Genomic DNA, 70,759 nt, shown 5'->3' with positions numbered 1-70,759 from the left:
TCGTGCCCCGGTCCAGGAAGATCCCACATGCCGCGGAGCGGCTGGGCCCGTGAGCCATGGCCGCTGAGCCTGCGCGTCCGGAGCCTGTGCTCCGTGACGGGATACTGCAGCACTCTTTACAATAGCCAGGACATGGAAACAACCTAAATGTCCATCAACAGAGGAGTGGATAAAGAAGATGTGGTACATGTGTACTCAGCCATAAAAAGGAAAGAAATAATGCCATTTGCAGCAATACGGATGGATCTAGAGATTGACATACAGAGTGAAATAAGTCAGAAAGAGAAAAACAAATATCATATAATATTGCTTATATGTGGAATCTAGAAAAATGGTACAGATGAACTTATTTGCAAAGCAGAAATGAAGTCACAGAGGTAGAAAACAAACTTATGGTTAGCAAGGGGAGAAGGGGGTGGGATAAATTGGGAGACTGGGATTGACATATATACACTACTATATATAAAATAGATACCTAATTATTTTATACTGTGATAATGGGAGAAGGACCAGATCTGCCCTGGAGTAGAGTTTGGGACAGGAGGAGATTCAACCTCCTCCTTGAAGCATTTCCTGATAACCCAGACAGAAGGGCTCTCTCCCTCTTGGAGATTTGAAAACTCTGAGAGATTGTATCTTGTTCAATCTTCTAAAAAAGAAAAAAATCTTATGGGAAAATTGAAGAGCCAAGTGAGCCTCTTTCTGCATCCCCTTTGACTAGAATCTGTCCCATAACTAAATAATCATGAACAGTGGGATGTCCACCCACCCTGGGTGTGGGCAATAAGGGGGAATATTGTCTGTACAGAGTTTTAAAGCAAATAAAAGTTGGTCTACTTTTAATGATCACCATGTACCAGCAATTCTGAAAAATATCAGTGATAAAATGTTCCCCCATCCCCAAATATTTTGGTCTAAGTTCTAAATAATGACCATGGTTACTCCTAAATTTTAATAATATGTATGTAAGTTTCAAATTAGCACATTTTCAGTACTTCCTCTTTAAGAAACATTGCATCTACCTGAAAGTTAACTCAGAGAACTTCAAATTCAGCTATATGTGTTCACTTCAAGAGCAAATTCATAAATGTTCAGAATCACATGAGCTTGCTCTAGGCATAGTTTGTGTCTCCAACCCCTGTGGTACTATATATTTCTACATTTAAACAGTAGATTTTAAATAAACAATAATACCACAGTGATTAGAGAGACAAAGAAACAAAATGTGTGTTGTTTCATTTCTTTCATTCTATGCAACCATTTTGAATATTTATTTGTTTAAAATTTAAAACAGTGAAACAGAATACAAGCTGTGAGATACAATTGTTTTCTCATGCATGAACTAAAGTTTATATCTGAACTGTTTTATTGATTAATATCTTTATAATTTATAATCTATAAAGTGTTGTTTTAAAATTAAAGAATGGATCAAGAAAATAAGCTTTACATTAGCGATTAAAAAAAAAATAGATACCTAATGAGTACCTACTGTATAGCACAGGGAATTCTACTCAGTGCTCTGTGGTGACCTAAATGGGAAGTGAACCTAAAAAAGAGTGGAGACATATATATATTTATTTATTTATATATATGTCACTTTGCTGTACAGAAGAAACAAACACAACATTGTAAAGCAACTACGCTCCAATAAAAATTAACTAAAAAAAAAAAAAAAAAACTTCAAAAAAAAAAAAATAGCTACTAAGGGCTTCCCTGGTGGTGCAGTGGTTGAGCGTCAAGCCTGCCGATGCAGGGGACACGGGTTCGTGCCCCGGTCTGGGAATATCCCACATGCCACAGAGCGGCTGGGCCCGTGAGCCATGGCCGCTGAGCCTGCGCGTCCGGAGCCTGTGCTCCGCAACGGGAAAGGCCACAGCAGTGAGAGGCCTGTGTACCGCAAAAAAAACCCAACAAACTTCTGTTCATCTAAAGACAATGTTGAGATAATAAAAATGCAAAGCATCAGACAGAGAGAAGAAATGTTCACAATATACATATGTGACAAAGGTCTTGCATCCAGCCTGTATAAAGAACACCTACAACTCAAAAGTAAAAAGACAACATAATAAAACAGTGTGTTAAACACTCAAACAGATACTTCAAAGTAAGAAGATATACAAATGTCATTAGAAAAATGCAAAGTAAAACCACAGTGAGCTACCACTTCACACCCACTAGCAGAACAAAAATTTAAATGAATGAATAACATCAGGATTTTTGCTTCCATGGAGTAACAGGGAGTGGATTTACCTTCCTATCTAAAACAACAGCAACAAAGACTAAAAAAGAAAAGAAATGGGCAAAATACATAAAACAACAGACAGTGAGTGTGAAAACAGTGCAAGACAGTGATCCCTAAAAGAGGGAAAGCAAGCAAGGTCAGCTCTACAATTGCTCAGTTGACTGTCTGGGGAGAGTCCACGTTGAGGTAGGGAGAAGGACCCAGAAGGAGCCTGGGGTCTTCCTGAGCTGAGGATACAGAGTCGGGAGTCTAAGAATCCAGATTGGATTGAGTTCACAACACAGAGCACTGGAGAGGAGAGAGCTGCATGGAGAGTGTTCTTGAGAGTTGCAGAGGGCTCCCTCAAGTCATCCATGACTGCTGATCAGCACATACATGTGATGAAACTACTCAAAGCCAGAGAAGGGACCACCTGAAAGAATCAAAGAAATAATCTCCATAGCTCACACAGGTCAGCAACAGTTTATGTTCCCAACAGCCAGACTGGAAAAGCCTCATAATTCAGAGGACATCAAATGGAGTCATCAGAAGTACACTGCCTCAGTGCTAGGGAAAAGTTAGCCCTAGACTAAATCCTGCTCAGGTCCTGACAAACAAAGCTTTAAAGAAAGCCTCAGAAGAAGTTTTCAAGTAACTTAACTGTATTCAGAATAAAGCTGAAGAATTTTTATAAGAATACAAAAGTATTCAGCGAAATAAGCTAAAATTCACAATGTCTGACTCTCAATTGAAAATTACCAGACCAGCAAGTAAGCGGAAAAATGACCCATAATGAAGAGAAAAAGCAATCAAGCAATAGAAATAGACACAGATGAGACAGATGAGAAAAATAGTAGACAAGCACATCAACACAATGACTGTAGGGATTTCACATATTTGTGAAGGTAGAGGAAAAACTGAACAGGTTATGTAGAGACAAGGAACATGGGAGGGTAATCACACTTCTAAAGTTGAAGACTACAATATTGGAGATGACACATACACTGGATGGGATTGATGGCAGATCAGACATGGCAGAAAAGAATATTAGTGAACTAGAAGACATAGCATAGAAGAAAAGGCTGAAAATACGAACAGTGAATCAGTGAGTTGTGGGAGAACTTCAGGCAGCCTAATACTTGTATAATTGGAGTCCCTGAAGTTAAGACACAGATTTATTTATTATTTATTATTAGAATTGCCTTATACATTTGTGGAGGCAAAACAAATCCAAAACCCACAGAAATTTAGGAAGAGATCCCAGGAAGGTTCAAACCATGGGCTCTTTGAAAAGATCACTCTAGCCAGACTTATAAGAAAAAAGAGAGAGAAATTAATAATACCAAGAATTAGAAAGGTTACATCTCTACAGATATTAAAAATATTAACATCTATATGACAATAAATTTAACAACTTCTATGAAGTGAGCAAATTCCTTAAAAGACAGACTATCAAAGCTCACTCAACAAGAAATAGATAACAAAAATAGCCCTACATTTATTACAGAAATTAAATGGATAGTTACAAACCTTCCTATAGAAAACTTTTCTTCATGAGAACATTTTAGGCACAGAAGGCTTCATTGGTGAATTCTACCAAACATTCAAGAAAGAAATAATAGCAATATTCCACAAATTCTTCTAGATAATTAGATTTGGGAACACTCATGAGTAGTCTATGAGGCCAGCATTATCCTGATGGCAAAATCAGAAGAAGATATTGTAAAAAAAAAAGAAAATATCAGACCAATATCCCTCATGTACATAAATGCAAAAATTCTTAATTAAGTTTTAGCATATCCAGTTGAACAATATGTAAAGAGGACAATACATCATGACCAAGTGAGATTTATCCCAGAAATGCAAGGTTGGTTTGACATTTGAACATCAATTAATATAACTCAGTGAAATAACAGACTGAAAAATAAAAACCATATAATTGTCTCAATAGATGCAGAAAAATCAATTGACAAATTATGACATTTGTATAAAAACTTTCAGCAAACTAGGAACACAAGGGAACTTCCACAACCTGATAAAGGGCATCTCTGAAAAACCTGCCATTAACATCATACTTAAATGAAACACTGTGGGCCTGTTCCCCATTATCAAGAACAAAGCAAGGATATCTACTCTGACCACTTTTATTCAAAATTGTCTGAGTTTCTAGCCAACGCAACAAGGCAAGCAAGAGCTGAAAGGCATCCGGAATTGAAAGGCAAAAGTAAAAATGTCTTTATTCACAAACAACACCATTGTCTATGGAGAAAATCCTACAGAATCTATGAAAAAAACCACACTAGAACTAGCAAGTGAGTTTAGGAAGGACACAAGATCAATGTACTCAAATCAATGGTATTTCTATGTACTAGCAACAAATAATGGAAATAGAAATAGAAAGAAACAATATCATTTAAAATAGCATCTATCTCCTAGACTAAGAGGAAAGAGCTGGTCTAGAGGGCAGGTGGAAGATTTAAGAGAGAGAAGAGCCTGAAGACAACGAGAACAAATGTCTGCTGAATCTTCTGGATGAACTGGGCTGGTGGAAATTTCATCCTCTGAGGCAGGAGAGATGGAAGCCCCACAGCAGGTCATATGGGGAACGCTGATGTCCTCGATTTCCCAGTACAACCCTCTGGACAACATGAGAGAGGAGGGATACCTATTGAGAGCAGGCAGAAGGAGCTGCACTGGTAGGGAGAGGTGGGGATGCTAGGTAGAAAGGCTCTGCAGAGCAGGGAGGTAGGGAAAAGGCCCACCAAGAGGCTGATGGCCTCATAGGAAACATATTGTCAAGTCTCATTGGAGCCAGAGAACAGCAAGAGGGGAAGGGAGTGGTCAGAGAAGACCTTGGACAGCCTCAGCCCCCCTCCCCTCCCTCCCATGATCGCGCCTCACCTTTCCTGACCCACTGACCACGACCTGGAGGTGTGGGAAGGTAACACCCCAGCCTCGCTCAGCCCAGGGAGATGGCAGCCGATGGTGCATATTCTTCCCCCACCATCACTGATGGAGGCACCGAAGGTTATGCTGAGGGTTCAGTGCACCAAAGCAGAGGGCAATCGAGTGCAGAGGGAGTTGCAGACTGTGAGCCTGGGTGACAGGGAGGCAGGAAAGATGCTGCATAGGAGGCACCCAGTCCCTAATCCTAACCCTCTGAATGCCAGCCCCATGGATCTTGCGCTCAAGTCCTCCAGGCCTCAGCTCTGACTCATGTCCTGAGGATGGTAACACCGCTTCTCAAGTGGTTCTGGGACCAAGTGATCACCCAGCTTGCCTAATGCAGACCAGCCGGGACTGTGGTCCCTGCCATTACCAGGAGGAGGATCATATGCACTCAAGACTTGGGAACGCCAAAGGCTGGGGAGGTGCTGAGGCTTGTTCCACCCACAGCTGTGCCCAGCTGGGCACTGACTGCAGGTGAGGGACCTAGGAGTGGCCCCAGGTGTCCCACCCATGCCACCTCATTCAACATCTCCACGTGGTGGCAGTATTGTCCTAGAAGCGGAATTTTGGCAGGTGGCCCCTCAAACACTAATGGCACCACAGGGAGGCTGTCGCAACAAAACTTAGCACATTAGAATGGCTGGGATAGGACTTCCCTGGTGGCCCAGTGGTGAAGAATCCATCTGCCAGCGCAGGGACATGGGTTCGAGCCCTGGTCCGGGAAGATCCCACATTCCACGGAGCAACTAAGCCCGTGTGCCACAACTACTGAGCCTGAACTCTAAAGCCCGCGAGCCACAACTACTTAAGCCCACACACCCTAGAGGCCCGTGCTCCGCAACAAGAGTAGCCACGACAATGAGAAGCCCGTGCACTGCAAGGAAGAATAGCCCCCATTCTCCGCAGCTAGAGAAAGCCCTCACACAGCAAAGGAGATCCAACACAGCCAAAAATAAATAAAAAAATAAAAATAAATTTAAAAACCCAAAAGAATGGCTGGGATAATATAGAACTCTCATTTTACAGGTGAGCGAGGCCTCAGAGTCAGGATTCTATGCCCCACAGGAAGCCAAGATTCTGGGACAATTAACCTACAGATCCTAATTGTTGTGATGAGAGTCTAGGATTCCAGAAATTCCACGATGTTGATTTTGAAATTCTTTTTTCTTATGGTTCTAAGACTCTATCTGTGGCTTCCTGCTTTGAGAATCAAATGATGCCAAGATCTGACGGCTCTACTTATTCAGCTGCTCTGGGCCTCATGAGTCTATGACTGAGTGGTGCCAGCATTTAGAGAGTTCATTCATTCCTTTAGGCAGAATTCACCACGTGGCTACTTAGGAAGTTAGAAAACTCAGTAGCCCTACTTCCATGACTCTTGGATTCCACCCTCCCTTCGTTCCCCACACAGAGATCCACAATTCCCACAACATCAGGCCACCTCTGTCCATCTGAGGAGAGCAGGCTCAAGAATCATGCAGCCTGGGAATTCCCTGGCGGTCCAATGGTTAGGACTCAGCACTTTCACTGAAGTGGCTCAGGTTCAATCCCTGGTGGGGGAACTTAGATCCCGCAAGCTGCATGGTGTGGCCAAAAAAAAAAAAACCAAAAAGAATAATGCAACCTGGAACCAGAATAGAACCAGCCATGTCTCTTGCGCTCCAAGTCCTAAGTGGAGGGGATGGAAGGTTAGGGTGCTTACACAGAAAGACACATGAGGTAGGGCTGCACACTGGAGACTGGATTATGGGGGATATTTGTCCCACAAGCCTTTGATGATAGCTTCCCATTCGACATCCAGAGGCTGGGTGCTTGGTGATCCAGGAGCAGATGTCCTGAAAGGCGTGAAGAATCCCTGGGGTATGAGATCTGGAAACCAGGGTGCATTCATCCTCAGTCTCTGCTGCTCACCCTGAGCCTACTTTCTCTGTGTAAAGAAGGGGCTGACCTAAGGTTCCAGTCATTTCCATAAATCAGACCCTCTGATCAAAATCAAAATGGAACTCTCAGGGGAACTTAGGAGAGGTAACCATGTGAGGGGAGAGCCAGCTATGGGATGGTATCTTGAGACAGATGGACTTATTCTCAAAGGGACTTCCTCAAACCTCTGCAAATGCTCTCTCCAGGGACTCCAGAGGGCAGGTAACCCAGCCCAACAGGTACCTCACCCTTCGTCCACAGGAGTCAGCTCAGAAAGATGAGCAGACACAGACCAAGTTTGCTCTCCTGTGGACACATGCCTCCCTGCATGCCCTCTCCATCCCAGCCATAAGCTTTTCAGGCTCCTGCCACACAGCCTTCAGAATTATGAGTCCCGCCACCAGTATTCAAATCTTGGAGGGACTTATTCTTGTGAGGAACACATTATCTCCAGATACACAAGTCTCAGAGAGACTGAGACCCCAATCCTTCCTTGACTCCCTCTGGGGACCCAGGGAGAGTTGTATCATAACCCTCACTGAGCCTCCTTGCCCAGAATGCAGAGACAGATGTTTCTAGAGGGTGCTGGGTGAGACCATGGCCCCACAGCACTGGGCAGAGCCCTGGCACCCAGAGCATGTGATGTTGTCACCATCTCAAAGAGCACTGGGGAAGTCATCTGATCCAACAGCCTGTCTTTACAAGGAGAACCTACCAGAGAGACAAGAGGAGGCAAAAATTTCACCAGGGATCTGAACTGGAGAGGAGAGGCTCTTAGAACACTAACAAAACTACAGACTAAGATGGAAAGATGTGGACAATAGTAAGAGCCAATGAACACACAGCAGGATTAGACACAAGGTAGGACACATGAAGAGGTGCACCTGCAGCAAAGAAGGGGATGGGGGAGGCAGAAAAGCCAAGACGACCCATGCATCTCAGGCCCACCCAAGAATCATGGTTCCCAAACTTTGTGCCAAGGCACCCTGGGGTGCCACAGCAAATTCCCGGGGTACTGCAGGATATTTTAAATGTTCAAGGAACACGTGGTGATATGGTCCTCTCTGTAGGACAGACACCTACTGGCTCCAGGCAGTTCTGTTTCAGCTTGGACGGTGGCACATTCCTTTGTGAGGCTGAGTTTCTGGCTTTTGCTGTGATTAAAAAACAAGTACCAGGCTTCCCTGGTGGCGCAGTGGTTGAGAGTCCATCTGCCGATGCAGGGCACACGGGTTCGTGCACTGGTCCGGGAAGATCCCACATGCCGTGGAGCGGCTAGGCCCGTGAGCCATGGCCGCTGAGCCTGTGAGTCCGGAGCCTGTGCTCCGCAACAGGAGAGGCCACAACAGTGAGAGGCCCGTGTACCGGAAAAAAAAAAAAAAAAGTACCAAATGAAAACTGCTGAAGAACAGAAAGTAAGCTGTCCTCCCTGGGGCTGCAGGCACACACTTCCCATTGGTAAGTAACTGCAGTTATGTGACAATGAAACAAAAACAGTATTTTTTCTTTTAACTTATAAACATTTCTTTTCCCAAGAGCTACTAATTAATACATTATTTGGACCTAATTATTTGCTAAACAAAACTTTTAGGCATTTCTTTTGGCCTGGGGCACTGTGAAAAAAAATGACAGAGCATGGACAGAAAGTCTGCCTCTGAGTACAAGCACCCCACCCCTGAAGAGCAGGTGTTCCAGGAATGACAGCCCCCCAGGCAGGTCAGGGAAGCTTCCAGAAGGGGCTTAGAACCAAATGGGCCTGGAGGTAAGAGAGCACCTGCTCTTCTGACCCTAGACCTTCATCCTGTCTGCTTCATCCTGTCTGTGGCCCCTCTGAGGTGACAGCTGCAGGGCTCCTCGGCTTCCAGCCACTGGCTACCCAGAGCCTTTCCTGCCTCCCCTCAACTTTTTAGAAAAGAAGGAAGTGAATGAATAATTAGGCAGTTAGTGTCTGAAAGTCTGCCTCCCTTCTCTCCAGTACAGGAAGGACCACTATCTAATACTTACCAGGCAGGGATTCAAATGCTACCACAGATGACAGTTCACTACCTCAGAAAGCAAAGTGCCCTCTCATCTGGCCTCTTTCCTCCACACCAGGTCCTTGCCCTCCCTCCCCCACCTCCCAGCAGGGGCCTCCAAAGCTCCTGGGACCATACCTTCCTTCCCCTCCAGGACTATTCTGGAAGGAACACAGCCCCAAAGGGGCCTCTGGAAGACCTATGGTGAGGCAAAAAAAAAAAAAAAAGATCTTTTCTCCAGGGGCATCCATAAATTCTTCAGAATGTTGAATTAGACCTGTGACCAAGGGTCCGTCATAGAAGCTCCCTCTGTGTGACAGCAGAGGGCGCTGCCAGGAAGGCATCCTCCCCTTCACCTTCAGGGAGGGAGCCCAGACTCAACGGCCAGGGTGAGCAGCTGCGTGGAGCAAAGGCATGCCACACCACCAGGTTGACTCTATCCTTAAGTCAGGTTGCAGAGTTTTCAGCTGAACATCAGGGAGCAGGAAAGAATCCCACTCACTCAAGTTATGATAGAAACATCCCCCTCCTGCACCTGCATTCTCTCTACCCCAACCTGGGGATGGCCCCCATCCCCATGCTCCTGGGCTTCTGGGAAACAGACTTAGGGAGCTTCTATCATGCCCAGAAAATGGGGTGGGACCCCCGTTCCCCCATGCCGTAACCTCTATGTAAGTCCCACAGGGTCTGTGGAGGGCTGGAGGCCCCTGCCATCCAGACTCAGGTGGCACCACTCTCCAGCCTTCTCTCCGAGGTCCCGCCACCTGTCTGGAGATCCCTTCTCCCCCTCTTCTGTGCACTCACATGGGCTGTTTGAGGTCAAAGCTTTCAAAAAGACCACAGGATGGGGGCAAAGGAAGAGCGCCCTGCAAGATCACCATGTGGAAAGGGCCAGCTCTGGAAGCTTCCGGACCAGTGCCATCATGCAGCTTGCCCTGGTTGCAGCTCTCCCAAAGGAACGCTGTGATGCACATTTTTCAAGGAACTCTAAAGAACTGGGAGTCTTCACGTGGGAGCGGGATCGGGGCGGTTCTCAGCTCTCCCTCTCTCTCCCTGCACCATGGGAGGCTCCCCCAAGCTCAGGGTGCCCAGCTTACTCTCCCTCCCTACCACCTAGTGTAGGCAGAGGGCAGGGACCAAATGAGGGAGAAGAAAGCAGCAAAAGGAAGAAAGAAGGGGCCTGGCAAGTGAGGTGGCAGGAGGGAGGACTGAGGCGGCAGCGCCCACCTGCTCCATTCTCCGCAGAGCCCATCACAGCGGGACAGCCAGTCCTTTGGTCGTTTGGTAGAGCACAGCCACCGCCCTTTGTGTGTGAGGAGCCAGCAGCCTCTTGGGGGCTCCTCATAACAGCTCTAATCCCAGGGCCCCACAGTTGGGAGGGCAGGGGTGGGAGCCTGCTACACTGGGATTGGCCCCCACCCCACTCCCACAGCCCAGTCCCCAGTAATGCGATAATTGGGTGGGATTTTCACTGAGAGAGAGGGGAAGTCCAGAGGAAGACGAGCTAACTACCCACCCCGCCTCATTCCAGAATTCTTCCGTCCTTCCCTCTTCAGGTGAGGGGGCACAGTGACTCAGAGGAGGGGTAGAAGGACAAGGCATGCGTAGACTCAACTGGATCCCACTGGCAGTGCAGAGAAAAGAGAACATTCCTTGAAAGGGAATGGCTTTCCCTCCACATCTGGGAAGGAGTCCCTGATGCAGTCACTGAGGTGACCCCTGGTCCAGAGTCCACAGGACCCCACAGGCTCCCTTTACAGATGGGAAAACCAAGATGGATAGGGGCAGCATGCCGTGGGGTACGGCCTGCCTCTTGCTCTCCAGCCACTGCCTAAACCTGGAGGGTTGCTGAGTCACTCCCTGCCCCGAGAAGCAGCCACATGCCCGCCAGTGGCCTCTCCATCGGGCCCCCACATTCTGCAGGTCACATGGTAAGGCAAGGCTCAGGCGCTGTGGAGGAGCTGATGTCCACTTGAAAAGAGACATCATAGAAGAGACTGGAGTTGGGATTTTTATTCACGGCTCTCCTCCCCTCAGTTGCGAAACGGTGACATGGATTCCTGCTACCCCTTCTTCACAATCACTGACTGGGTCTCCTGCTAATGCACAAGGTGGGGGAGGGAAGGGAAGTTGGGAAGACGTCTCGACTTGGATCTTCCTCTTCCTCTCCCCAAATAACCCTGGCTCCTTTCTCCCTGGGCTGCAGGTGAATATGCAAACAGAGCTTTGCGTTGGACTGGGAGCTGGAGAACTGGCTAGCCCCTCTTTGTGACCTTGGATAAGTCACTTTCCCTCTCTGGTCTTCCCTTTCCCCATCAGCAAAAATCATAAGGCTGACCTAAGTTGTCAGAAATCCCTTCTGGCTGAAGAGGCCAGCAGCCCTGGGCAGACTCGGCGGTCAGTGGTCCCAGAGCCAGGGCGCTAACCGGCTACACTGTCCCTGGGGACCGGAAGCACCAGGACTGCCGTTCCCTTCCCTGGTGGGGTGTAGGGGAGAAAGAGGAGTCGTCAACACCTGGGCCCTGAACAGAGCTGGACTGTTTCCCAATAGTGACTTTCAGAAACGTGGCTGCACCCTAAATGCCCACCCAGCAGCTGTCCCCAGACAGGCTGCCCCCATTCTGGCCGCTCGCCATCGGCCCAGCTCCCAGCGGATCGGCAAGGGGCCGTTCGAGGAGACAAGCCTCGGACGAACGGAACCCCAGCAAGGAGATGGACGAAATGGAGGCGCAGCCCGACCACCTAGAGGGCAAGGGACAGAGTGCGCGACAGAGCAGAGGCAGGAGCGAGAGCTGGACAGCGCGTCGCACGGTGAGCGCAGGGCGCGCGGGGCTCCACACCTAAGGAGCCGCCCATAAGCCCCGAGGGGGCGCGGCCCGGGAGGTCGGAGGGGATACCTGCGGACCATGCAGTCCCGGGTGCCGGCCAGCCGCCAGGCCAGCTGCCCATCTGGCACAGCGCAAAGCCTGGAGCCGGCGCACCCGCGCACCCCCGCGCACCCCGCGGCCACGGGAGGGGCCCGCGCTGCAGCCGTCACCGAGCTAGCTCCCAGGGCCCCGCCCGCCCCCTGCCTGCCCCGCCCCGGCCCAGGCCCCGGCGGGCGCCCCCCGCGGCGCTGCCCCGCCCCCGCCGTCCCGCGCCGCCCCGGGCCCCGGCCCGCCGCCCGGCCGCCGTCCCACCTGGCGCAGCGCCGCCCTCGGAGCCCGCGCACCCGCGCACACCCGCGCACACCCGCGCACACCCGCGCACCCCGCGCACCCCGCGGCCGCAGGAGGGCCCAGTGCCGCCGCCCGCGAGCTCCCAGGGCCCGGCCCGCTCCGGCGCCCGCGCTCTCGGGGCGGACTCCTGGCCCTCCGAGATCTCCCGCCCGGCGATGGCCCCGCTCGGATATTTCATATTCCTCTACGGCCTGAAGCAAGCGCTGGGCAACTACCCGATCTGGTGGTGAGTGAGCCTTCCTCACGTTCTCCCCGGCCTCTGTGCGTCCCCCAGCCGCCGTCCCCTCGGGCAGGGCCCCGCGGTGGCCCAGAGCCCGCGCTCTGCCCAGCCCTCCTGTTCCGAGGGTGGTTTGTTTTCCTTGGCGGCCAATTTCGACCTGTTCGGGCCGGGGCTGGGACGCGGGTGGCGGAGTTTCCGCGGACATCGATCCCTCGGGCATAGAGGGGCTCCCGGCGTCGGACGGGGCGAGCAGTGAGCTGGGGAGAGGCAGGAAGTGGGACAGCACAGATGGCATGAAAGCTCGGGCACCAGAGGCCAAGAGAAGCCAGGAGGGCGAGCTGGGAGAGGGAGATCCGCCTGAGACTTTCCTTAAGGACATGTCTTACACACACACACACACACACACACACACACACACACACACACACACACACACCTTAAAACAAAGTCAGTGAGACAAGACCGAACAGCTCGGAGCAGCGTAGTTACGTAAAGACTGCGGAGACTCGGCCGGGAGTGGCGGGCGCATTGGGGCCAGCACCCGGCCCTCCTGCGCCTTCCTGCCGCTGTCCCGACCGCGATGCTAAGGAGGGGCTTCTGGAGAGGTAAAGAGGGAGAAAGCATCGCGTTTGAAGGCTCCTTAGTGAGAGGCTCCGCGAACCCACATCTGAGAGGGCTGGGGCGTTCCGTCTTCCACCACAGACAAGACACATTCCCGTGAGACCCTCCTAAATCTGGCGATGGAAGTGCAGATAAACCAAGGGAAGGGTCCTGAGGGTCTGCAGCACATATCATGAGGGGAGGAGGGAAGCGAATTTGGTAGAGCTCCCCACAGGCAAGGGCCACCCCGGCTCCCCAGTGGAGAGGGGAGGGGCGCTTTGAGATGCCCAACATTTGACGAACACAACTGGGGGGAATGCGGGAGCCGAGCGGCCTGGGCGCGCCGCTGGAGGAGACCCAGATCGGAGACAAGCCTTCACACACACATGCGCGCGCGCGCGCGCACACACACACACACACACACACACACACAGCCAGGAACTCTCTCCGACGGCTTGCCTGGAATTATAATAATTACGCCGAGGGGAAGTTGGGGCGGGGGGAGACTGAGTGAGCCGAAGTACATCTAATCCGATAATAATTTTTCTCTTCGAGATTGTTCAGGAGCGGGGGCGCCCTAGGTGTGGGGCGCGGGTCCAGGCGCAGCCTGGCGGGACGGGGCGGGGCAAGAAGGAGGCACCGGCGGGTACGAGGGCCTGGGAGAGGTGGCGGGGAGGCGGGGACTTGCTTCGGGGACCCCCGCGCGTCCCGCACCCCCGCGGCACCTGCAGCGCCCGGTCGTCTTCTGGAGCACAGGATACAGCGGGCGTGCCTCCCGACGCGGGGACACTGACGCCGGGGGAACCAAGGGAGCGCGTCTGAGAGAGCCCCGCGGCCGCCCGCTCCCGCGCAGGCTTCTAATTAGAACCCGCCGCCGCCGCCGCATTCCTGGGCGCTAGTGGAAGCGCTTTCGCCCCTGCGCTTCTTCCATAAACAAGGGCCGTGTCACCAGCCTCTGGCCACCCTACGCGGTGGAATCTTTGTCCTTTTGGCCCTGAGTGTCCCTGGCCTTGCTCCCCTCAACACACGTATGTCACCCTTTCCACCTGGGCCGTATGTGTTCCATTTGAAAGGATCCTGGGACATGCTTAGTGTATCCGGCATTCTCCAGATCCGTGGGGAGGGGCGTCCCCTCCCCACCGACTCCTGGTCAGTGACCCACCCAATCAAGAGTCTAGAGCAACCTTTTGGCCCCAGAGGGAAGACGGCGCCATGGAACCCCCCACTTTGCTCTCCATAGGATTCTCACATTCAGTGATTCTCTTGTTTCCTGGGAAGAAGCATCTTCGGTGGCCACAACCTCAGGACTTACTGAGGACCAGCAGTTTCCTCTCCTCCTCCCCTCTGCCCCCAGGCTGGACACAGGAAGGACGTGGTGGTCTCCACAGTGGACATGAGCGTAATGAAAAGGAGGGCTCACAGAGAAAGAAATGGAGTTTCATAGCAGGCGGAAGGCTTTCTATCTTCATACCCTACCTGATGGAGTTTCCCACAGGTGGCTCCTTCTTTCTCTTGCCAACCCCCTCTCCCACTTCCCTCCCTTCCCCAAGTGAGGCCTTGGAGGGAGACCCTCTCTTTGTAACTTCTCACCTTCACACTCAGCCTCCCTAATTGGTATTCTGTTTCACCTTCCCTCCCCAAAATAAAGCCACTGTTCTCATCACTTCTCTCCACCCCACCCCCAGCTCCTCGCATATGAAAGTGAAAGTGACAGGGACTTCCTCACCTGGAGAAACAAGGAAACAACCCAAATTGGGAGTAATTAGGCTTTGAAGTTGGTGTGGGCTTGGTGGGAGGGTGGAAGGAGAGGAGGAGGTGGTGCTGCATCCTGTGGGAATTTAAAGAGCCAACTGCCTCCCCGGGACCGTCTCGGAAGAGTGTCCTTCACCCTAGATGCTCAAGGTCCAAAGGCAGGTTCCGACAGAGGCACAGAGAGACAGCCCTAAGACCAGAATGTTGAAAGCTACGGAGACCTCCAAGAGGTCTGTGCTCCTTGTGTGACAGACAACGGGGTGGGGGTGGGATCCAGAGAAGAGACCTGGGAGGTGACAGGACAGAGGCCTGGGCACCTGACCCCAGAGGCATAGCACGGCCAGACGGCCCTAGCCCCCTCCCCCTCACTCCCCTTGTCCAGACTGAACTCTTGTTTAATTAGAATTGATCAGAAGGATCCAAGCGAACACAGAACAGGCATCATGGTCAAGGGGAGCACGTGGAACCCTTGAAGAACAATACCCAGTGTGCACCTGTGCTCCATGATGTGCTTTGGGCACCTGCCTCCTACTTCCCGTGTCTGGGCTGATGGCATCTTGTGATCCCCCTGAGGCCTAGCCAGGGCCCTGGAGGTCAGCCTGTTTTCTCCCCTGCCCCCTCACCATGGGGCCAGGCCCCTTCATTTCCCCCACCAGGTTGCAGTGCTCCATTCCCGCCATCTTCTGCCTCTGTTCTCACTGCCCTCCCACCCTCCACTCTAACCCCATACCCTCACTGCCCCCAGAGCTCCAGCAGCAGTGCTTTCACCTGCCCAGAGAGCCAGGTCCCCCTTTCCCTATCGGGACCCCCTTCCTGCCACCCAGCTCCTCACCAGTTTCTGATGGACCTAGGGCTCCCCAGCACTGAGTGGCACCTGGAGTGGACATCACCCCAGCTGGCCCGGGAAGTTCCCATGTTCACGTCCCCTCTTCTCCCACCCCGGGCCAGCTCAGTAGCCTGAGACATGCTCCCAGTGCAGCATTCTCCGGTTCTCCCACCTTTCACTGCCTCTTCACCCTCCTCCTTAGTCCCCGGCACCCCACACTCATGTGCACACAGACACCCTGCTCTGAGAATGTGTCCAGACCCCAAGGAAGGCCAGCTCAGCTGTCACCTGCCCCCCACCTTCTAGAACCTCCTCTCTGCACAGCCTTTCCTGGCGCCAGCCCCACTGGTTCTTCAGGCCCAGGGGTCTTCTCAGTCCCGGGTGGGACATAGGCTTCCCTCAGTGGGACCCACTATTTGGGGGTGAAGGTGCACATGGAGTTCAGGGAGAGTGAACAAGGGCTCTGGAGGCACTGCCCAGGTCCCAAAGCCTCAAAGGGTGGGTGAGGTGGGGGCTGAGGAGGAGGAGGGATGAGCAGCTACACAAGGTGAGAGGTTGCCTGTGTCAGATGACACGGGACCTGGTAGGGCTGAGCAAGGCTCTGAGGCTTCTCAGGCAGGCAGGGCCCAAGCAAGCAAGACTTTCTGAGCTGCCCTGCCTCTGTGAGCCTGCACCACTGCGAGTCCCTCCCCAGGGCAGCCCTGTCCCTCCCTCCAGTCCTTCCTTCTCACTCTGCCCTGTTTGCCTGTCCCTCTCTCTCTATGTTTCTCTCTCTCTCTGTGTCTCTCTACCTGTCTGTTTCTGCCTATCTCTCTGTCTCTCTGTGTGTCTGTCTGTCCCTGTCTGTCTCTGTCTCTCTGTCTGTATTTATCCCTCTCTACCTCTGTCTCTGTCTCTCTGTGTCTCTGTCTCTAGCTCTCTCTGCCTCTCTCTGCAGCTCTGAGGCTGGTGATGGTAGTGGCTAGCCTATGAAACTAGAGAAATCCAGACACCAGTTCGACACCCCCAGCGTTGTAGGATCTCAGGGCGCTGGGAACCATGTTCCTCCACAGAACCACCAATGCACATCCTTTTCTTGAGGAGCAATGTTAGAAACAACCATAGGTAAAACATATGTGGTCAGAAAACTTGTTTTGTACCACCAAGTTCAATACCCATCATCTTGATTCCTTGACAGCCCACCACGGCACACGCTCCTTCCAGAGCACAAAAGCATCACTCACCTCTCACATCCAGCTCTCTCTGACTTGGCCACCTAAACACTTGGGACTCTGTCTGGGGCTCAGGTGCAGCAGCTTCTCCCAAGCTGGCTAACCCTGCATTTTACTGGGCTTCTTGTCATTTTTTTAAAAAATGATTTTGTTTTATTTGCACAAGCCTGCTGGAATTCTTTGTGACAGGGAAGAGGGTGAATAAATACAGTTGAGGAGGAATACAGTCTGGAAGGGTTGTAAAACCACACTTTCCACGGTGGGTCCCAATTACAAATCTCCAGCCTGCAGGAATAGGAATTGCCTTGTTCCAGAGGGGCTCTGCCACCATCCTGCAGGTGTGGCCCAGGACAGGGAAAGCAGGGCTTGGATGTACCGCCTGTCCATGAAAGTATCAGTTATACTCAAAATGTGGTCCACAGACCAGAGCCCATCCATGGATGGTTGTCCGTGAAGAAATAAGAACGGAAGTTGAAAATAGGTGTTTGGGAACAGTCATGGCAGTTTTTTAAATGTATAATTTTGTGCAGCATTTTAATGTAATCTATAAGAATTGGTGAGAAATTTAAAAAAAAAAAAACCAAACCAAGTTCTCTAGCTAGTTTGAGAAGCCAAAGCCCCCCACGGTAGGCAACCCCTGCTATGCCCAAGTCTGGGATCATCCATATGGACCACGTCCCCTCAAGGCTTTGCCACCCAGCACTTGCCATTTGCGCTGTGGAACCAAATGCCAGAGTTTGTATTTGCCCCTTTTAAGTGTAGTTGAAGGACTTGAGCCACCCATTGTTGAGAAGTGTCAGGGGAAGACCCCCACTGCTGTTCAGTGTGTGAGAGGCTCTCGGGGAAGGAGGACTGAACTTCTGTGTGGCTCCAGCAAAGGCTGGGAGCAGAGGCTACAGGTGACCAAGAGGCAGATTTTGGCTCAGTATAGGAAAGGCTTCCTGGGTCTGAGAGTGGTGGTGGTGAGCTGCCCGTCCCTGGAGAGGTAGAAACAGAGGCTGAGGAAGGAGCAGCCTGCTTTGGGTGGAGGGTTCCCATGGACACGTCAGCGGCTGAGAATCCGAGGTTTACAAGGCCCACATCCTCCCCCCACCCCCACCGTAGTCAGCACTGCAGCTAACAGTCTTCCTGGTTAAGTCCCCTAGACTCTACCAGGCACAGCTGGGGTAGTTTGGTTCACAGTTACACAGCAATCGATGAACCCATCCTGGCATGCCTTTACCCGCAACCCCCCAGCAGCATGCCCTCCCCACCTCGTGCACCTACATCACATCACACTTGCCCCTAGCCTCGCTCAGCTGGTCCTGGACCTGACGATACCCGCCTCCTCACTCCTCACCTGGCTGGGCTGGACACTGTGGGGTGACATGAAGAGACAGAGAATAAGGCTCTGACTCCGGCCAGGCTGCCTGATCTCAGGGGAACCTGTCCTTCCCTTTGTAGAATTGTCACAAGGACGGCACCTATATCACCAGGCTGTGAAAGCCCATGGGGTATTTGTTCTCCTTCCTCCCCTCTTGACCCTTCACCCCTTGTAGCTCCTAGATAAGATTTGGTTGAACAAATGAATGAAGGAATGAATGGATGGAATCTTTCCTGTGAAAAAAAGAAATTATCAGGTGGCCTGTGCTTGGGGACATGAGGACACAGCTGACTGTTTTTACAATCCCCCTGACTGAGCCCCGGCTCTGGGGCTGGGTCCCCACCATGCACCAGAGCAGCTCTGCCTCGGTCTCCCTCCCAGCCTCTCCAGGTGACACCCTGGAGGTGTCTCACACTTTGGTGCTTCCACATTCCATCCCCGACAAAACGTGCCGCTGCCGCCCAGGGAAGCGGGCAAATGCATGGCCGCGGGCACGGGAGCCTCTGCCCGCCTGCTGGGACTTGCGCAAAGTATGTGTCAGTAATCCCGGCTCGGCCCGTTGGGGCAGGAGGGGGTGCTGGGAGGGCTGCAGGCAGGGCCATGCAGCCCAGGGGCTGGGAAGAGATGGCCCCCAACACCAGGGACCCAGATCCTGGGACCCCTCCCCATGGGCCCTCCTATCGCCAAAGGTGTTCCAGCTCCTGGGGAGGGGTCTTCCAGGCAGGAGAGAGAGAGAGCATGGAGGCATGTGGGCTTTTCTCGGAGACGCCACAGTGGGTAGAAAGAGAAGGCAGAAGCTGGAGGGCTCTGGGGCAGGTGAGCACCCCTGGAGGAGTCTGGGTCCTGTAAGCCTCCTGGACAGCTCCATCCAGAAAGGACAGAGCCTACCCATCAAGCTGGGTAGCCATCAACCCACAGGGCAACCAGCCCCACACTCAAGGCCTCTGGTCTCAGGACAGCAACCTGGTCCAGCTGTGGAGAGGCCCTGACCTTAGAAAACAGCAATTTGGGACAGGACAGGCACTCTAGAATCCTCATGTGTCACCAAGGGGAAGACCCATGAGACCAGCCAGGGTCCTCCTCAGCAGAGGCCCTGCAGGCAGAGTGCAGAACAGGGGCCCCCAGATGAGGACTGAGCAGAGATCTGTGCCTTCGAAGGACAAGAGAAGATGTGGCCTTGCTCTCTGGGAGCGGCCCCTCATGGCTCAGACATGGGAGGTTGTGCATGAGGAGTGGCAAGCTTCAGCAGGGTCCAGAGAGGGCGGCTAGCAGGGCTGGGAGCACAGAGCACTTCCTGGAGAGGTGGCCCCGGATGACGTGTGGACAGAATGTGCCCCAGCCCCGCCAAGGTGTGAATGAAACTGCCATGCCCATTGCTCACTTCCCCTCCAGGAGCCTCTGATAGAATGTGGTCCAGCACCTCCTTAGACAGACGGAGAAACTGAGGCCCAGGAAGGAAGGGCAAAAACAGTTAATTCAGTGAATAATACAGCTGGTGACCACATCCTGCCCTCCAGGCCCAGCCAAGCTGTCCTCTCCCCAGAACCCCTCTCTCTTTGAGAATTGCTGTGAAGTCCCAGCTCTCCCTCCAAAATGCGCACAGCCACAGGCAAGGGCAGAGCTGTGCCCACAGTGCACAGGTACCCTGTGTTTGCTGGTCTTGCAAAAAGAAATCAAACCAGGACTCAAGAAAACTAAGAGCCTATGACTCCGTTAAGATCTGCCAGGTAACGGTGCACAGGCACTTAGCCTCTCCGGTTGAGGATCCACCCCCAGAGGAGCCAGGCAGGGGCGGGCTGCTGGCGCCTGCTCCAGGTCCTGCCTTTGCCCCCAGCCTCTGTCCACAAGAAGAGCCATCTGTCCTCTGGTTTCGCAGCACATTTACGGTAAAATCCGCTTGAGTGAAGGCCGTCAGCTCAGGTTGGGGCAAAGCTGGCCCAGGCTGGGTCCTGAGTGGCCTCCTTCCCCTGCATGTCACAGCCAGCGCCTTTGCTCTATCTTGAGTAAGACTGCCTGGCAAGGCGCCTGGCCTTTCAACAGTGCAACAGCGCAGTCCTCAACAGGAGCGAACCAGGGAGGAGGGAGAAAAACCATTAGTACTTTCAGGAGGCAGCCGTGGCTCACGTGGCCCCAGCCACAGGCTGGAACCGGAGTCTAGGAGCCACTTTGCAAACTGCACACGTGGTTGCTTTGGGTTGAAAATAGTACCCCCACCGAGAAAAAAAATATTACTAAAAAATTAACCAACAATAGCATTCACAAAAACCTGGAAATAAAAGTTCATCAACTTACCAACTTAATACAGGCATTTTCCTCACTTTAGGTTCTTATTTCATTCACACATTTTTCCTGATCGTAATAACAGTATGCAGAGAAGATCGTGGTCTGTTTTCTAGGGTGTGCCATCTCCCATTAAACATTTTGCATTTGTGGGGCCTTCTCAGCGATGGTGCTAGCAGTTACTCAGGCCTGTGGTGTGAGCGTGCTGTAATCTGCTTGCCTGATCATTGGCCCTTTCTGCTGTATGGATGGCCCTGCAAGGAGGATCTCTCCAGAGTTGGAATTTGGGGTAAAGGCTCGGGGCTCAGAGGAGGTGGGGGGGGTCCTCCCATATCTGCGCAGGGAAGGGTGCATTCAGTTTGGGATGATCTGGTTTTTAGGGGCCTTCGGGACATCCGATGTGACATCCAGTTGAGCATTTAAAATTCTAGCTCCCAGCCAGGGGGCGGCTGAAGATGAGGGTGTGAGTGTTTCCTGGTTGCCAGCCTGCACTTCAGGGTTGGCAGCAACAAGGGAAATGGAACAAATTCCTCATAGGGTGAACTGTGGTGGCCAAGTGCAGGGTGAAGGAAATGGGTGCAGTGAGGGCAGGCTGGCCTCTTGGCCTCTGCCCGCAGGCTGGGCAGGGCCTTCATGCCCCTGTGGTTCCCAGGCCCCCAGGCCCACCGCCCCAAGGGAAGGGCAGCACACCCCCCTCCTGCCTGGCTTTCCCTGAGGCCACAGGACACAGCTTTCGCCCATTAAGGCAGGGCCAGCGACCCCTGAGGTCATTGTTGGTAGAACATCCTGCATTGGCGATGGCCGTGAGGAGGGGGAGATGCATGGTGATCCCAAGGCAAGGTCAGGACCTCACGGTGACCCAATACATGGGTCCGAGGGTAAAGGAGGGGTGACTGATTATGGGATTCTCACCCCCAGCGCTCACCTGAACACCACCATCCCTCCTGTGAGTGGCCCTAAGTCAGGCCCCTTCCATCTCCATCTGGTCCCCAGTTTGCACACCTGTCAAGCATGTGAGAGGCTGAGGGGGAGATTGGAAAATTAACCTGAAGCCCCAGACACGCAGGTGAGAGCTCAGAGTGGGTTCCTGGGAGGTTAATGAGGCCTGGTCCACGCTTGTTACCCCTCCAGAGAACCCCTCTTAGCAGCACTGGACAGAAGACCATGACTTTGCCTCCTCAGGGTTTGGAAACAGGCAGTCCATTCCCTGCCTCAACATCCCCCTTCCCACCACAACACTTCTGGAATGTTCACTATTGCTGCTTCCTTCGTCTGTCACCAGTTTGCTCTTTTTAGGATCTTCACCACCTCTGGAAGAGAGATGTGGGGTCCGGCCCCTGCTTATTGCTGGCTCTGGGACACTGGACTGGAGGGAAGCAAGTGGCCAGCCCCATGCAGACAGATGGGGCTGTGGAGGGCGGGGGCTCACGTCCTGAGCCTGGCTGAGTGCGCTCTCCCCTGCCTCTATAACAGATCTCGTGTTCTCAAAGAGCAGCACTGGAAGTTTCTGGAAGCCTTGGGATTCAGAAGCAGAAACCAAAGGAAAACCTTGACTGCCAGACCAAAGGGTTTGGACTTGAAGCCTTGGGAGGCTCCTTCGACTCAAAGTCCCAGGACTCAAAGCTGGGCTTACCTTCAGTGATCCCAGAATTGGTGGTTTTCAAACACCAGCAAGCATCAGAACCCACTGAAGGGCCTGTCAAAACAGGGCACTAGGGCTTCCCTGGTGGCGCAGTGGTTGAGAGTCCGCCTGCCGATGCAGGGGACGCAGGTTCGTGCCCCAGTCCGGGAGGATCCCACGTGCCGCGGAGTGGCTGGGCCCGTGAGCTGTGGCCGCTGAGCCTGCGTGTCCAGAGCCTGTGCTCTGCAGCGGGAGAGGCCACAGCAGTGAGAGGCCCGCGTACTGCAAAAAAACAAAACAGGGCACTAGCCCCGGGTTTCTGATTCAGCAGGTCTGGGAGGGCACCGCCTTGGGACTTGCATTGCTGACAGGTTCTGTGGTGCACATGTTGCCTGCCCAGGGGCCACCTTAAGAGGACCCACCTGTCACCCAGCTACCTGGCATGATAGCTGGGGAAACCAAGGTGCAAAGGGTCCAAAGTAACAGGCAAAGTTGACCAGCCAGGGGACAGACTGGAGCCACCACACACATCGCCCTTCAGTGATTGTTCTGTGTTGGAAACAGGGTCATATTGAATCAGGGAGACCAATAGTGTTCTGTGTCTTTGGGTTTAGTGTTGTCTGTGTGGGATTTGTTTATTAATATGATGTTTATCTTACTCTCTGTCATGTTCATGTTCCTCCAGATTTATATGTTGAATCCCTGACACCCAATGTGATGGTGTTAGGAGGTGGGGCCTTCGGGAGGGGATTAGGGTTAGATGAGGTCATGAAGGTGGAGCCCCCATGATGGAAATAGTGTCCTTAAAAGAAGAGGAGAAGACACTAGAGTTCTCTGCTATATGAGGACACAGCGAGAAGGGGGCCATCTGTGAACCAGGAACCCTTCGCCAGAACCCCACCATGCCTGCACCCTCATCTCAGACTTCCAGCCTCCAGGGCCGTGAGAAATGAATGTGTGTTGTTTCAGCCATCCTATCTGTACTCTTTGCTGTGGTGGCCCACACTGACCAAGATAATTGTTCATAAATGTTATCTTGTATGTACTGGTATTTAATACATTTTAAGAGCATAATAGCATATTAGAAAGGGGGGGCCTGGGGAAGCCAACCTGCCAAAACCCCATCCTGCCATGTTAACTCGTTGACGTTGGTCAGGTGTCTTCCTCTAGCCCCAGATTCTTGGTCCAAGAGATTCCCCGGGGTTCCACCTACCAGGTTGTGTAGGTTGGAGAGAGTCATATAGTGGGCAGGGCCAGAGCCAGGACCACACAGGTGATGGTGATGGAGCAGGTAGGCCAGTTAAGTAGCTAGGCAGTGGCTAATGGCAGGTGGTGGCAGAAGTGATGCCAGGGGCTTTGAAGGGGGAAGTAACCAGCCTCCAAGAGAGAGGCACTGGTCCCTGAGGAGGGGTGGTGCTGGGGACACAAGCAGAGGAGGGGGAGGGAGGGAAGAGCTGTCTGAAGGCTGTGGTAACCAGCCCTTGAAGGTGGCAGACCCTTGGGCTACACAGGGAGGGGCCACCTCCTTGCGAGGTTCAGTTCCTTCTGGCCTGAGCAGCTTGGAGGATGAGAGAAAAGAGCCAGCATGAGCAGAGGAGGGAGATGGGGAATATTCAGTCTTCACTGCATGACAAATGACCAGAGTTACGGCTTCAAATATTACCTGTGCATTCACAGAGTTCACGGCTCTGCAGGTCGGAAGTCTGCGCAGCTTGTCTGGGTTCCCTGTTCAGGGTCTCTAGCGGCCAAAATCAAAGTGTTGACCAGTCTGGGGAAGAATGTGCTCCCAACCTCACCCAGCTGTTAAATTCTGGTCCCTGCAGTCCCCATGTACTTGCGGCTACCTGCCAAGGGTGGTTCTCAGCTCCTCGAGGCCACTTTCTGGTCCTAGAACACAGCCCCTTCATCTCAGAGCCAGCACCAGCTTCAGACGCTGCTGATGTCTCCAACTTCTGCTACCAGCTGGAGGCTCTGCTTTGAAAGCATGCATGTAGATAGATTAACTCAGCTTGGTGGCCCTGATTTATGTCTGCTGTCCACTGCAGGTCCTGCAGATATAGCAAGTGTGATCTGTCTACGTTAAGAGTTCTGGACAGGAAGGTGGGCACTCTTGATGCCATATCAGAATCTGGGCTTGGTGGGTGGGAGAACAGGAGAGTAGCCACCTCCTTCCAGGGGTGCATAGCCGCCCTCTGTCCCATCCGCCCAAACCACGTCCCCTCCCAAATGCTCCTTAGATGTCCCCCTCTGGATGCCAGGCCCCTGGGACAAGAAAATGACATCTTTATTTGTACCCACCACTAACAGCAGTTGAACTCACCTTCAATTATGAATGGAGGTGACAAACTGCAGCAGCATTTGTGGCTTCTGAGATGCTGTCACCAGAAGAAAACAGATACTTTCGTCTCAGATGACAGTTTGTTCAGAGATTACAAAATGCCATTGAGCTCTCAGCCCGTCATGTAGGCTCAGTAAAGAAACACACAGCCCTGAATCACAAGTTGTTCCCTGTTGTAACCCTGTGTCAGTCTGCTTGTTTTCTTGTAACTGTTTCTTTCTTCTCCACTTGGTCTGGGATGATGACTTGACTGTAGTGCAGAGAGTTTGTGCCGGCCAAACCCACTTCCCCTAGTGGTCACATCTTACACAATTATCAGGATGGAGACCACGCTAGTGCACAGCCAAACACAGGCTGACTTCACCAGTCTCTCCATGGATGCCCTTTCTCTGTTCTAGGATCTGACTTGGGAGCCCAGGTCGCATTTGGTGTCGTTGCATTTTATGCACTCTGAGAACTTGGGGAGGCGTAGAACACCAAGATGGTGGTGCTCTGTAGTTGCAGCACTTTCCAGTTTACAGCATTCCTCTCCCACTAGGCTGTCTCTGGTCCCTGGCAAGACCCTTAGACAGGACAGTACGTGGTTATCCCTGGGGTCTGGGGCCCAGAGTCCTGGATGCTCCCCAACATCCTGTCCAGCCCCCAGCCCCAGGCCAGTGCACCCTCCACTTCCTCCTGGAAGGGCATGGGAGGAAGGAGTTACAGATCTTGGTTTTCCAGGTATTAATTGACTGCGGGCAGCTACCTTCTTCTCAGATTAGAAATTGGAATCCTGGGGGTGGTAAGGAGATAACATATGTCCAGTTTGGAATTTTTTTCCAGCTTTATGGAGATATAACTGACATATAACATTGTATAAGGTTAAGGTGTACAACATAATTATTTGATGTATTTACATGGAATAGTGATGTATAAATTTCCAAATTATTACCACAATAAGGTCAGTGAACACAGTTTGGATCTTTAATATGAACTTCTTATGAACCAGTTTATCCTTCAAGGCCCAGCAAGATTCAGTGACCTGAGTTGGGCCCCCTTGACCCTTCCCTGCCCACTTTCTCCCACACACTGGACCCTCCTGTGTCTGACAGGACCACCCCCCCCCCAACTCTCTGCCCTCCTTGGGCAGGGTCTGCATCACCCAGATCCTCTTGGTTGCCCAGCTCTGGAACAGAGGAAACTTTCTGGAAATAATTCAAGGAACTAAAGGGTCCGCCAGGTCCAGAGCGGGTGGGAGAGGGATCCAGTCAGGCTTGGTGGAGGCCAGAACAGCTGGAGTGGCATCTGGGCTGGGAGCTGGCTGCCAGTACTCTGGCCGTGCTCTCGGAGGTGGTCATACGGGGCCTGGCTGGGAGGAGGTCTGGGAGGAGACAGGGGTAGGGGAGCCGACTCAGCACCCCAACCTCGGAATGAGCCTGGGGAGAAGCTGTGAACTTGAAAGTCCCACTCTGCTTTCCCTGGAGCTGCGGCGCGGCGGCGTGAAGGGAGGTGGGGAGGGGCCGAGGTGGGGGCAGGCTCTATGCTTTCTGTGGGTGGTGATGGGGTTCTGGGGATGCGCAACTCAACCCCCACTCAGAATGGGTCCTGGCCTCTGGCGTCTGGCAGAGGGACCGGCACCTTGGGAATGGTGAGGACCAAGAGAGACTGAGTCTTCTTTCTCTTTCTGTCTGAATTGAGTGACCCCTTCTTTTTCCACTTGCTCTGAGTCTCCGAGTACATTCTGCCAGTAAAAAGAAATCAACTGAGTGGATTTGCCTTCTGACGGACCCTCTTCGTCCCTTCTCCAGTTCGAGCCAGGCTGCCAGCAACAGAAGAGAAGAAGGAGAGAACCCCCATGAACCTCAGGAGCCAGGCCCTTCAGAAAGGCTCCATGACCGGAGCCATGAAGGTCAAACCTTACCCCAATGTTCCATCAGGAAATGTTCAAACATCCAGAAAAGACGCAGGACGTCGACGGAGAACATCTATGTACCCACAACTCACATTTTACCTGACCCAGTGTATTCCATACCTAAGCATCCCTCTGTTCACCCACCTGTTCATCTCATGTTTTATGTGCCCTCAATCCACTCTTTCCCTGAACACTTTGGCTGGCTCATCATTAACTAGAGTTCAACATTTGTTTACAAATCACATCCCATGTGGAGCATCAAAATGCGGCACAGATAGATGTGAAGTACCCTGGCTCACGGAGTGCAAGAGCCACAGCCTGTCAGGGCAGCCTCGCCTGGAGTGACAGCTCATCCCTGCTTCCAAATGGAAACCCCTAGTCCCAGGCAAACTGGGACAGTTGGTTCCAGCCCCACCTCACCTGCCAGCCTCTGAGGCACCTCTGCTGGGGCTCCTGTGTGCTCCAGGGAACTGGAGAAGATTGAAAACCACTAGCCTGGCCCCCACAGCCACATCTCTGGCCTGGCACTCCATCGAGGCCTCCAGGACTGGCCACGGCAGCCCTTTCTTGGCCTGAGACAGAAGGAGCCTGGTGAGTGACCAACCAGGCTAGCCAGAGATGGACTTTGAACTATGGGAGGTGCCATAGAAGCTGCTGAGGGATCCTGAGCCAGAGTCCTGATTCTCCCCCAATCCAGCTCCTGCCCTGTGTTCCACCTGCTGTCTTCACAAGGCTACTCAGTTCCCGTGACCCTTCCGCATGAGCCTCTCCACTCTTTACAGAAGATGTCATCCCAAACTCTTGTGCTGCCAGTTCCACGTTACATCCTGTTCATGCCGAGTGGAGTGGGGGGATAATGCTGGGCAAAGGTGGGAGGCGGGGAAATTCAGGGTCACCGTGAGGGGTACCACATGGTGGAAACAGATAGCCGACCTCAGCCAAGGGCAGTCGGAGGCCAGCCACATGTGCCGATATAGGCAGAGTGGTCACTGGGGCTGGGATGGGATGTCTCAGCGGGTGGAAGGGTGTAGAAACTGGCTGGAGTAAGTTGGGTAGGAAGTGGAGGTGATGATGTTCTGGAGGAGGACTGGGGCCCAGGGAGTTTTGCCCTCTGATTTACAGGTGGGAGGTTCTCCACAAAAGCATGGGCTGAGAGTGGCAGTGGGCACGCAAGTTAGACACGGCCTACCTCCCCCGCTGCCCACCACCAACCCGTCCTGGACATCCGACCTCAGCCTGGAGTGGGCAGAGCTGGCCCATCTTCTCCACCCTGAAATCCTTACCCTGCCCACTGGGTGCCTCCAAGAGCAGACTGCTGACCTTGGCCTGCATGCCACCTCTCAGTCCAAGGGCCAGCTTCCCTCCCACCCTCCCATCCGTGCATTCAGCCTGTCCATCAGGAAGCTAAGCACCTAGGGCAGCCCAGGGGTCCCAGAGAAGCAGCAGAGCAGCCCCCTGTGGTCTCCACTCAGAGCCATCTGTGCAGGACAGGGTGCAGGAGAGCGAGGCTCAGATCACAAAATACTTCCTAGAGAGGAAAGACCTCACAGCTGGGTGAAAGCAGAGGGCTGGACTTTCTGACAGACTGTGGGGTGGGTGTGAGAGAGAGCTGGGGAGGGTCAGGCCTGGCCGGGCACCCAGCACCCAGTAGGCTCTGCAGGTAGTAAAGGAACAAGCAAGGGAATGAGCCAGCCCCACAGTCGAATGCCACTTGGGAATACTGACTCAGGCAGTGGCATGGGGACGTCCGTGATATCTGGCACGAGGTCATGGCTGGTCTTTGGCTCATCAAGTCATGAGGATGGACAGGATGGGGAGTGTGCCCAGGGAGGGGGATCAGATATTGGAGCATGGATGTGGGAGGGACCCAGGAGGCCAGGAGTCTGGTCTGGAGGCTTCAGGCCTTCCCCAGGAACGGACACTCTAGGGCTGGCCACTCATTAAAAGAAGGCTCAGCTTCACTTGAACACCTGACTGCAAGGTGTCATGGACAGTCCCTGGGGAAAGACAGGTTTTAATTCTTGAGAGATGCACTTGATCAGGAAGGGAGAGCAAGCAGAGGACGAGGGCTGCATGGTTGCCCAGAAATGGTGGGCAGGAGGGTACGGGATGAGAGGATACCATACATGGAAACCCTGTGTTCAGGACTTCAAGGAGAAGTTGCCCTCTCCCAACCAGCTAACTGAATACAGAACTACATAAATGCTGCCAAGGCGAGGCGTAGAGGGTGGCCCTCACACAGAAGGGCAGGGGGACTGTGGGGGATACCAGGGACTCCGTGTGGCCACGGAGATGCATGGGACGAAGCCCCACGTCAGCTGAGAGATGGGTGGAGACAGGAAGTGTGCGGGGAGGCTGGTGTGACAGGAGCAGGGAGCTCACAGGGTGTGAGAGGAGTAGCTGGACAGATCCAGATTCTCACAGGACTGTGCAGTGAGGAAATGTTCTCTCTGGGTCATCCAATGAGGCATCTCCAGGTACTGAAGGGCATGGGTTTTGTGCCTTAAGGTAAGGCAGCCTCTGAAGATTTTGAAGGCGAAGAGGGAAACATGTTAGGATGTGATGTGTATTTCCAGAGAGTGGGTTTGTTGCTCTGAGAGACAGTGATCCTGTTTCCTACCATTCTCACCACAGCTGAATGGAACTGGGTTAGACTCAGAGTAGGACTTCCTGAAAGTCAGCATCTTAATGCAGGTGTGTGGCTTGCTGAGGGACACAGAAACCTTTGTCCCACCTTCTCAGGGGCGCTTAGCCCTCCCAGGGGAGAGGAGGTGCCAAACAAGAGGAACCTCCTGGGGGGGGGGGCAGCTGAAACGTTTATAAAGCTGCCATTGCCTTGGTTTCCCCACCAAACAAAGGAAGGGGAAACAGACATTTCCACCTGGATCCCACCAGAGAAAGCTACCAGATAAGCAGGAAGCACCCTGTCAGGCAGAGGGGCCACTCTGGGCCTGGGACACACCACACCCGACACCCCACAGGGAGGAGGAGACCCGGCTCCCTGAGGAGGAGAGAGCGCAGAGGCCAAAGGCCTGGGTGAGCGTGGGTAGCATCTGTACCTCTCTGTGCTAAGAGAGTCCACAGATCTCTGGGGACTAGGTAAGAAGGCACAGAATGCTGTTTCCCTGGAACCACCCCACTCCCAGTTACCCTCCTAGATCTGTGGGGCCTCCCATGCTTTGGTCTTCTCCTACCACCCTAAGGGTCTTCATAGCCCCTTCCAAGAGCTGAAGAGCCTTTGTGATATCAGCGGTTGATGGGGGGGCAGGCTTCCACAGCCGGCCCTGAAGAGTAGCAGTGGCCGCACAGTCATTCACATGGAACACCCACCCAGGGGTGAAGGAAGCACTGAGACGCAGAGGAATCAAGCAGAGCTCTGCCAGCAAGAGCCCATCAACCCACTACAGAGACAGATGCATCCACAGGTGACAGGACTGTGGGTCATCCATTGGGATGGGCAGATATAACAACATGTCACCATGGGATTGGAGAAGGTCTTTCCCCTCTGCTCCAAAAAGGACCTGGTGGTTCTTCCTCTTAAATCAAGGTGTAATCACATATAGTAAAATGACCCCATTTCAGTTAGTTTTGGCACATAAACACATGTGTAACCAACACCTCCATCAAACACAGAGCGCTTCCTTCACCCTAGACCAGTATGGTCCAGTAGAACTTTCCACAGTGACTGAAATATCTAACCATCCAATGTGGTAGCCACAGGCCATGTGTAGCTGGTGTGACGGAGAAACCAAATTTTTCTCTCATTTATTGTCATTTTGCTTACTTTAAATTACATAGGCATGTGTGGTGAGTGGGAACAATTTTGCAAAGCACAGACTGAGAAACATTCTCTCATGCTGTCTTCAGGTCAGGCCAGTCCTCCCTATGAATGAGGAAACTACCCTGATTTCTGTCCCCATCCACAGTGTTGCCTGGCCTTGGTCCCCATCAGAGGAGTCGTGGTCACCCACACTGGGTCAGGCCTCTCTTCAGCACCCTGCCAGGGACATCCCTGCCCTTTGCATCAGTTGTCCACTCCTCTCTGTTTCCAAGGAGAACTCCACTGCAAGAGTAAACACTGTCTGTTCATCCACACTTCTATGGATGCATACTTGGGTGGTTTCCAAGTTTTTCTCTGATGATCACAGCCCTGTGAATATTCTTGAGCACATCTTATTGTGGACATATGCTGTTATATCTGTTGGGTAAATAGCCAAAAGCCGGCTGGCACGGTCGGTATGAGTTCAGCGGTGATTTTCACGCATGTGATTTAGCCACTGCTGTACCCCATCTCGCCGCTGCTCCAGAAGTGGCCCTCCTCCCTCTTACCACAGACCCAGCCGCTCCTCTCTGTGCTGACCCAGCAACACACTGTATCCTCGAGTTCCGTCCTCTGCGCTCCTGAACAGTTTCAGGGTGCTACTGTCTCCACCCCAACAGAACGGGGGACGCCTGCAGCTGCGCAGAGAAGCAGGCAGGCCTCCACCGCTTCCTTGATTTACTTTCTGTCAATCCACGTGCACATCTTGATGTTTTGTGCTAAGCCTCAGGTACAGGTTAGGGACAGGCTTCCTGCACGGTAGAAGCACACCTTGCCCTGGAATGCACAAGCGTCTGGAAGGAAAGGGCCTGTGTGCATCCTCCAAAGAAGGTTCACACTAAGGCAAGCCTGGCTCCTGCTCCTGTTTCATGGGCCAGCAGTGCACCCCTCTTACTAACCAGGCCCCCTTTTCCTCCTCCCCCAGGTCCCTGGCTGTCGGGCCCCAGTACTCATCTCTGGGGACGCAGCCCATCCTCTGCGCCAGCATCCCAGGCCTGGTCCCCAAGCAGCTGCGTTTCTGCCGGAACTACGTAGAGATCATGCCCAGTGTGGCAGAGGGCATCAAGATCAGCATCCAGGAGTGCCAACACCAGTTCCGTGGCCGCCGGTGGAATTGCACCACTGTCAACAACAGCCTGGCCATCTTTGGCCCTGTGCTGGACAAAGGTACACGTGGCACCCGTCATGGCTTTTCAGGCAGAGGTGGCAGCCCAGGGATGTGCGTGCAGCAGGGTCCAAGCCAGCTTCCCCCTCAGTGAGGGTGGGCACAAGCCACTACATTCCCCTCTGCCTTCGTGTCTCACCTATGCTCAAGTGTGGGAACGGCACTTCCAGCAGAGGGGGCAGTGCTGCACAGACCTCATTACCATAAGCATCTCCCATGTGGGTCCTTTCCAATGCTCACCCACTCTGGAGGGTGCTCCTGACACTGGGAAGGATGTAAGATCACGCAGAGATTCCTCCTGCTTCCCCTTTCCCAAAAGCGATTACGTAGTTCCGCGGGGACAAGATTAACCATTGCAGGTTTCCTGCAGGAGCCAGGACTTCAGGCAGGTCTTAGAGAGAAAATATAAAAACAAACAAAAAACACAGAAAGGGAGAGGGTTGGAGATCACAGAGGCACACAGCAGAAGTTATTCAGGGTCATGGAGCCAGGGGTTTATTTTGGGAAGGAGAGGAGGATTGGGAGTGCTGGGTATTGGTTAACTTACGGTGAAGAGCAAACTTTCACAAAACCTAGTAGTTTAAACAATATTAATCATGTGTTATATGTCCCAACATCTGCAGATGTAGACAGATGCAGTAGGCAGGGCTGGTCTCTGCACCTCTGCTGGTCCTCATTTCTCTTACATATCTGGTGGCCAATGCTGCGGTCAGCAGGAACACCCACAAGTAGCCTCTTCACGTGACCTGGGTTCCCTTAAATATAGTGGACAGGCCCTCCAGCAAGTGGGAGGAGAAGGAGGGAGAGAGAAAAAGAGAGAGAAAGAGGGAGAAAGGCTACTTTCACTGAGCAAAATGTTTTCAAGATTTATCCACCTGTAGCATGTTTCAGCACTTTATTCCTTTTTATGGCTGAATTATATTCTATTGTATGGATGGATCACCTTCTGTTTACCCATTCATCTGTTGATGGACACTTGCGTTGTTTCCAACCTTTTTTGGCTATTGTGAATAATGTTGATATGAGCACTTTTTACAAGTATCTGTTTGAATACCTGTTTTCAATTCTTCTGGGTATACTCCTAGAAGTGGAATTGCTCAGTCATATAGTAATTCTGTGTTTTGAGGAATTACCAAACTGTTTTCCGCAGCAGCTGCACCATTTTATATCCCCACCAGCAGTACATGAGGGTTCCAATTTCTCCACATTTTTGCCAATGTTTGTTATTCTTTGTCTGTTTTTTCCTTTAGCCCTCCCAGTGGAAGCGAAGTGATGTCTCATTGTAATTTTTACTTGCACGTCCCTGATGGCTAATGATGTTGAACATCTTTTCATGGGCTTGTTGAACATCTGAATGTCTTCTTTGGAGAAATGTCTATGCAAGTCCTTCGCCCAGTTTTTAATTGGGTTGTTTGTCTTTTTGTTGTCGAGTTGTCAGAGTTCTTTATATATTCTAGACACTAGATACTTATCAGAAATACAATTTGCAAATATTTTCTCCCTTGTATCGATTGTCTTTTCAGTTTTGTGACAGTGTCCTTTGATGCACAGAAGTTATAATTTTGGTGAGATTCAATTTACCTATTTAGATGTCATATCAAAGAAAGCATTGCCTAATCTAAGGTTGCTAAGATTTACACCTGTGTTTTCTTCTAAGAGTTTTACAGTTTTACTTCTTACATTTAGGTCTTTGATCTGTTTTTAGTTATTTTTTGTATATGGTGAGAGGTAAGGGTCCAGCTTCATTCTTTTGCACGTGGGAAACCAGTTATCTCAGCACCATCTGTTCCAAAGACTAGTCTTTCCCTCATTGAATGGTCCTGGCACTCTTGTCAAAAATCAATTGTCCATAGATGTCTGGGTTTATTTCTGGACTTTCAATTGCATTCCATTTGTCGATATGCCTGTCATTCTGCCAATATCACACTATCATGTTTTCTGTAGTTTTGTAGTATGTTTTAGAGTTAGGAAGTATAAGTCCTCCAACTTAATTTTTGTTTTACAAGATTGTTTTGGCTTTTTTGGGATCCCTTGCAATTCCATATGAATTTTAGGATGGTTTTTCCATTTCTGAAAAAAAGGCAGTTGGAATTTGTTTTTAAACATCTCTATTGGAGTATAATTGCTTTACAATGGTGTGTTAGTTTCTGCTTTACAACAAAGTGAATCAGCTATACATATACATATATCCCCATATCTCCTCCCTCTTGCGTCTCCCTCCCTCCCACCCTCCCTATCCCACCCCTCTAGGTGGTCACAAAACACTGAGCTGATCTCCTTGTGCTATGCGGCTGCTTCCCACTAGCTATCGGTTTTACATTTGGTAGTGTATATTTGTCCACGCCACTCTCTCACTTTTTTATGGAGATTACATTGAATCTTTGAGAAGTATTGCCATCTTAACAGTATTAAGTCCTCTAATCCATGAACATGGGATGTCTTCCACTTATTTAGGTCTTCCTTAATTTTTCAGCAGTATTTTGTAGTTTTTAGTGAACAGGTCTTGTACATCTTTGGTTAATGCATTCCTAAGCATTTTTATTCTTTTTGATGCTATTATAAATGAAATATTATTTTATTAATTGCCTTTTCAGATTGTTCACTGATTATGTGTAGAAGTACAATTTATTTTTGTGCTTTGATCCTGTATTCTGCAAATTTGCTTAATTGTTTCATTAGTTCTAAGAGTTTTGTGTGGATTCTTTAGGATTTTTTATATATGAGATCATGTCATCTGTGAATAGAAACATTTTTGCTTCTTCCTTTCCAATTTGGAATCCTTTTATTTCTTTTTCTTGCCTAATTGCTCTGGCTAGCACTTTCAGTACTATGTTGAATAGGAGTAGTGAGAGTGGGCACCCTTGTCTTCTTCCTGATCTTAGGGGGAAAGCTTTCAATCTCTCACCATTGAGTATATGATGTTAGCTGTGGGATTTTCATAACTGCCCTTTATCAGGTTGAGGAAATTCCCTTCTATTCCTAATCTGTTGCGTGTTTGTATCATGAAAAGGGTGTTAGATTACATCAAATGTTTTTTCTGAATCAATTAAGATGATCATGTGGTTTCACCTTCATTCTATTAATGTGGCATATTATTATTGGTTGATTTTCATCCATTGAACCACCCTTGCATTCTTGGGATAAACCCCTCTTGGTCATGGTATATAATCCTTCTAATATGCTGGAGGACTTAGTTTGAAAGTATTTTTCTGAGGACTTTTGCATCAATATTCATAAGAAATATTAGCCCATAGTTTCTTTTCTTGTAGTGCCTTTGTCTGGTTTTGGTATCAGGATAATGCTGACCTCATAGAATGAGGTAGGAAGTGTCCCCTCCTTTTCCATTTTTTTGGTAAGAGTTTGAGAATGATTGGTGCCTACTCCTCTTTAAACGTTTGTTACAATTCACTAGTGAAATTCTTCTTTGCTGGGAGGTTTTTCATTTCTAATTCAATCTCTTTACTTGTTATAGGTCTTTTCAGATTTTCTATTTCTTCTTGTGTCAGTTTTGGTAGTTTGTGTGTTTCTAGGACTTTCTCCATTTCCTCTAGGTTAGTCCTTCATTTTTGAAAGATAGTTTTGCCAGATGTAGAATTCTTGGATGACAGTGTTTTTCTTTCAGCACTTTAAATATATCATCCCACTGCCTTCTGGCCTTATTAGTCTCTGATGAGAAATTGGCTGTTAGTCTTATTGAGGATCCTTTTTACATGATGAATAACTCTTGCTGCTTTCAAGATTCTCTCTTTGTCTCTACCATTTGATAGTTTGATTAAAATGTCTCAGTGTGAAGCTCTCTATGTTTATCCAACTTGAAGTTTGTCGAGCTTCTTGGGAGTATCTTGAGTCTTTGAGATTTTTTTAAAATCAAATTTGGAACTTTTGGCCATTATTTCTTTAAATAGATTCTTTCTGCTCCTTTCTCTCTATTGTCTTCTTCTGGGACTCCCACAATGTGTTTGTTGCTACATTTGATGGTGTCCCACAGGTCTGTTCATTTTTCTTCATTGTTTTTTCTTCCTTCTCCCAGACTGTATAATTTCAGTTAAACTCTCTTCAAGTTCACTGATTCTTTCTTTTGCCTGCTCAACTCTGTTGAAAACTTCAAGTGAACATTTCATTTCAGTTATTGTACTTTTCAGCTCCACAAATTTTATTTAGATTCTGTTTATAATTTCTGTCTCTTTACTGACAGTCTCTCTTTGTTGAGAAACTTTTCTCCTGGTTTCCTTTATCTCTCTGAGAACATTTAGGACAGTTGATTTAGAGTCATTGTCTAGTATGTTCAGTATTTGTGCTTCCTCAGAGATAGTTTCTGTTAATTTAATTTTCCTTTTCCTATGGGTGGGCCATACTTTCTTGTTTCTTTTCATGCCTAGTAATTTTTTGTTGAAATGTGGAGTTTTTGAATATTATAATATGGTAACTCAGGAGATTAGATTCTTCTTCCTCTTCAGGGTCTGTTGTTGTTACTATGGGTTGTTGTTGCTTGTTTGTTTAGTGCCTTTTCTAAACTATTTTTAATTACTGCATTCTATGTCATGTGTGGTTCTCTGAAGTCTGTTTCTTTAGCTTAGAGTCAGCTAGTGGTTTGGCAGAGATTTCCTTAATATCCTGGGATAACAACAACAACAAGAAAAAGGCCCCCACTCTGCCATTTTGCTGATGCCACTTTGTATCATCTTTTGAGACCTAGCCTCAAAGGCTGGGCAGTGCCACATTCTGTTGGTCAAGGCAGTTACAAAGGCCCACCCAGATTTTAGGGTAGGGGACACAGACTCCACCCTTGATAGCATGTTAAGGTCACCTTGGGAAATGAGCATTAAGGACGGGACATTCATTGGTGTGGCCACCTATGGAACTGCCATCCAATCTAGGATGGGCCAACAGAGATTTGATGCCTAAGGTGGGTCCCCAGGGGCCACAGCTGAACATGCTGTCAGTAGCGAGAGTAGGCCACAGAAGACATAAGAAGAGAGGATGCCAAAGGAAGGCTACTAGGACAAAGGTAGGGTGGGTCACATCAGCAAAGATCTGCTGGGGGCCCTGTAGTCCCAAGGGGCATTGGTGACAGGATGGCCAAGGCCATGTACCACCTCTTCCACACACCTGCTTTCCCATCTTGTAAAGGGAAGCCCCATCCTTCTGTTACTTGGAGTCACCCATGATTCCTCTCCGTTGCAAGTCCCATCAACAGTACCTTCAGAGTCATTCCTGAATCCAACCATTTACCACCAAGCCCAGCCACCCTGAAACCGTGCATCATCAAAGTGGCTCCTATACAACCGTTCAGTCCCATTCCCAATGTCCCTGAGGCCAAAAGAGCTGTGTCAACCACACCCCTCCTTCACTTGGGCCCTCCAGGGCTCCCAGCTCTCTCGAATCCTCTGGCCCTGCTGCCTCTTTTCCCTCCTCCTCTTCATCCTCCCTGTGCCCCTGTCCAGCCCCACTGGCCTCTTGGCTGCCTCCCAAACACTGAGTACAGTTCTATCTCCACCTTTGTTTTTGCATATCCCTCTGCCATTGCTCTTTTCTCTGCCTTGTGTGTGATTCCCTGCCCATTTCCCTCAGTCTCCTTCTAAATGCCACCTTGTCTCCTGTGTCATGTAGCATCCCCCATGCTGACCCTCTCTATCCCTGTCACCCGGTATCACATCTTGCTGCCCGTTGTCCTCAGTCCTTTACCATCACATCCATCAACCACCCCATGAGTACTGTGAGGCCCACCCCAGCTGCCCTGTCTGTCTTGCCAGCACTTGGCCTGTACGTATGGGAGGAACAAATGGCCTTGCTCAGACCTGGCAGCCAGAATGCAGAGGAAGGAAGAACAAAAGATGTCTGGGAGGAAGACACACCAGGCCCTGAGACTGCTGGCATACTGTGGGCAGAGGTCCTGAGAGTGCAACTGAGCATTGCATTAAGGGCAGGTGGGGCCCGGTGGTGTTTGTTCAAGGGGTCGGGGCTCTCCGACATCAGGCAGTCATGGTCATGCCCCTCAAGGTTGGTCTGTATTCTCTAGGGGCAAGAAGGGGCAGAGGAGAGTCATGTCATGTGACATTGACAAGCAAGTCAGCTCACTTCCTGGAGCACTAGCGTCCCCATCTATAAAATGGGAGAATAATTGCCACAGCCAACTTCACAGAGCTACTGGCTGGGGTAATTATACATCAGCTCCTGCGGGGATGGCCACCGACATGTGTGGGAGAAGTTAGGGCCACAGGGTGATGTGACACATTGAGTGTGGGGGCATGTGTGTGTGAGTGTGTGCAAGTGTGTGTGTGCATGCATGTGCATGATTGTGTGTGTGGTGCCTGCGCGTGTGGGGTCATCTGTGGGTTGTGTGTGCATGTGTGTGTATGCATGTGTACAAGTGTGTACTTGTGTGTTTGAACACGTATGTGTTCACGTTTTTGCGTGTGCATATTTGTGTGTAGTACGTGTGTGCATTTATGTACATGTGTGTGTGGTGTGTAGTGTGTGTGTGGTGCAGGGTCCCATGCTGTGCCATGGTCAGGGAGGTATGCCCATCAATTTCACCATGCCCGGGAGGGCCCAGACAGGATCATGGTGCCATCTGGGTTCCTGGCTCCAGAGCCTGATGCGGGTGTCTAGGGTTCCCATACTCCTAAGTAAGAAGAAGTGTCAGGGATTTCGGGAAGAAGGCAGAAGCCTGTACACCTGACACGGCTGCCATCCTGGTGGTGGAGGAAGGCTGTGTCAGGTGGGGTCAGGCCCCACCTGGAAGCCAGAGAAGGAAATGTGGATTTATTTCTGGGCTCTCTTCTACCCCATTGGTTCACATGTCTGTCCTATGCCCAGGCCACACTGTCTTGACTTCTGTGGCCCTGTAGTAAGTTTGAAAACAGGGCAGTGTGAGTCCTCCAACTATGTTCTGCTTTTCCAAGCTTCTTTCAGTTTCTTGGGGCTCCTTATAAAGGGATTTTAGGATCAGCTCATCAATTTCTGCAAAAAAAAAAAAAAAAACTTGGTTTTTTAGAGATTGCATTGAATCTGCAGATCGCTTAGAGGAATATTGCCATCTTAACAATTTGAAGTCTTCTGATTCATAAACACGGAATGTCTTTCCGTTTATTTAGGTCTTTAACGTCTTCCAATGACATTTTGCAGTTTTCAGCATACAAATCTTCTATTTATTCCTAAGCATTTTTTTCTTTTTGATGCTATTATAAATGGAACTGTTTTCTTAATCTCATTTTTGCATTGTTCATTGCTAGTGTATAGCAACATGGTTGATTTTCAAATATTGATCTCATACTCTATAACCTTGCTGAAGGTTTATCAATTCTAATAGATGTTTCATGCATTCCTTAGAATTTTCATGTCATTTGCTAATAGAGACAGTTTTCTCTCGTCTGGACACTCTTTATTTATTTATTTTTTTCTTGCTCAGTTGCCCTGGCTGGAGCCTCCAGGAAATGATGAATAGCAGTGAGCAGAGCAGGTGCCCCTGATTTCTTCCTGATCTTAGAGGAGCAGCTTTTGGGGCCCATTCTGTTCTTAAAATTTAAAGATCTAGGCATGAGGATCATCCTTCAGAAAAATAAACAGATAAAAGGGAGAGTTTTGATATAATGTCTCTTGATTCTTTGAATTTTTTCTGAGTTACCTGTGCCAAAACTCTCACAGTGATATATTATCAAAAAGTTTTAAAAATTTGTCAGCTCATCATTCAATTGGGTCCTCTTTCATTCTGAAACAAGAAATTGGAAACACCTGATTTACACAGAGCTTGGTGTCCCAGTCTTTATAGATGGTACCAGGGCTGAACATGTGCCAGGAAAACTGGGAGTCTCTTCATGGGTCAAGTGGGAGATGGGTGGTCCTAGAAGGGGAGGCGGGAGAAGAAGCAACAATGCCAGTGAGGTTGCCTTGGAATCACCCATGCCGACCTATGCACCCCTAGGGATATGTGAACCTGCCTTGGAGACCCCTGGGGCACAGCATCACCCTCACAGGCCCACAGGCTTTGTCCCTTTTCTGCACGTTCAGACATAGGATCCTGTCATGCTCAGCTTCAAACCCGCAATCTTACAGCTATGGTCAAACACACAAGCACCCTAGTCAGGACAGCTGTGGAGGCCCTGAGGCCTGCCTCTTGACCCCTGCCCATACTCCCTTCTGTGTTACCCACATCGGGGTGCCACAGCAGCCATGCTCTCTCCCAGGCGACTTTTCCAACATCGCCATTGTAGATGGACCTTCCCTGCCAGTCCAGAGCTGCCTGCACCTGCCCCTCACTGGACCCCACAGTCTGAGATGGGGTCAGTCTTTGTGGGCCCCATTTTTGCAATCCTCATCCTCTCCAGATCCTTCTTATCTTTAGCTCTCAGCCCACAGGAACTACCTGGGGGGCAGCTCCTGGCCTCCAGAGCAGCTCCTAGTTTCCTGCCTCCAACCTCAATATCACTCTCCCGGGACAAAAGCTGAGCCCTGCAGGGTGATCTCAGGTCTGGTGTGGGGCCCCCTGCCATGCGCAGCAGGTTCACACAGCAGGCACATAGGGCAGTACCAAGGTTTGCTCTGGCACAGAATGGGTGCTTTATAAGGATGTGCTGAGTGAGTGACTGAAGGGCGAGCACATATGCCTGAGGGTGCCCACGTGGGCAGGTTTCCCTGGGGAGGGGGGCGTCTGAGCTGGATCTTAAAGCGTTTTCTCTCTTTCTTTAAAACATGTATACAGGGCTTTTGGAGCCGTGTGTTAAGTGTTTTACACACAGCAGTAAACTGAATCCTAGAACCCATCTCATGAGCCAGCACTATGGTTACAAGTTAAAGAAACTGAGGCACAAAGAAGGGGCTGGGCCAGGACTCCTAAGAATGTGCCAGCCTGTGGTGGAGGGGGTGGTGGTGTCTGTAGGGGCTCTCCAGGTGAGAACAGGTGCTGCAGGCGCCCAGGGCCTGCCCCAAGGAACAGACAAGTCACTAACTTCTGGGCTGGGGGCCCAGGGAGTTCCCCCTCTTCCTCTGCACTCCCTCACTTCCTTGAAAGCCTCTCGGGGGAACCAAGACTCCAGCAGGCCTCTGGGACCCTCGTGTGGCCTTGGTGTCCCAGTCCCTTTGCCCCCATATCCACCCTTCCAATGTCCACTCTCCCCTCTTGTCCTCTCTCCCCCGTGTCCACTCTCCCCCATGTTCTCCCCTTCATGTCCACTCCCACATGTCCATGCTCCTTCCTCTGCCCTTTGCCCCCTCTGCTCCCCCCTCCCCTGACCTGATCTCTGCCCCTCCCTCCCTCCTCCATTTTCAGCTGGATGAAAGTCATCTCAGCTCCCATACGCCCTCACCACTTCATCTAATGGGAAAGAGGAAGCCCTCTCTCCCCCATCGCTTGCCACGGGGCTGAGAAATGGCCGGATTCATTGTGGCGCAGAGCTGAATGGCCCAGGAGGAAGGAGCCTGCCAGGTGCCCCAGAGAGAGGCCAGCTCTGGGAGGCCATTGTGGAGGCCCCCGCCTGGCCACCGGGCCACACTCACAGTAATCAATCTGATTGGATTAGGGTCAGGGCGACCCTAATCGTGTCAGAGGTCACTCAGGCTTTGTGGCAAGGTCCGTGGGGTGCTTGACCACCCCTGCTGAGGCGGCCTAGTTGAACAAAGCTTAACACTGTCAGCTGAGCAGAGGGCCCCAGCCCCGTGTGGAGGTGTGCGAGTGTGTGCGTGTGGGGTGAGGATAAGAGGGAAAGAGCGTGTGCTCATGCCTCCTGCTTCCAGCTCACACACACACACAAACCACCATCTGCCTGGCCTGGGGCTGGGGGCTGGTGGACCCCTGAGAAGCTGCCACCGAGGAACATGGGGTTGGGAGACAGAGGTGAGCCCGGGCTCGGAAGAAGTCCCCTCCACCCTCACTTTCCACAGCAGCAGAACCATGGAACCTGCATTAGCCAGAAAGTATTTGAAGAATTTTGAGTGCATGAAGGCTGGCACACGATTGCGGCTTATCTGTCCCTCCAGGCAGGCCCCTGGACACCTGGAGCGCCTGCTTTCCCTGAGAGCTGCCCGACACCCACTCTTGACCCCCAGTGAGGTGAAGGGGTGGGGAGGCCAAAAGGCAGGGAAGGCAGGTCCCAGACCTCAGTGCCTTAGCAGACACTCCTGGAGGAAGCCGAGCCAGGGCCATGCCCCTAGGGAAGCACAGTGGGTGCAGCTGGTCCAAGGTCCAGGCCAGTGGGTTTGTGGGTGGCACATGACTTTGGGGGGACCTGGGTCTCAGCTGGGTGGGGCATTTGCAACTTACAGAAATGGAAGGGGCCATAAAGAGGTGAGTCAGGGGAGCAGGACCCTTGATGCCTCTCCCACTGGTGTCCCAGCACGTCAGCACGAACAGGTGGGGCATGGTCCCCAGCTTCATCATCAATGACCTCTAGAAACCGGACCTCAGCCTGTGTCCATCCACTAGTTTAGTGCCCTCGGTATAGTGCTCTTGGCAGTGGCTTTCCCAGGCACCCCCAAGCCTGGGCTACCGTGGCTTCCCTAAAGAAGAGACTGGGGGAACCACTCAACCCTGCCTCTGATTCCAGCATATGTGCCTCCAAAACCCCCTGCGGGGGTCTCAGGACCTGGAGGACACAGGGCCTGCACATCTGCATTCCAGGTGGGGCATCCCCATTGGCAGAGGGAGCCTTGCTGCTGGTAGAAGTGGGCTGACTCTCACTGTGGGGTCTGCACTTGGACCTCACCCATTGGGCAGCTGAGCTGGGGACCCTAGCTGACCCCTCAAAGCACATCATGTCAGAGTCCTGGCTGGTTACCCTAGGGGCAGGGTCTGTGGGTGTCAATCAAGGTCTCCGCCAGTGTGTTCCGGGTGCCTGTTGCCTTCTCTGGCTCCCCAGACAGTGCTCATATCCCCTCGCAGCCCTCCGCCTGTGCCCTTGGACAGCCCTGGGACAAGCACCTATGTCTGCCTGCCTTCTTCCCCATTCTCCTTGGGGGTTGGGCTGGGGAGGATCAGGAGGGGGGACAGCATGGCCTGTCCCCTCCCCAGCAGAGCCCCTTCCCTTGGCCAGGCTCCAGGGGGTGGTCTGTCCACCTCCTTGTGTGTCCCGGCTTGATCTGCGGAGGGCCGGCGTGCAGGCACGGGGCCGGGGCAGGACAGCCAGGACGGCACAAGCCACAGGGCTCAGGAGGGGTCAGAGAGAAGAAGGGGCCCTTGAGGGAACCGGCATCCCTGAATCCAGGTTGCAACCCCTGACCCTCATCGGAAAGTGTTTCGGTTCACGGTGGTTGGGGAGCTCTGACTGTCTCTGCGGCCTCCCCCGTATATCATTAACTCTCCCCAGTTGGGGGTGTGTGTAAAGGGGCCAGGAGAGACCCCGGCGACACCCTGCCGCGCCCGGCTCAGAAAACAATATCCCCACGACGACGACAAGATTAAGCACAAGAGAAAAGTGAAAATGCTGCTGGCGATTCACACGCCCTCGGGAGTGCTGTGTTAAAGCGTGTGAATAGCGAGCTCCCCTCGCGCCCCAGGCCCCTGGGCTGCGCATACCTCCCGGTTGCTATGACTGGCTTGCTATGGCCTAATCGCCGACGAGGGGGGAAATTCATATAAAATATCGAGAGCCATTGTGGGCCTAACGCGGCGTGACAGTGGCTCACAAAGCCAGATTCATTAGCCCCAGCAGGTAATCAGGACGCCGGCCGTGCTGGCGGCCGGGCGGTGTCAGGGGCCGCAGCTATAGCGGGGCGCAAGCTGCATTCCGCTCTCAGGTGGCTCCATCCTTTGTGCAGGACGGGCCAACGGGATTACCAAATGCCATTGCCCATTGCGACACCCCCTCCTGGCCGCCCCGCTAGCTCTGAGACCAAGGAAGGTGGGCTGTGTGGGAAGGGAGCAAACTGCCGGCTAGGGGCTCAGGCCAGTCTCCCATCTCTTCTTCCCTCATGTCGGGGCATTGGTAGGAGGAAGAGATGCCAACCTCTGAATGCTCTAAAAGTGCCCTTGAGGCCTTCGTGGGCCAGGGAGACAGACACAGAGCATTTGCTGACCTCTCTGCACTTGCACAGGCACTGCAGGACTTGCTTGTCTTTTGGGGGGTGGCCATCCCTGGACCTGCCTCTCTGCATCCTCCCCCTCTTACAGCCTCTCACCTGCCAGGTGTGCAGTGGCCCAGGCCTGGCCCAAGGAGGCTGAGTGGTGCCTGAGAGGGAGCCACAGTCACTGCCCTTGAGTGTGTGCTAAGGATGCGGCATGAGTGAGGGCACTGAGTTCTCTCCGTGTCCTGCCAGTGATGCTCTGTGGGCAGGTAGGAGCAGAGAGGGTCCCCACAGAGGCTCCCATGGAGGCTCAGTGCCCACAGGAACCATTTGCCCTGACCTGGCCTCTCTGTAGTCCTGTCCAACTGTGAACACCGGCAGCTGCCACAAAGCACTCCTTACCTGGAACGCCAGGGAAGACTCACAGAGGGCCCCCATCTGAGTGGGGACAAGCCTGTAGGATGGGGGATTCCCCTCACATACCTGGCGAGAGAGAAGCTTCCCTGCAGGGCAGTAGAGTGGTGGGGCTGGGGTCCAGGACTCCCCACCCTGGGCAGGTGATTAGCCATGGTCCTGACAGTGGGGAGGGGGTCTCCATGGAGACAAGGGAGCCTGCCTTAGGGCTGCACCCTCTCCGCTGACCAACCCCCAGCACCAAGGCAGGGAGTCTGACCCAAAAGTCAACACTGCCCAGGGGAGTAGTGGAGCCCCAGGTCTCCAGGGGCCACGGGGCAGGCATGCCCAGGAGAGAGAGGGCTATCCCTCAGGCCAGAACTCAGCCAGGAGGAGGCTTTGACAGGCAGGTCCTACAGTTCCCAAGGAGGAGGTCACACCCCACCCTGCCCCAGGCTGAATCCCCACCCAGCCACTAGATGATAGCAGCCAGGCCCCAGTGACCCAGGGCCTCACTTCACATACGAGCCAGGCCAGAGATGCACAGCCCACTGCAGGAGCCCGGAGCAGGGGCAGTATGTGAGACCCTCCGTGTGAGCCACCTCCACGTCCCTCTAATGGGGGGGAGTGTGTCAGAGACACCCTTGCCACGGTAAACTCCTCCCCTCTCCCTGCAGAATCCTGTCCTGGGACCTCCCTCCCAAACACCTCCTGAGTCTGGCCAACTTCCAGAGGACGGGGCTTAGGAATCTGAGACCATAATGGAGGCTGAGTTCAGCTCAGGGATGCATCAGAATCACCAGAGGATTGCTTACAGACACAGATGCTCCCCACCCGGAACGGTGGGCCTGGGTCCACTGGTAGGTCTGCAGTGACCACTACTGGGGCACCTGGTTACCTGCAGAGCTTCTCAGAGGGTCCACTGGGTGGACTCCACAGACGGAACACCCAGGAGCTTGATCTCATTGGTCAGTGGTCGAATTTGAACCACAATCCCCTCCCAGGAACTTCCACTGCCAGGGGTCACACTCTATCCTCCGAAAAGCGCTCCAGCGCCCCCTCAGGCCCACGGGCCTATCCCAGGAGCCCTCGGCCATCCCCTCCTTCTCATCTGGTATCAGGCCTCCGTAGCGTTCCCCTTCCAGGAGAGGACAGATGGACCTCTCCTCACTCCATGTGGCTGTGAAGTATGGGGCCCGGCAGGGCAGGTGGGCCCTTCACCTCCTGAAAGCTGCAACTACTGAAACAGCCTGGTGGTCATGGGATCCACTGCTGGGGGGTGCAGGAGCATCTCCTGCGACCCCTGTCTGGGCTCAGTACTCACTGTCGGGCAGCCTGTGACCGGGGCTGACCCATTTTGAGCCTTCACACATCATTGGGACTGAGAGGGCCTTCAGGGCCCATGGTGGTGGCTCAGCAGAGAGGAGCCCTCTCTTTCTGTCCGGACCAGTCCTCTCAGCAGTTATAAAAAGATGCGCAGGGCCCAGGGCAGGGAGGCCTCTGGGCAGTGCTTTCCTATCAATCCCTGATAAAAGGGTCTTCTGGGTAATCTCCCAGAGGGAAAATCAGCTCTGGGACAGAGCCTGCAGCCTTCTTGTCCACTTAGAACACAGTCAGTGCTCAATAAGTAGTTGCCAACCACCAGCTTCATGGTGAAATGTGAAAGGCGAGGCCCTTGGAATAATTTTTTTGAACTTTCTTCAGCATATAGGACTTTGGGACTGTATCCCTTTTTAATGTTAAAAGGTCCTTTTCTGAAATTATGAGAGTCATTTCTTATGTGTCTTATTCTCTCAAAAAAGTAACAACATTTTGCAGTCCTATTTCAGTCCCCAAGTAATTTCTAGTACTTGCCAAGCCTATGAAATCCAAATCTGGAGACAGGATTTGTTAAAATCCCTCTAGTTCTAAAGTTCTGAGACCCAGGGAAGTGAAGTAACTGCCAAAGCCCATCTCACATGTGACACTCAACCCTCGTGCCCAGGGCTGGGCTGGCCTCAGTGATGATGCAGCCCTGCCAGGTGACTCCCCCTGCCCTCCCCCAGACTCCCAGCTCTTGCCATATAGTCCTCCTTCACCTGCCCCAGACTCTACCTCTACCCTTCCATCCCTCCACAGTTCATCCACCCTTCCATCAATCTATCATCCAGCCAACATCCACCCACTATCCTCTGTCCACCACCACACATCCATCCATCCACTCACCCATCCGCCCACTCTCCACCATCCACCCGTTCATTCATCCATTCACCCATCCACCATCCATCCATTCAGCCACCCATCCATCCCAGGCCTGCCCCAGAGCTCACATTGCCAAGCCTACTGTGTGTCCTTGTTCCCCTTACTCTCTTCATCATAAACTGTAAGCTCCCAAAGGCAGGTGACTCAGCACAGCCCAAAGCAAGGAACCTGACTTGCAATAGCAGGGCCTCCCACTAAAGGAATGCAAGGATTCCTCTGGTTCACCCTCCTCCTTCCCAGTGCAGGGATTCCCTCCACCTAACAGTGGGTCATCCAGTTTATGCTTGATTACCGCAAGAACAGGTAGCTCCTTCAACCTTTCAGAAAGCCTGGGTTGTTAGACATTTCATCAGATAGAGCAGCAATCCACTTTCTTGCAGACTTCTTACCTTGGTTCTTGAGAATGGGCACCCTGCATCTTACTTATTTTATATTCCTAGTGTATGGCTCATTATAGACTCTCAGGTCCTGGGAGGGTGGATGGATGGATGGATGGATGGTAGAAGAATAAATGAATGGATGGGTGGATTGTAGATGGATGGATGGCTAGATGGTAGAAGAATGAAAGGAAGGGTATATCACTGATACTTTGCATGAACGCAATAAATAATTGCTAATGAGACAACATCAAGTTTCTGGGGAAGATGGTTTTCTCGATGGAAGACGCTTGTCTTACAGAAAGACTTTGTTACAAGATTCCCTTTCTTCTTCCTTTTCCCAAGCCCTAACTGCAGTGTGGGATAAGAGTCCTGGGCTGGAACAGAGCAGGACTGAGATAGCTCAAAACACTCATGCAGGCTCTATCGCAGCAACTTGGTAAATTGACAAAATTGGTCCTTAAGCACCCCCCTCTCGTAGCCCGTGTCCCCTCCTCCTCTCTTGACCTGTCATAGCCCATTCAAAAGAAGACATTTTGCTGGTGACAGAGGTATTTCCAGTCTCATCTCCAAGATGCAATTCTCTTCCCACAGGCAGGATGGTTCTCTCTCCCCCTCCCTAGCTGCCTGTGTTGTATAATCTCTGACAAGGCTGCTGTCTGTGGCTAAAAACTTTGCTGTAACTGGGGCAGCTGCTGGGCTTCAGACCCTGGTCTGAGTCCTGATTGTGCCTGCCCCACCCATGACCTTAGGGGAGCCCTGTCCCCCTTCCTCTGTAAACTCAGGCTACTCCAGCCAGTCAGTCATGACCTTCTTGGTTCAAACCCCTGTGGAAATCTGATAAAAGCAATCTATCCAGAAAAACACATGAGTTTTCAGACATGCCCTGGAATTCCAGCTCATGATTTTGTCAGGGTTAAGAACCCCCTAAAGTCTGCCCATGGATTCCTGGGTTAAAAGCCCCACCACTGTGGGATGTCATCTGGGCATTCAGGGGGTCTTCCTTCTGCACAGTCTCAGGATGTGTTTTAACTTTTTCTTTGGAAATAGTTGTATACTTACAGAAATACTGCAGGAGTCCAGATCTCTTCCTAGGCCTCCCCAGTGCTGACATCACACAAACCCAGCTAGATCCATCAAAACTAAGATCCATCACTACTAACTAAACTCCAGACTTTACCCAGATTTCACCCAGTTTTCCACCAATGTCCCGTATCTGTCCAGGGTCCCATCCCAAGTCCCTAAGCCCAGACCAGCCCTGCCCTTCATGCCCTTGAGACTGGGAGGAGCTTGGTTAGGCCTTTGGGTTTGGTTTGTTCAACGTTTCCTGATAATTAGATGCAAGTTACGATTCTTTGGTTAGAATGTCTCAAAGGAGGTGGAATGTCCTGGTGGGGGCCTCGTCTTAGGAGGCACGTGGCATCCATCCGTCTTCTGTCCCATTGCTGGTGACCGCAACCCCTATTTCTCTGGTAAGGCGGGGTCTGTCAGATTTCTCCAATGCAGAGTTTCAGTTTTTCCCTTTGTGATTGATCTGTATCTCGGGGAACTACTTAAAGACCTGTGTCTTCCATTTGAAAGGGGACTTTCTTTGCCAGAATGGACCACCTCAAGTTTTTCTGGCTCGTGGTCTTCGTAAAGGCTTCTTTTCCTCATGAGCAATTTAAAGGCCGGCTCCAGGGTGTCCTTGGCCCTCGGGGCTTTATTTGTGAGGAGGCCCTCTTTTCATTTAGCGGAAGCGGAAATTGAGGCCCCCAAAGGAAAGAGAAGTGTGCAGGGTCACACAGCTAGTTGGTGACAGAGCAGGGCAGGAATGAGTTCTTTTTCCTCCAAGTTCAAGGGGGAACACCCCTCCCAACCCCCGCACACCCTTCCCCTCAAGTGTGTCTGGCAGCCCTGGACTGTTTACCTGAGCTCGATAAGCAGAGATCTCCGAGCCCCGTTCAGGGCAGAGCAAAGCCCCAGGCCTGCTTTCTCTCCCCTTATCTCAGAAGCTAGAGAAGGGGAGGTAAGGAGGGGCTAGAGGAGGGGGCAGAGCAGAGGCAGAGACAGAGGCAGGATCCTCCTATAGGAGCTAGCCCTGGGCCCTCAGGGGGCAGAGTCAGAGGGAGTTGGGGGAGCATATTCAAGGCTTGGAGAATCTGAGCCTTGAGAAGGGCCACCAGAGACGATGCCGTGGAGGAGGCGCCAGCTTGTGTGCAGTGGGTTCCAGGAATGCCCAGGACATACTGGCTCTACCCTGCCCTGGGAGGGGTGGTAAGGAACCCCCAGGCCACCAGCTCACAGCCCCTAACCCAGGGTCATTGCCTGGGCAGGAGGGCAGATACCACACCAGGGCCCTGGAAGGGTGAGAATCAGGATCTGAGCCCACCCTCTAAGGAGTTGGAGGTGGGGGACAACCTGAGTCCTTGAAAAGACAGAATAAGGGCAGGGGTTCTTCTGAGTGGAGGGACGAGAAGGAAAGGGGTCTGTGTCCATGCAGTTGTTTGTTCGTGGTGCTTTGAGTCAGCAGAAGGTAGCTCTAGGCTGGTCTGTAACTAATCAGTTGTATTATAAAAGGAAAATGGGGCAGGGGCTTCAAGTGTCCTGAGGAGGCAGCTGCCTGGCTGACATTTGGGAAAAGGAGCAGTGAGGGGAGCTGTCTTGAATTCATTCAAGGACAAGCTGAATAGAGAGGGGCAGAGAGCCAGGTCCCATGGGGTAGTCCTGCCCAGGTGGGCTCAGACCCTCCTGGACTCCCTGCCCCAGCCCAGGGCCCGTGCCCTCTCCTCTGACCAGGCTCTCACTCCCCAACAACCATCTGTGGGATGGGCTGGGACTCCAGGTTAGAAACAAAAGGTGAACAGGACACAGCCCCCAGCTCAGGGAGCTTTCAGGCAGAACGGATGTAAGAGGGTGCTCCTGAAGCACCTGGGGAGCCCGAGGGCTCCAGGGCCAGGTGTGGACCGAACCCAGACTGCAGGGTCAGGACCCTGGTCTGTGCCTCAAAGAGCAGGGATGGGGACATGACAGATGCACATGAGCAGAGAAGCAGTTGGAAAGAACCCAAGGGAAGGATGAGGGCTGAGTGTGGCTGGAGGCCAGGGAGTGGTGGACGGGGCTGAGAGGGCAGGAGGTGGGGCAGAGTCAGCCTGTGTGTGAGCCAAGCAAGGACACAGTGGCAAGAACTGGAGAAGGGCTGGGCAGAGCCAGATGGGCACTGGACAAAACGCTCCTCCTACAGTATGTGTGAGTGTGTGTATGGGCATGTGCGTGCATACCTGTGTAAGAGTGTGTGCCTACGTGTGTGTCTGTGGATGTGTGTGCATACATATATTGGTGAGAGAGTGAGAGAGAGAGAGTGTGTGTGTGTGTGTGTGTGTGTGTGTGTTACGTGTGTGTGGATGGGTGGGGGAAGCTGGAAGCTGGAGGTGCCTGTCCCAACTAGGAACCCCTTCTGGTGCAACTGGGAGATACTGCGGGCTGGACTCATGGTGAAGAGCCAGGAGAGGCAGGATGGGTCAGGGCCATTTCGGGAGGCCAGAGCAGCCTTCAGACTTGGGCAGTCCCCAACCAAGCTGTCAGTGGGAGGCTGACAGAGAAGAAATGGGGAGTCCCTTTCTGGGTTTGTGGCTGGGTGCTTACCACCTGGGAGTTTCCAGAAAGCAGCAAGAGTCCAGGCCTGCTCTGGGCAAAACATGGGGGGTACACAGGTTGGCCAGGGCCTGCAGAGGACCATCCAGAACTGTTGGCAAATCCACAGAAAGAGTCACCAAAAGCAGGGTGGGGCCTGACAGCTATCGGGAGGCTCGTGCAGAGGGCACTTCCTCAGACACATCTCACACTGTGTGTTCTTGGTATAGGAGTGAATGTGCTCTTGTCAGTGGCAGGTGTGTGTGGATGTGTATGAAGATGTGTGGAAGAGTGTGTGCACATTGCTGGCTGGAACTCTATCTTACCATTTTCCTGCCCCTGCCACCTGAGCTTTGGGACACACGTGCTCAGATGCAAACCTGGGAGCAGGCGAGACCACGCAGCTGGAGGAAGTGTGGGGAGCAACACAAAACTTCTACTCACTCCCCAGGGTGAAACCCACCTGTCCCTCCCCCTGCCAGGACAAATGCCTCCAGGGCACTGATGTGGGGTGAGGAGACAGCAGCCCCCTTTGATAACTCTCCTGTAGCCATTTGGAGCCCTAGCAGTGTCCAGGCCTGCAGTGGGGCATCTGCCCACGAGGAGCCCAGGGACACAGCAGGGCACACACCCCTTGTCTGGCACAGAAGGTCCTAGTTGGTCCTGTTCCTACATCTCTCCTGTTCACTCCACAGCCCATAGCATTCATTTTAGCCTAGGATTTTAAAATTCCTGCTAATCAGCAGGTAAGCTCCACGAGGGCCTCTTGCTCCCTGACGTTTCTCCAGCAGGGCTTGGCAAACAGCAGCTACTCACACACACACATGTGGAATGGCGAGTCCAGGAGTGAGTCCTATCAGCTCACACGGGACCCAGGGCACCCCCAGGCCCTTGTCCTCCACCTGGAGTGGATCGTGGCTTGGCGCCCTTGAAGAAATGTTTACACACACTCAGGAGGCATGATGCATTCATTCATCCCGTCTGGGGAAGCCTGGCTGGAAGTCCAGCCTCTGCAAATTCCAGGCTGTCCCCCGCATGCCCTGTACTTCCCTCTGGTCCTGCCAGCCCAACCCCTCCCCACCTGAGGCCCTGCCCTTATGGGCCTCCCCATGCAGAATACCCCTGCCCCCTGCTTTTCCTCTGTCGATTTCCTGCCTGTCCTTTGAGACCAGCTCCTTTAGGCTTCTGTCTACCGGGGTCAGGCTAGGCCTCCCACACCCAGGGACCCCCTGCAGCTGGCCTCGCCAAGGCAGGCCTCCCTTGACTCCCTCACATGCCTGTCTCACCCAGTTCGGCCCCACCGGCTTTTCCTTCCCAAGCTCCAGCCATCACCCACTGGCATTCTGAAAACCAACGCCACATCCCCTGACTCATTTTCTCCATGTGCAGAAAGAGAAGGCTGCATGCAGGCGGCAGCTCCAATACCGGGTCAGAGACAGCCTGGATGAGGTTCCTGGCAGGCATTCAGTTCCAGACCCAAGCACATGGGGCCAGCAGGAGGCGAGGTGCCAATGGAGGCACTGATCTTCGGAAGGTTCCAGAAGAGGCAGCCCTTCATCTGGGCCTCTCAGTACCTGGTGTCTGGAGTGGAAGAGGGGAAGGGTGTGCAGGCAGAAAAAGAGGCACAAGTGGGCAGCATGTGGACCAGGAGCCATGCCCTGGGCAGGGCTGTGGGAAGCCTCCAACCAGGACATCTGGGCACGGGGGCTCCACCAAGGGTTGGTGGGACACTAGAAGGACCCTTTTTGTATGCCTTTTAATCAATCCGCATGGTTGCTTTGAGATTCATCCATGCTCTTTCCTGGTATGCTAAATAGAATTCCATTTCATGGATGTGCCACAATTTTTAATTGAAATATAATTGACATATTATATTAGTTTAGGTGTACAGCATAATGATTCAATGTTTGTATATATTGTGAAACGATCACAACAATAAGTTTAGTTTAACATCTATTACCCCACACAGTTACAAGATATTTTCTTATGATGAGAACTTTTAAGATCTACGCTCTTAACTTTCTAATATACAATATTATTAACTCTAGTCACCATCTGTACATCACATACCCACGACTTATTTATTTTATGCCACAATTTTTCATCCATTCACCTGTTGATGGACATTTTGGAGCTGCCAGTTTGGGGCTATTACAAATAACGCTGCAGTGACATTTGCTTCCTGGTCTTTGCAGGGACACAGGTTTCCTCCAGGGTAAATACCTCAGAGGTGAATGACCAGGTCATAGGGTAGGTGTATGTTTTCAACAAGCTGCCAAATCCATTTCCAAGGGGCAGCACCAGTTTCCTTCCAGCCAGCAGTGTACAGCGTTCTGATTTCTCCACATCCTCACCAGCACTGGTTATGACCTGACTTTCTGATTTCAGCCGTCATTGCTGTTCTCCATGACAAGTTATGTCCAGCATCTTGCCTTGGGCTCCTTAGCCCTCCGTATACTTTCTTTGGGGAAGCTCTCCCTCCTCCTTGGGTCCTCCCTCGGCTACGCGCGCTCCTGTCCCACCGCAGCCCTGCCTCCCCGACTCCCATTACTGTACCGCGGTTACCGTGCTGCGAGTCTAGCACCGCACGCCCACTGTGAGTACCCAGGACCCAGCCCGGGAAGAGGCAGCCACGCCCCCACGCCAGTCCCACCACCTCAGCCCTGCCGGGTCCTGCCAACCACGTCGCCTCTTTCCGCAGCCACCCGGGAGTCCGCCTTTGTGCACGCCATCGCTTCCGCCGGCGTAGCCTTCGCTGTGACACGCTCGTGCGCCGAGGGCTCCGCTGCCATCTGCGGCTGCAGCAGCCGCCACCAGGGCTCGCCCGGTGAGGGCTGGAAGTGGGGCGGCTGCAGTGAGGACATCGAGTTCGGAGGGATGGTGTCCCGGGAGTTCGCAGACGCGCGGGAGAACCGACCAGACGCTCGCTCCGCCATGAACCGCCACAACAATGAGGCTGGGCGCCAGGTACGCCCGCGGCCCCCGCCCCCATCCTGGGTTGTGGACCCGAGAGCCCTGAGACCACACCCCTGAGGGTCCCTGGGAAATAGAAAATTTCTGAGCAGGGTATGTGCCCTGGTCCCTTGAGGAGTATGGCATGGTGTAGGCAGGGTGGTGGGCTGTGGGAGGGATGTATGTATATGGTGGCCAGGCTGGGGGTCTGCTCACCTCCTGCCCAGCGGTGTCTGAAACACAGGGCTGTCCAGTTGCTCCACGAGGTCTAGGGCATTCCCACAGTATGGCAGGTCCACCTGTGCAGCTGGGGTCACAAGGAAGGAGGGATGGGAGAAAGGCCCGCCCTGCAGGAGCTCCTGCACATCCAGGGAGGGAGACAGCCAGGCTGCTACACCACAGTGTGGTAAGTTCTATGATGAAGAAATGCACGCACACAAGGTGATCTGGACATAGTGGAGAGGTCAGACCCGGGCTGGATTCTCAAAAAAGACTTCTCGCAGAGGTGGTGAGTGGAGCCAAGCAGAATAATTGGCAGTTATCTAGGTGAAGGGAAACCAGGAGAGCCTCTGGGTAGCTCAGAGGTGAAAGAATGCATGTGAGTTAGTCCAGGTAGAATATGGAGAACAGAGGAAGAAAAAGATTTGGGGGATGGAAAGGCTGGCAGAGACCAAGCTGTACAGGGCTTTGTGAGCCCTTCTGAAAAGGGGGCTTAGTGAACCTAGCCAGAGGTTCAGTGGGGCACTGCTGATAGGAAGTGATACGTGTAGGGACTGAAAAGTGTTCGTCAGAGTTGGCCCTGGCCTTGGCCAGTGGAACCAGGGCACTGCAGAGAGCTGAAGAGTGAACACTTAACTTCTGGCAACAGGGAACTAGGTGACTCCCATTAATCTTCCGGCTAAAGACAGGTACAAATGTAGGATGAAGTGTAAAAAGTACCCTTTAAAAGCATAGAATACTCACCTGTATAAGTTACCTGATTTATCACAGGGAAGATAGTGCTGCAGAGGGGGAAGTGGTCTTTTCAATAAGTGGTGCTCAGTCAATTGGATAACAATGTGGAAAAAAATTAGTCTTGACCCCTACCTCACATCATATAAAAAATCAATTTCCCATTTCCAAATGGGAAAGATAAAACAAAGAATGTTTTAGAAGAAAACATAGAAGAACACCTCTGTGACCTTGGAGTAGGCAAAGATTTCCTAAACAGGCCAAAGAAGCACTCACGATGAAAGAAAAATGTAATAATGTGGACTATATTAAAATTTATAAAAAGGCACCGCCGTGAAACTGAAAAGGCGATCCACACAGAAGGAGACGTTCACAATATATACACACAACAAGTATATGAAAGTTATAGTATAAAAAGAACAAAAAGACTAATAACCCAATAGAAAAGTTGGCTGAAAAATGGAAAGCCACTTCACAGAAGAAAATCTAGAAATGTCCAATAAATATGTGAAAAGGTGATCAATATCATTAGTCATCAAGGAGATGCTGTTAGAATATATGCCCTGGAGAGGGGAGAGTATAACAACTGGAACAGAGCATGGTGGGAGTTCCTGAGGAGCTGGTGTCCTGAGGCTGGTAATTCATGAAATTTTGTCATATTCCATGCTTATGATATGTAAACTTTTGCATGTATATTGCACTTCCATAAAATAATTGTTAGGTGTCAAATAACTAACCATATAGTGAGGAATTAGCAGTCCAAAGTCCAGGAGAAGACAAGACTCTGAACCTGGTGCCTGGGGCAGCTTTTGTCCAGGGATCATTTGCTGGTCTGGGAAAAAAGTGCATATGCTGAGCTGCATTTCCAGCAGCCTCACAGAGCTAAAAGGGGCCCACCAAAGGTGCTATGTCTAGGAAAAAAACTCCTTGGTTTAGGCTGGGATCCCGAGGAGTAAAGGAAAATCAGAAGTAGACAAGCCCTTATGCACATGTACAGGCTAGTAAAATCTCTAGACTGAATGGATTAAGGTGATCCCAAATTGCTGGTATCCCCATGTACCTGGAGAAAGCAGATAAATCCTCTTTGGAGGATGATAACCTTATGCTAGGCTGAAATTTTTTACTACAAACAACTTTTCAAACACAATGTTCAACACATAATCAAAGATAACCTGTTAAATGAGTGATAGTCAGCAAAACAAAACAAAACAACAACAACAACAAAAAAAAACAGAAACAAGACTCAAATACTGGAATCATTAGACATAGATTATGAGAAAAAATATGCTTACTTATGTTCACAAAGCTAAAATGTAAGATTTGGGAAAGAATCCCATAGAAATTGTAGACCTGAAGAATGAATGGGAGTTTCCAGTTAAAGATGACAAACAAAATACAAATATTTTCCTCTGCATTCTCCTAGAACTGCACTAAAATGACAATGAATTAATTTTAAGATACATAAATAGACTATTGAGAACATGGAAAACAGAAAAGGTGACAATGGCAACAAAAATTTGAAAGCAAAAAGCAGATAGATGAATACTCACTATCTTAGTACACTCAAGAAAGCTGAATCTTAAGCCAGTAGAGAACTCTGAGAATCAACCAAGGAATTTCTAGTATCAGATATCTTGAGAAGTTGAGATAGATATTGGGCTGGAAACAGAAAGACTGGTCATTTGCTGGTCTGGGGAAAAAGTGTGTATGCTGAGCTGCATTTTCATTTTAAAGTCTATTTTAAAAGCACTTTTTAATGTACCAGCTCTTCTATCCAACATCTTGCATCCAGACAGCACCCCTCCATCACCATGGCCGAAGTCTGGAGGCTTATTCCCTAAAAAGGGTAAAGCAGAAGGTGTCTGGACTGCTGAGGGTGAGGCTGCCCAAGTGAAAGTAGTCTGGCTACATACACTTTTGTCTTCCTAATGTCCTAGTGCCACAGTGAAGCTTGATTATGCTCTAGGCAGGAAAATGGAAGATTCTCCCCTGAGAATCAGACCATCCCAAGAGAAGAAACTTGAAGATTTTGAGGTGGGGGTTCCCCCAAAAGCAACGTGGCCAGATCACTCTACAGTGAGGGCCCAAGTAGATGAGTCCCTCCCATGTACAGGAGGCTCCAATAAGATTTTTGGCGCCCCACTTTCAAATATGAGCAGGCAGCCAAGGATCACTGAACATCTGAGGAAGGCCTCCAGCAACCACAAAGGTAAAGACCAAAATAAAGAAAAAAGAAACCCAGACTTATGGGAAAGAGACATTATAAAGGGATGAAAACTTCAAAAAACCATCAGTATCCCCAGAGAGATAAAACACTGAATCCATAAAATTGGAACAGGATGTTAATTTAAAAGAACATTCAGGGGAAAAAAGAAGCTCTTAGAGATTAAAAATAGGACAGCAAAAACAAAACTCTCAGCAGAAAGGTTGGAAGATAGTTGAGACTCGCTTCCCACAAAGTAGAGAAAAAAAGACAAGGAGATGGAAAATAGGAAAGAATAGAAAATATGGAGGATCTGTCCAAGAAAGACAATGATGAACATGAAGATGAGGAATTTGGTAAAGAAATAAGACAAGAAGGTTCCCAGGGCTGAAGAGCAGAAGTTCAGACAAAACAGGCCCCATAAGTGATTAGCACAAGAAAGGGGAAGACCCACATCAAAATTTGCTGTGAAATCCACAGCCTATGACACAGAAAAGCCTTCCAAGCTTCCCAGAAAACGCTTTGGTTTCATGCAAAGGATCAGGAATCAAAATGTCATCAGAATTTCTAAGAACAACAGTGAAAGCTAGAATAAAATAGAGTAATGCTTTCAGAATCCTGAGAGGGGGAAATATTTTAAGCCAAGACTTTTATACCCAGCTAAATCATCTTTTCAACTTTAAGTAGAAAAGATTTGTTTTCAGACATGCACGTTTCACAAAATTTACCAGAAGGCCTTTGAAAAAGATGTCTCCAAGAAGATGAAATCCATAGATCAGCTGGTGTGTTTGAAAGTCTTGAAGAGAATATTTATAGACAACGAAAGGAGTTAGTGAGACTGAACCTGTGATGAGTACATTAAAAACAGCAACAACACGGGGCTTCCCTGGTGGCGCAGTGGTTGGGAGTCCGCCTGCCGATGCAGGGGACATGGGTTTGTGCCCCAGTCCGGGAGGATCCCACGTGCCGCGGAGCGGCTGCGCCCGTGGGCCATGGCCGCTGGGCCTGCGAGTCCGGAGCCTGTGCTCCGCAACGGGAGAGGCCACAACGGTGAGAGGCCCGCATACCGCAAAAACAAAACAAAACAAACAAACAAAAAAAAAAACCAGCAACAACAAAACGTTTTGTAGAAAAGGAAAAGCTATCATGGCACGTGGCTCAACTAAGTATGACATTTACCACAGCCCCAATACTGTCAGCACTAAATTTTGATCTAACTGGAATTATGCTACAGATTTTAGTGTAGGCAGGGGGCTGGGAAAAGTGTGCATCAGAGTTGTGGAGTGAGGTCCCATGGAACCTCCATGGTGAGAGGTCCATAGACAATGCCAAACACTGAAAAATCAAGAAGTAGCAAGACAAGCATCTTATCAGAGGTGTAGAGGTACAAGGTGCTGCCTCAAGTGGTCAGGAAAGTGCTGTGAATGAGAGTGTGGGGGCAAAACTCCTGTTTTTCTTAATAGGTCTTAGGAACTCTTGGACCTTTCAAAGTATGTGCATATATAACTTTGATCAAGAGTAGAACTAAAACAAGAGACTGAGGAGGCAGAGATGGGAAGTGGCAGCTCCTCTCTGGAAAAGCTTGGTCACAAAAGAGAAGAGAATGGAGATTAGACAGAACTGGACTGCGGTGGGGGAATGTAATTTACAGATGCTCCTAAAAAAGTGCCAGTATGAGAGGGAAGGGTTGAAGAAAGAGCAGGCAGAGGGGGACAGGGTAGAGGCAGCATCTGGACACAGAGCCCACATGAAGCCTTAGATTTATCAATTTCTAGTAGCCACATTTTAAAAGGAAACAGGTGAAATTTGCTTTAATAATGAATTTTATTTAACCCAATATAGCCAACATGTTATTGCAATAATGCAATCAATATTAAAATTTTGAATGAGATATTTTACATCCTCTTCTTTTACGAAGTCTGGGGACTTAGTATGACCCAGCATGTGGTTTGCACTTAACAGCACTTCTCAATTTGGACCACCAGCCGCATCTCAGGACCTCACATGTGGCCAGTGCCCATGCTAGTGGCCAGTTCAGCCTTAGTTCTGATTATGCCACAGGACCTTTCACCCCCAGCCCCACTCCTTCCCCCAAAGAGAGAAGGGAAGACAACCTGACGTTGGGATGCCCACAGGAGAAACACATACAATCCTCAGCAACTCCCCTACAATCTGATAAAACCAGCTTCCTGGGCCCTGAAGGTCCCCTGCTCAAGCCACTACCATTATCCGTGCTCAGGTCAGCCCCTAGCCTTGCCACCCATCCCATGTACATCTCCTCTAGACGGAGGTCTTGGGTTTCCCCAGTCACAATGAACGACTTCCCTCCTACACCCCGGCACTTACATATCACATGTTACAGCCGCTTCTTTCCTTCACTCAACATAGATGGCCTAGAAGTAGACCCAGCCCAGGAGGGGGTCTCCCAGGCCCTGCCCTCCAGGGATCTTGGGTCTACCAGGGGAGCCACATGGCACAAGAACCTGTAGCACCACACGGAAGGGTGGTGCTGGAAGAGGGCACCTGCTCCACCCGGGAGTCCCGGAGCTTTATGGAGCAGATGGGGGGACTGGGTTTGCCAGGTGAGTGGAGGGGGACTACAGGCAAGGAGTACAGCCACCCTACGTGGGAGGTGGGGAGACTGAGGGCCTGCCCTGACACCCCTGCTTGCACGCTCCTGCAGGCCATCGCCAGCCACATGCACCTCAAGTGCAAGTGCCATGGGCTCTCGGGCAGCTGTGAGGTGAAGACCTGCTGGTGGTCGCAGCCCGACTTCCGTGCCATTGGTGACTTCCTCAAGGACAAGTATGACAGCGCCTCGGAGATGGTGGTGGAGAAGCACCGCGAGTCGCGCGGCTGGGTGGAGACCCTGCGGCCACGCTACACCTACTTCAAGGTGCCCACAGAGCGCGACCTGGTCTACTACGAGGCCTCGCCCAACTTCTGCGAGCCCAACCCCGAGACGGGATCCTTCGGCACGCGCGACCGCACCTGCAACGTGAGCTCGCATGGCATAGATGGCTGCGACCTGCTGTGCTGCGGTCGCGGCCACAACGCGCGCACCGAGCGGCGCAGGGAGAAGTGCCACTGCGTTTTCCACTGGTGCTGCTACGTGAGCTGCCAGGAGTGCGCGCGCATCTACGACGTGCACACCTGCAAGTAGTGGGCGCCGCACCGGGCTGGGGGTCCTCCCGGTGGCGGCGGGGGGGACTCCTCCATGGATGGGGCGGGGCTCTGGGATGGAGCTCCTGGAGGGTGGCGGGGTCCTCCGTGGTAGGACAGGGGTGAGGCTCATGAGTGGGATGGAGTTCTTCCTGACAGGTGTGGGGCCCTTCCTGGGGTGAAACTCGAGGGATGGGGCTCCTGGAGGGTGGCGGGGTCCTCTCTGGGGGCGGGGCTCCAGGGGTGGGGATTTAGCCTGCCATTACCTTCCTCCGAAGACCACATGTTTCCCTCCACCTGACCTCGTCGTGTAGAGCAGTATCTCCTGGCAGAATGAGCTGTGGAGAACCTGTGGGGGGCATCTTGTCCCCTTACCCTTCCCACTAAGGTATGAGGCCCATCCTACAACGATTCAGGTGCCTGGAGGCCTGTGGCACTCCTTCCTCAGTCTGATACCTGCCAACGCTCTCAACCAGGAACCCTATCAGGGAGAGCCTTTGCTGTGCAGAACCGCAAGAACCACCTGGGCTTGGGTGAAGGAGACAGGGCCTGACGGCAGTAGGCTGAGAAAGAGCCTAGAACACGAGGCCTGGCTCTGTCCTGGCTGCCCTGTGCTGGGCATCAGACACCCAGGCCCCAGCAAGGTGCCACTCAGCCTGGTCTGCTGTGCCTTCTACTTTGCAGCTGACAGAAACTCCTGCGCCTGGCTCTCCTGTCTCCCTGTCTTCACATTCCCACTTGCACCCCATCGCATCCACAGAAGAGGAGCAAAGCCTGCTGTTCCAGTCTTGCTGTTGCCTCCCTCTTGGCCTAGCACCTCTCTCCACCTCCCTCATTCACAGCCCCTTGTAAGCGGAAGGCAAGATGGGAGCCACTGGCCTGTACTGCTGTCCAGGTCGTACTCAGCTCCATACCCTGCCTTGGAGGCTCACTTTGGGTTGGGTTGTTTGGGAGATTGGGAGTCGGGGGGTGATCCCACACTGGTGCTACAGACAGAGGACCCAAAGACCCCAGAGGACTGGTCTCCTTCCCAGCCCCTCATAGCCAGGATGGACCCCCAGGTCCTGCTGCTGTGGCTATGGTACATCAGACCTACCCGCCACTGGCCACTGTTGTGGAGCCTCTGGTTGGCCGCTTGACTTGGCTCTGCTCACGTCTGACTCATCCATCCTGTCTGGGAATGAGCGAGACTGATGGACCTCTCAACCAATGCCCACAGGGGCTTCCTGCCAGGTGCTGCCATGCCAAGACCTCTCCTCCTCAGCCTCTGCCACTGTGAAATGTTGCCCAGCCCCCTGTCCCCGAGGCCCTACCCTCCAGGCAGGGGGAAGAGACAGTTGGGGCGGGGGGTGGGGAGGACAAGCTGCACGGCTCGCTAGGGATATGACCTTCCTCTGCCTTGAATTTTGCATTTTTGGTTTTAATTTTATTTCCAATGCTGCTATATCCACCATACATAGGAACTAGACAAACAGATGTGTTATTGTTGTTTTCTTTTTCTTTCTATGAAAGAAATTATTTTAGTCATAGCTTGTGAGTTTCAAACTATGGGGAAAGTAAAAACAAACAAACAAAAAACAAAAACGAAAAGAAGAAACAACCAAACAAACCTGTGGATTGTGCTGGATTTTTGGTGGTGGGTCAGCAAGGCATGGGGCCTGGATTGGTTGTGACCCTCTGGGAGGGGCCACGATGGGAGGTGGGGTGGGCATGCTTAGCTCAGAGACTCCTGGGGCCTCTGCAATAGCCTCCAGAGCCAGAATTCCAGGGGAAGGAAGAAGGATGGCCACTCCAAAGAAAGGAGGAAGCAGCCAGTGGTCTTGAAGTCTGGGGCGGGGTAGACTAGAGACCAGGGCAGAAGACCCCAATGGAAGTGCAGAGAAAGGGAAAAGGAGGCCTGCCTGTTGCAGGGGATGTACAGTGCAGTGAGCAGGGGACCATGGCAGCCCCAGGGGGGAGACCCCATGCAAGTCAGTGGTGCAGCAGGACATCCACCAAGTCAGCTGAAAGCCACTTCCCCAGACATCCACAACATGCTTCATTCAGTTGACATTTGAGCACCAGCTACGTGGCCATGCTCCCTGGGCTTGGGGACATGGCCCCTGTGTGGGGTCCCCTTCTCAGCCCACCAGGGGTATTCTAAGAGCCCAGTCTGGTTGGGAGGACGGACATGTTCCCTCAATTTGAGGCTCACCAGCCTGAAGCCTGGGAATCAGGCAGCCGCTTCTCTCTGAGCCTGGCCTCCTTCTACCTCCTGCAAAAGCCACTTTAGAAGTCCAGCTCATGCAGCTGGAATCCAGTTGGGAGGTCATGAGGGACATCCCTCACTGGCAGAGAGCTGCTGCATGAACCCAAGAACTCCCAGGGGCTCCCTCCTGCCTCTGTCCATCCTCAGGTCAGAGGCTAGAGCTGACACTGGACCCCTGGCCTCCCCTCCACCATAGGGCATAGCTCAGGAATGCAAGTCTTGGCAGAGGTCGGCAGTCTCTCAATGTATGGTTGGCCAAATCCTGGCATCATGCTCAGAACCTTGGGATGGGGATCTTTCCGAGGCAGACAGGGAGAGCCTCAAGGACAAACGAGGCATTCTGTTGGCAGAAGCCTCACGTTGTCCCTCCATGGCTATTGCCTACATCCATCCATCCAGGGTATTTGGGGTATGCAGAGCTGGGTGGGCCTCTGAAAACTTAGGCTGCAGGAGCCAGGGGGTGAAGGAGTGGCTTTCTCAAGGCCACACCTTCATCTCTCCAAGCCAGGAGCAGGGTCCTTGCTTCTCTCTGCGTCCTTCCATGCCCCTCTCCCCACTACTACTACCACCTCTGAACGCTGCCCTGATATCCAGCCAGACCCACAAGGAGGGAGAAAGCTGAGGAGGCAGGGGTGGAGGGACAGGCTAGGACAGGTGGGGGCCGGGGGGAGATGATGCTGGAGCTGAGGGGAGGAGGCCTAGCCCCACCCACTCAAAGGTCGGGCCCAGCATAGCCACCCTGCATGAGCCATATGCTGGAAGGGAGGGGGCTGGGAACAGACAGGAGCCTCGTAATTGGGAGGCCCGTGCCTGCTGAAAGCAGAGGGAGGGAAGTCCAATTCAGCTGGCTCCGTGGCTAGACATCAGGGCCACATGGTGTCCTTGAGAGTAGGGAATGAAGGGCCACCCTCTGCCAACAGAGAGTCATGGCTGGCTGGGCAGGGGTCCTGGACAGGGCTGTGCAGACCCATCGTGGGCAAGAATGTCCACTCCACACAGAGCCCTGCACTGGGAGAGAGTTGTGGTAGAGTGTGGGGAGCTGCCTGATGGATGGAGTGGGAACCCATCAAGGGAGGGAGGGAGGAGAGAAGGAAACATGGCTTCATCCCTCAAGACAGGACTCAGGGAACACCAACCCCACCACTTTACTGGCCACAGTGGTCTTTGCTGGAGGCTCCAAGCTACTGAAGACAGAGCCAGAAGAGGCCCAGTGAGGCTAAGGGACTAGAGACAGACGCAGGGCTCTGGACCCCAAAGCCCCTGCTTTCACACTCCAAATCACGCATCAGCTTCCCGGGCTGGCACACCAACGTCCCACCCCAAGCCCATGGCCTTGTTGGCTCGGGGCTCACTGCTCCGCCACCACCAGGCCTATTTCAGGCCAGGTCACCCACTGTTCCGGGACTGTAGCTGACCACCAGCAATTCCCAAATGGGGCCCCAAGGGGTTGGCTGGGTCCAGACAGACTGCAGGCAGACACTCTATAAAGAGGGAGACAGTGATTAAGCACACAGGACAGTGTCCGAGACTGGAGTGCAGGTGGCCAATCTCACCCACGGGTGTGAGTCACCAGCCGGGAGGACCCGCAAGCCCTCACAGCCCACCAGGCAGTAGAGCCAGGTCAGACACTCCACACAGGGGTTCAGCCCTGGAGGTGGGGGGTGACAGGTGCCCCACTCGAGCTGCCTATGGGCCACATCCACAGTGCACAGACAATACAAATGGTGCGGCACCTCTAAGTTAGGGTACGGGCAGGAGTTGCCCTAATTGGTACCTGCTGGGAACCAGGTGCCAGGGGCTCCTCAGATGAAAGGGTAGGGGAGACAGGTTGGGCAGGGGGTGGAGGCATAGCCACAAGGTCACAAGGGTGAGATGCCAAGAGAGGAAGCAGGGACAGAGCCGGGCCTCCTAAGGGAGCAGAGCCCAGATACCCAGAAACAAGAAAGGAGCTTCCCTGGGAGCTGATGCAGAGGTAGGTTCTGCCTACCTGGTCTCAGCTCTCTACCAGGTGAGGCACCAGGCTCCCACTACCCATCGCCACGGCTCCAGGACAGAGAGGGGCAGAACCCCACCAGAAGAGGCCCATAGATCCACAGGACAGGCCCCAGTAAATGGGCGAGGGGAGCTAGCAAGAGCCTGTGTGAATGAGGAGGCAGAACTCTCAACTCTCTGCTGGCCAGGAGCAAGCCCCACCCGGGGCCTCAGTTTCCCTCTAGTGCCAGAGGAAGTGGGATGAGGGGGCTCCCCAGGGCCTCTCTGCTCCTGCCTTTTGCTGATGTGGGATCTATCCGGAGCCCCCTCTAGAGCCCAGCTGGCCCCCCTCACCCGCCAAGATCAGCATGTCCCCATGAACCCTGGCCCAGCCCCTCAGCCCCTGCCCTTTACCCTCAACTCAGAGGGAGGGCAGAACACAGGGCAGCCTGCCTGGGCCTCAGAAGCACCTCTCCAGGGAGTTTACAGCCCCTCCCGCCAGCCCTGAAGAAGGAGGAAATGGGCCTGGTGGGCCTGTTCACAGGTAGTTGAGATAGGAGAGGAATAACCATATTAAAGGCCCGGAGGTAGTAGGGCCTCACCCCACCAGGGCCCCCCTTGGCCCAGCCCCCTGCAAATCTCACACCCCCAGGGCAGCAGCTTTGAAGTTCTGGAGGGTGTGTGTCCAGCCCCCTCCTCCTGGGGCCCCCACAGGCCCTCCCCTCCCCCCTCCTCCCCATACTCCCACTTTCTGGGTCCTAGGACCTCAGTTTCCACACACTTCAAGAAAGCTCTGAAGCATCCCATCCCCCCACCCCTATGCTGGGCCAGAACCTCCAGGGCTGGGACCCCCAGAGCAACAGGTGCAGGGCCAGCTCTGGATCACCAAGCCTGGTACAAAGGGCTGAGGACCCCTGGCCAGGTTCCCTGGTCCCACACAGTGATGGCCCACACTACCTACAGCAGAGCCTGGGCTGGATGGGCTTTAAGGTCCTGCTGGCTGGGCCTTTGCCCCTGTCCTGAGGGTCTGGTCTGGGGGACATGACACAGCCCATCCTGGGGTCTGGCCTGATGGCCTGGGGTTGCCCCAATCCCTCAGCTTTCCCCTTCAGGGGCCTACCCCCACTCCAGCCCCCTGTCCCTCCCCAAGCTGCTTGGCCCTTTTGCCTGTGACTCATTTCCCTGTTAGAAACCTGTGTCCCTTCGTGAAACCCTCTGGTTGGGACACCCAAGGACAAGGCATCCTGGCAGTCAGCAGCTTCCTCTCCAGCAGCTCCTTGGCCTCCTGGCCTGAGCAGGAACGGGACACCTTACCCGCCCACACTGCCCTCCAGCCTCCAGCCTCAAGTCCAGCTTCAGTCTGGACTGAACAGACTGAAGCTGGACTTGAGGCTTGAAGTTGTCCCTGCAGGCAACCTCCCAGGGTGATGTCCAAGGCTTGGAGGAATGAGACAGCATCCCTGCAGGGGTGGGAGTGCTGCCAGCCCTTCTGTTCATAGGCACTGACAGGTAAACTGAGACCTACTGGGTGAGGTCTCTCTCCCCAGTGTGAGTTTATGAAGGCAAAACTACCCCCATTTTCTCCCGCCCTCTCCCACCATAGAGTAGGGGGACGGGAAGCAGCTAACAGAGGGTACTCCCACCTGCCACACCCCTCACCCCCCCTTACTCCCTCACCTTGGCCCCAGAGACTTGGGTGATGGCCCCTTCTGTATCTTCTGGGTCATCTGCGAGGGCTCCCAAGAGGAGGTGAGCATGTTGTGCTGTTTCTATGGCTCTGACATCCTCAGTCTGGGCCCCTCAGGCATCCTATACTACTGAGAAGTCCATCCCTACAGAGGCCAGGACGAAGGGGGTGCCCAGGGCACTGGGGAGGGCCCCAGCCTGGGAGCCACCACTGCCTGGCCTGGCAGCTGGGACAGAAGCTAGTCAGAAGGTGCTAATTGATGTTTAGATCCAGGCTGGCTCCTCAATCACGTCTTTCTCTTTCTCTCTCCCTCTCTCTTTTTTTATTTGAGTCTCTGGAGCACACAGTAAACAGTCATTTGGCTCTCAGGGCCCTGCAAATTGGTGTTTATGGTATAAGGACCAAGAGTCGTCCACCCAAACACGGCAGGCTGGGATGGGAGGGAGGCGCTGGGCTGGTAGGGATGGCACGCCCTCCTGCCCATGGAGGCCCAGCGCTGGGAGGGCCTTCCCTCCACTCTTAAAGGAGGAGGCAGGCCTACTTCCAGAAACCCCTGATGCCTGCATCCCAGACTGAGGTGAGGAGCCAGCTAGTTCACCCACCGGCAGTGGGCCAGCACTGGCCAGAATCCTGCCAGCTGGGCACTTGTGTGGTTGGAGGTGGCCAACACTTGAGGAATTGCCATTAATCCAGGAGGGCTTCTAGGAGGAGGTGAGTTTCTGTGAAAGAAAAGACCCTCCAAGGGGAGGTCCAAAGGTTCGCCAGTGCCCTCAGATTCCCCAGGGCTCTGTGTCCAGTCACAGCTCCTGTCCAAGCTCCTCTCAGGCTTCCATCTCCTTCAACCTTCTCCAAGTCCCTATGGCAGATGTCAGGACCCTCTACACACACACCCCGTCCCAACCCCAGAGGCCATCTGCAGAACTAAAGACAGGAATGTGGGGAGGTCTAGGCCTTAATGCAAGAGGTTGAATGGTGGAATTCCAGGACAGCAATGGGAAGGTCTTGGGAGAGAAGGGGGACTTCCCAACCTGTCTGCCCCTTGCCTAACAACCAGACTGCAGAGAGGCAGGCAGGCCTATGCAGAATCTCCAGCAGGGCTCAACAGCCCTCCCCGGCTCCTTAGCTCCCTGTGCTGCCTATAGGTTACAGGGGTTCATTTCACCTCAACTGGCTCGCCCAGCCTGTCAGCCTGCAACCTTCAGAGAGGCAAAGCCGGGAGCCCTGGGGAAGGCTGTTTGATGTCTGGATTTTGGAAGGAGCCCCATAGATCACATGTGCTTCTTCCCTGAGTGTGCTCTTAGCTCCCAGGTCTGGGCCAGAGAACAGGAACCTCAGGAACAGAGGACATGGGTCGCACATCCCCAAGCTAGCCCCCTCCTCTTCTCAAGATACTTCCATGGCTCCCCAGTGCCCATGAGTTGGAGTTGGAGTGCCTCAGCCTGCACCCATCACAAACTGGTTCCACTCTGAGCTAAAGGGGGACCTCTAATCCATGGATGGAGAAACTGACCTGGGCAAGACATGACTTGCCCGAGGGCATTCAGCACGTTAGTCAGGACAGAGTCTTAAGGAAAACTGAGACCTCATATGTACCTTCTGGTCCCACCCACAGTTCACTCTCACCTTCCTTCACCCTTGCCTCCATCCCTCCAGTCTCAAGCCTCCCCTGGCCTCTGCTGCAGCCTTCTCACCACCTCACTGCCATAACCTTTGTGGTTCCTGTATCACTGTCCCCTGGGGACATGGAAGGTCAGTGCCAGCCACACCTCAGGGGCCCATGCAAGGCAGAGGAGAAGCTGTGTGTGTGTTGCATGTGGGGGTTGGTGGTGGTGGGATATGATGTCAAGCTGGCCCGTCCCCAGGGCTACAGGCCTCTGCAGGGGCCCTGACCAGCTCCTAGGGCTGAGCTATCTCCCCAGCTCTAGACCCAGCTCCCAACAGATCCACCCTCCCCAGCTCCAGCCCTTGTGCAGGCCAGTCTGAGTAAGCCAGATTATCAGAAAGCCTGAGGGGAATGCCCCTTATCTGGGAGGAGATTTGGGAGTGGTTGGGACACCTGCAATGGGCCACCCTTACAACAAGTGGCGTCAGTATCAGCTGTCTCTGCAGCGATACCAGGGGGTCCCTGTGTGCATGCCCACCATGGAGCCTCACCCCAGCTCCCATATCAGGGTCCCCAGGAGGTGGCTGTGAGGAAAGGTGTCCCAGGTCTCTGGTCACATTGCAAACAGGGAAACTGAGGCTGGGAAAGAGGCAGGCCTTGTCCCAGCCTCTCAGAGTCAACGGCACATTGAGGACAGGCAGGATCCATACACTGGGTCACCCCTGCCCTGGAAGCCCCCCAGGAAGGGGCTGCATCCAGCGCAGGCAGCTCCAGCTGGGCAAGTGTCCAGGAAGGACAGGTGCTGCTTGGGACAGGATCAGGGTCAGTCTGAGGTCAGACGTTAGCCTGGCAGCTCAGAGCTGGGTCTGGGTCTGCCCCTTGCCTGTCTCCAGAGGGCTGGTTTTCATGGATGTCCCCCACGGTATGGGGTATGGGTGGCCTCACCCAGGCTCCTGGACACCCCTGCGGGTGCAGCAACAACTCCCTGGTCCCCAGCCCATGCCTAAGCGCCTCAGCTCCAAGTCTCCCACCCACTGGACCACTGGGGAGCTGCCCTGGCACTTCCCAGTGACCCACAGCCCTGCCAGTGCTTGTTTGGCAACTACTCCTGGGGGTTGTGGAGGTTGGAGAGTTCTAGCCTCTCAGATGGGGAGGATGGACACCCCAGCCCACAGCTGGTGTGAGGAAGCTGGTAGAGCTCCAACCCAGCACCCACCCACTCAGACTAGGAGGACAGTGTGGCCTCCTCCCCCAGACAGCTCAGCTCAGCTTGCCCCAGAGTAGCCGAGGATAACAGGTATGCTGGGGACTCAGGTGGGGGTAGTGCAGCTGGGGACACTGCAGGTGAGAAGGACACTGCAAGTCAGGAGGATGCAGGTGGGAAGGAGAGAGTACAGGTAGGGAGGATACAAATGGGGACCCTGCTGGTGTGGATGCTGCAGGTGGGGACAATACGAGGGAGCATACTACAGGTGGGGTTGCACACAGCACAGGTGGGATACCTCAGGCTAGGACACACTCACGGGTGGTTCAGACCCGCTCTCTGCCTCTCCCTGTCACACAGCCTGCCCTATGATGGACAAAAAGAGAGGAGTTTTGTTCTTGACCCCAGGTTTAGCCCCTCACCTGGGCTGACCCTCGACTGTGAGCCAGTCGGGGCTGAGCCACAGGGTCCAGCTCCTGCAACCCAGCCCAAGGCTGACGTGACAAGTGGGACAGGCCACCATCCACTCTGATATGCTTCCTCAGCCAGCAGGTTCAGGAACAGGTGCGACCACTTCCTATTTCCCCTATCACAGGGCTTGGGGTCCCTGAGCAGGCCCTTGGGTTGAGGGACATGAGGACACACCTGGGCCCTGGAATAGGACCAGAGGCCTCTCCAGGGTTCCCCCTGCAGCTCTCCAGCTGCAGCTCGAACCCAGCCTGGCCTGACACGCTGGCAGACAGCAGCACCAGCCCAGCTGATACCCCAGCACGGCCAGCAGTCTCCAGATCTGGGTCTGTCCCAGTCTCAGCTGTTCTTTTTATATTTTCCTCGTTCAGTTATGAGGGATAATTTCTCTCCAGGCCCAGAAGCAATGCTGGGCCTCCTCACACCACCTGGCCCACCTGCTCAGGCTCCCCCAGCCCTCAGCCTAGCTCTGCTGGGCTTCTGGGCCTGGACTCTGCCTGTTGCCCTGATGTTCAGGCTCTGGGCAGCGGTGAGACACTCAGGCCTTCTTTATTCCCGTCTATGGCAGAACAAGGCCTGCTTTTGTCAGGGACTCGCCTTCCTCGGCCTATCCATGTCTCCCTCTCTAGAGCCAGGCCTTTGAAGGATCAGATCCCAGATCCTGATGTCCCTGACTTCTCATCTGGCAGGCCTCTGCCTGCCTACTGGCCTCCCTCACAGGGCACCCACCCCCCTGAGCACACCTGGGGAGCCAGGTGCCTTCCAGGGCAACCCTGGCCTGTCCTTCACAGACAGTTCTAACAAGGGGTGGTAGGAGGTAGCAGCCTGTGCAGGAAAAGGCTTGAGACACCCTCCCAAGAAGGGGACTCTCCAGGGCAGGTGCCCAGCTGGGCCTGCGGGTAGAGATGGGGTGCTGAAAAGGGCAGGGCCGGCCCACCATGACCTGGGAGCCAGAAGCAGCAGCCAGCCCCCCAGGCTGGAATCAGGACCTGGCACAAACAGGCTGGTGTCCCCAGAGCCAGGCTGCCCTCACTTGGTGGGGACAGCAAGCCACTTCCGAGCCTCAGGATCCCTGAGGGATTTTCACACTCTTGGAGAGACCAGAGTGGGGATCATGGAGCTGCACCCCAATGTGGGGTGGCAGGTGTGAGGCCAGCCCTCTGGGGTATGAGGCAGGGTGCACGCGGGCAGACCCTGGCAGCAGATGCTGGGACACCGTGATGCCTTTGGCTGGGCTTTTTAATTAACCTTGGCCACTCTGAAGGGCCCCAATTAAATGGAGAATGTGATGGCAGAGTGGGGTCAGGCAGAGAGATGAGTTTTAATTAAAGCACAGAAGGTTACCAGCCAGGGTAGCAGTTGCCTAGGCAGGAGCGCCCCCACCTGACCGCCTTTGCTCCAATCTTGCTCCAAAGGACGATGGCACGCCTCAGATGGCAAGAGTGAGCACTGCCTGCCCTTGGCCTGGCAGGACACAGCATGGTGCCTGCAGAGCCTGTGACCTCTTATCCAGTCTGTGTGGCCCAAGATCAGGCAGCTCCTCTCTGAGCCACTGTCCCCTGCTGGCTGCCCCCCTGCTCTCCTTCCCATCTTTGAGCATCTATGGTGTGTCCACTGCAAAGGCCCTGCTGGGTGGTGGAGGATAGACAAAAACAATGAAACAAATGTATTAAATACTTTCATGTGCAATGGAGGAGAGTGGAGTGAAGGGCTGAGAGAAGCAGGGAGGGCTGCTTCAAATGGATAGGGGGTACAGAGGAGCACCTCCTTCCTCGGAAGGAGGAAGGAAGGAGGGAGCGAGCTCACCTGGATGGGAGCAGTCAATGCGAAGGCCCCGGGACAGGACCCTGGGCACAGCTGAGCTGCCTGATACCTGCAAATTAGAATGAGAGGGGGCCAGATGGCAGAAGGCCGTGGGCATGGGGGGCTTTCAGCTTCACTCAGGGGGACAGGGACCACATGCAGCTTCTGAGCAGGGCCACTTGCTAGGTGCCAGGAACCAGGGTGCCTGAGCCCTCCATAACCCAGACCCCAATCTGCTTGTCGTCCAGGCTCCCTAGCCTTGCTCAGTGGGATGGCAAGCGAGATGCTCATGAGTCCTTGGGAGATTCTGTGAATCCTGACTCCTTCTTCTGAGGATAATCCACACCTGGGCCTGGGCCTGGAGCTGGCTGGGGGAGGTGGTGGCAGGCAGGCACATGAGCCCGCCCCCACAGCTGCCCATCTTTCTTCAGGGCAGTTTTGCAATAACTGCAGCTACAGAGACATTCTCCACACCTG

At 52.7% G+C, this 70,759-nt stretch overlaps 1 protein-coding gene across 1 annotated transcript; it reads left to right on the top strand.

Annotated features, from left to right (window-relative positions):
- The first annotated feature begins 12,354 nt into the window (after positions 1 to 12,354).
- Positions 12,355 to 59,371, top strand: WNT3A (Wnt family member 3A). Its single transcript, XM_032628329.1, has 4 exons — positions 12,355 to 12,549; positions 31,171 to 31,412; positions 52,732 to 52,997; positions 58,820 to 59,371. The coding sequence occupies exons 1-4, from the start codon at positions 12,479 to 12,481 to the stop codon at positions 59,297 to 59,299; spliced, it is 1,059 nt and encodes a 352-aa protein (XP_032484220.1). The 5' UTR covers positions 12,355 to 12,478; the 3' UTR covers positions 59,300 to 59,371.
- The last annotated feature ends 11,388 nt before the right edge of the window (positions 59,372 to 70,759 follow it).

This window comes from Phocoena sinus, chromosome 3, assembly GCF_008692025.1.
Source record: "Phocoena sinus isolate mPhoSin1 chromosome 3, mPhoSin1.pri, whole genome shotgun sequence".
NCBI lineage: Eukaryota > Metazoa > Chordata > Mammalia > Artiodactyla > Phocoenidae > Phocoena > Phocoena sinus.
This window is presented reverse-complemented; position numbering and strand designations above follow the sequence as displayed.

Bases quoted from the DNA above. Each gene is read 5' to 3' on its own strand.
- WNT3A (XM_032628329.1), top strand. From the start codon at position 12,479: ATGGCCCCGCTCGGATATTTCATATTCCTCTACGGCCTGAAGCAAGCG. The intron at 12,550-31,170 runs GTGAGTGAGCCT...CTCCTCCCCCAG, and splicing joins GGCAACTACCCGATCTGGTG to GTCCCTGGCTGTCGGGCCCC. The intron at 31,413-52,731 runs GTACACGTGGCA...CTCTTTCCGCAG, and splicing joins TGGCCCTGTGCTGGACAAAG to CCACCCGGGAGTCCGCCTTT.